This window comes from Nicotiana tabacum, chromosome 4 (assembly GCF_000715075.1).
Source record: "Nicotiana tabacum cultivar K326 chromosome 4, ASM71507v2, whole genome shotgun sequence".
Taxonomy (NCBI): domain Eukaryota; kingdom Viridiplantae; phylum Streptophyta; class Magnoliopsida; order Solanales; family Solanaceae; genus Nicotiana; species Nicotiana tabacum.
Window position 1 is genome coordinate 94,309,400 of NC_134083.1, and position 72,089 is coordinate 94,381,488.

The window sequence follows — 72,089 nt, forward strand, 5'->3', positions numbered from 1 at the left end:
GCGATGATGGTGCTCGCAATTACGATAACTGTAGCACCAGCACACCAGCAACCTATTTTCAGTTCAAATCATTTAGAGACGCGTCTGAAACTCATCCGAGCCTTCGGGGCTCCAAACCAAACATCCACACAAGTCTAAAAATATCATACGAACTGGCTCGCTCATTCGCGCGATCAAATCACAAAAATAACATCTAGAACTACGAATCGGACATCAAAACGCATGAATTTCAAAGAAAAGTTCAAAAATATCAAAAATTGCAACCAAGTGTCTGAATCCTATCAAATCAACTCCAAACGATACCAAATTTTACAAACAAGTTCTAAATAGCATAACAGACCTATTCCAAGTCCCAAAACTAAATTCCGAATCCGATAGCCAAAAGTTAACCTACGGTCAAACTTCTAAACTTTAAATTGCCAATTTTCGGTAAAACAACATAAATCAACCTAGGGGACCTCCGAATTCGATTCCGGACGTACGCCCAAGTTCAAAATTACGATACGAACCTATCGAAGCCATCAAAATACCGTTTCGAGGTCGTTTTCATAAAAGTCAAAGATTGATCAACATAATCAACTTATGCTTCTAAGCCAAGAATCAAAGGGTCCAAATTAAATCAAAATCTTCCCCGAACGGAACTAACCAACCTCGCAAGTCATAAAACCACAAATGCACATGTGTGAAGCATCAAAAGGGAAAATGGAGCGCAATTACAAAAAACGATCGATCGGGTCGTTATAATTAGCAACCTGAATAGTTAATTCCGAGATAAAATAATTTTAAATGATAAAATTGTTCTTCTCCGAACCTTTCTTCCAAAGTCCGTTTACAAGGCAAAGTTCCAACGGGAAAAGAAATTATCTATTATACAATCAAACACATGATTTAGACTAATACTTTGCATATCTTATTTTTAATCTAATAAACTAAATATTTACCAAAAAAATATGTACACTAAATAATTTTATTAGTATTATTTAATGCTCGCATTGTAATTTTCGTATTTCTCGGTATAACTTCTTTGCATATCAAACATCCCCCAAGTGACTTCTTAAGTATAGTGAATACAGGAGAGTGTGTTAAAGGATGTTAAGTTCTTAACTTCTTGTCTGTTAAATACTCCAGAGTCTGGAGTCCAGACAAATAAAGTTTAAAAAATTAAAAAAAAGATTTTAAGTACATAGCAAAAGTATAATTAAAATATGTTTTGTTAAACATATGATATTTTCATTATAGTAAGAGCATATCACCGAGAGTAGGGACGTCAATGGATATTTAATAACACACTAAATCAATTGAACCATACCCAACCGATTATTAGGTTTCTTTTAATAAAACCGTAAGTTTTTTTATATAAAACTATAACCGTACTAATAATTATGTTAGATTTTTATTTTACAAAAATAAACCAAAAAAATATCGAACCGTCCCGAATAATTTTATATAAGCTATTTTATAGATTAAGTTTTAAAATAATAAAATATTTTTTTTTTCTTGGGACTTGTAATTATAGAAACGTTTACAAGCCAACAAGTAATTAAAGCCCAAAGTCTCAACTCTAAAACCTATTATGCTACTCATTGGAACTAAATTAGTTCTTACTATCATCTTGAGCAGTAAGGCACAAGTATTTCAGCGATCTTGAGTACCAAATCATAAGGTATTGAATATATTTTCTATCGTATGTTTTAGTTTTTTTTATTGTATATCTAATCTTCTAATAGACTTTATTCTTGAGTCCAATCTTGATTAATATATTTCAACTCGTGTGGTTCATATTTTCTTTGTCTTTGCTCAATATTTCTTACGATATAGTTAAATAGTGGGATAAATCTATATTTTGGTCATCTTTCATGTTCTCTTGATTCACCGTCTTTTAAACTATAAAAATATTTAGAAAGTTTTGCTGAAGTCCTAAGTAAATTCATATTTTATCGCATTCTAACTTCTATTAGCGACTCTTACATGACAACAACAACAACAACGACCCGGTATAGTTCCACAAGTGGGGTCTGGGGAGGGTAGTGTATACGCAGACCTTACCTCTACCTCGATGGGGTAGAGAGACTGTTTCCAAAAGACTCTCGGCTCAAGAAGACGAAAAGACGAAAAGAGACAATATATCAGTACCATCAATAAAAAATATGTAAATAATCACGACATCGCAAGAACCAGTGAATAAATGGAAAGCAGAAATAATGACCAGTAAATAACGAAAGAATAGTGAAAACACAACACTGGCTACTAGCAGTCTAAGACTAAATCCTATCAGCCTAGCCTCACACTGGTAAACTAAATGAACTCAACTACCTCCTAACCTACAACCTTAATGCTCGACCTTCACAGCTTCCTATCGAGTGCTATGTCCTCGGAGATATGAAGCCTCGCCATATCCCGCATGATCACCTCTCCTCAATACTTCTTAGGCCGCCCTCTACCTCTCCTCGTACCCACCAATGCCAACCGCTCGCACCTCCTTACCGGGACATCCAAGCTCCTCCTCTGAACGTGCCCGAACCATCTGAGCCTCGCTTCCCGCATCTTGTCTTCAATGGGAGCCACGCCCACCTTCTCCCGAATATCTTCATTCATAATCTTATCCATCCTAGTGTACCCGCACATCCACCTCAACATCCTCATTTTCGCTACTCTCATCTTCTGGATATGTGAGTTCTTAACTGGCCAACACTCGCCCCATACATCATGGCTGGCCTAACCACCGCTCTATAAAACTTACCTTTGAGTATTGGTGGCACTTTCTTGTCACACAGGACTCCAGATGCTAACCTTCATTTCATCCATCCCAACCCAATACGGTGTGTGATATCCTCGTCGATCTCTCCATCCCCCTGGATAATCGACCCAAGGTACTTGAAACTGTCTCTCTTGGGAATGATCTGTGATCCAAACCTAACGTCCGTGCCCGCTTCCCTCGGCTCGGCACTGAACTTACACTCAAGATATTCCGTTTTCGTCCTGCTCAACTTGAAACCCTTAGACTCAAGGGTATGTCTCTAAATCTCCAGCCTCTCGTTAATGCCACTCCGCGTTTCGTCAATCAGAACAATGTCATCAACGAATAACATACACCATGGCACTTCTCCTTGAACATGGTGTGTCAGTTCGTCCATCACCAGAGCAAACAAGAACGGGTTAAGCGTAGATCCTTGGTGTAATCCCATAACAACCGAAAAATCCTCAGAGTCGCCTCCCATTGTCCTAACCCGAGTCTTAGCTCCATCATACATGTCCTTAATCGCCCTAATGTAAGCAACCGGCACACCTTTAGCCTCTAGGCACCTCCAAAGAACCTCCCTAGGAACCTTATCATATGCTTTCTCCAGATCGATAAATACCATATGCAAATCCTTCTTCCTATCCATATATTGTTCCACCAACCTCCTAATAAGGTGGCTAGCTTCCGTAGTAGAACGATCCGGCATGAACCCGAACTGGTTATCTGATACAGACACTGTCCTCCTCACCTTCGCTTCTACTACCCTCTCCCAAACTTTCATGGTATGACTCAATAATTTGATACCCCTATAGTTGTTACAACTCTAGATGTCACCTTTGTTCTTGTACAACGGAACCACCGTACTCCACCTCCACTCGTCCGACATCCTCTTAGTCCTGAAAATAATATTAAACAATCCAGTCAAACACTCCAAGCCTGCTCTACCTACACACCTACAAAAATCGACCGGAATCTCATCAGGCCCGGTAGTTCTGCCCCTGCTCATCTTACGCATAGCCCCCATGACCTCCCCAACCTTGATGCGCCCACAGTACCCAAAATCGCGGAGGCTCTCGGAATGCCCCAACTCGTCTAGCAGACTCTTGCATGACATTTTAAGAAAAATATCAAAAATTAACCGAACTGTACCGATTCCGAAGAGAAATCGAGATGATTGGGACGATTTCAAAAAGTTTAAGTTTGGTTATAAAAATAGAATAACCGAAAAATTGGTGTGGTATACGTTTTGTAAAATAACAGGCCGACCGGAACCATTGACACTCCTAATTAAGAGTAAAATGATAAATTTAAAATTAAAAAAAAATCAAAATGCCAAATAAAATCATTTTTGTTAAGCGTCTAAAAAACAGTCATATAAAATAGAATCAAAAGAGCAGCAGAATAAAAAGGGTAAATCAAAGGAGTCATATGAATTGAGTGATGAATTCTAGTTTATTAGAAGAAATGTAACATCACATTTTAATAATGTAAAGAGCTAGGAATTCTTGTTTAACCCTTCATTTTCCTTTCCCGTTATGGGTCTCCTCACCTCTCAAATGTATAATTCTTTCGTCTCAAGTTATGTAAAGAAATTTGAGTAAACATAGAATTTATTTAAAAAAAATTGAATGCGGTCATAAATCAATTAGTTGAAGAGCTCGTCCATAAAGGGCAGCTCAAGTCCTCCCCAAAATGCAAAATTAGAACAGGTTAACGTTTTAATTTAACGGAGAAAGATATTATGGTACAATTTGGGAGAGGTGGAAAAGATATGGAGTACAAAAATTCGGAATTGAATTGAAAGGGAGGGAATGGGAGACAGCTGCAAATCTTACCGTTGATATATTATATATTTGAGTTCAAATTTCGAATGAAGAGAAACGAAAGCTTTGTTCCTCTGACAACAGCTACCTACTGATAACGACTGCTTATTACTCATAGCATTTCTTTTTGGGCGGGAAACTCAAAAAATCTTTTGCGGGAAAATCAAGTAACGCATTTAAAATTCTATGCCTTTTTTCTTTTCTAGTTTCTGACCTGATGAGAAAATGCAAATATGAATTTCTCTGATATGATTATATAGGACACATCTTTTCACTTTTATTTATATGAGGAGAACACATTATTTTATATCTTTTAATATTATTATCACTATAATATAGAATATTCAACCTATTTGAAATTAAGGCGTCATTATAGTTAATGATATGATTTGCTAACTTATTTAGGACTGATGCTTGATTATTATTGTGTTGGATATGATCGCCTTTTAAAAAATCAATAAAAATAAAATGTTAATAAAAAACACATAAAAATTTTATGAATTTTTTTTCTATTGAAACGTAGCTGGTTATAGTATATCATAATAAATATATTTCCACTACATTGGGATGCGAGCCAATTTTGACCAACTAGTCTATCATTTTCATCACGAAAGCTCCGTCTTTGTTATAAAGTCATCTTCGTTCATTAATATAGACATGAATATTTTACTTCATTTATTTTTGAACAATTAATAATAAGATAAGAAAAAGAAATATCTAGCTATTTTGGCGGGAACTTTATAAAGCCGATTGAAATGAGAATTTGACGTCCATGTGTTTGATTTGGTGACAACCGCCGTTTATATGACGCCGTTTACAGATGATAGGGACACGGCGGTGAATCAGAACGTGCGGCGGTTATTGCTACAGAATCTGCGCTAATGGACACGTCAGCAAACATTCAGATTCAGATTCAACCATATCAATTACTTTGCTTCGCTAAGAGGAACTTAAATCTCACGCCAGAGACATGCAAACACTATGAAGCCTTTTTATTGTGTAATGACACATCTCACCCCGCCCTACTCCAGTACAATTTTTGTTAAAACAATTTTTCAGAGAAGTTACTTTTAGCGAGAAGCAATTATTGTTTGATGAATAGCATGTTTGGGTAAGATTTTTTTTTGGTCAAAAGTAATTTTATTTTTTTAATAAAAAATTAAGATGTTTGGCTAAACTTTTAGAAGGAAAAAAGTATTTTTGAAAAGAAGCAGAAATAGATTTTGAGAAGCAAAAAAATATAATTTTTCTCCAAAAGCACTTTTATGAGAAACACTTTTGAGAAAAATGCACTTAGAAGCAATTTTTAAAAGTTTGGCCAAACACTAATTACTGCTCAAAAGTGCTTTTCAAATTAATTGGCCAAACACAAACCGATTTTCACCAAAAGTACTTTTTTGAAAAATATTTTTGAAAAAAGCACGTATCAAAATAACCAGATTTTAAAAGCTTGGCCAAATAGGTTAGAGTTATAGCATGTTTGACCAAGCTTTTCCAATCCTAAAAGTATTTTTTTTCTTAAAAAAAAAGTATATTTTTTTCAAAGTTGAAGTATTTGGGCAAGCTTTTGGAAGAAAAAAAATACTTTTGAGGGGAAGCAGAAGCAGTTTTGGAGAAACAGGAAAAATTAGTTTATCTCCCAAAATACTTTTTTTAAAAATACTTTTGAAAAAAATACACTTAGAAGCAGTTTTTAAAAGCATGTCCAAATACTATTTGTTGCTCAGAAGTGTTTTTCAAATTAATTAGCCAAATACAAATTACTTCTCACAAAAAGTACTTTTGAAAAAAATATTTTTAAAAAAAATACTTTCTCAAAATAAATTTGATTTTTGCAGTTTAACCAAACAGGCTATTAGTTTCAAAAGTATTAAATCTTTTCAAAAAGTATTTTTAATTATCAGATTACGAAAAACGACAAGTATCAAGGTTTATTACAAATATAACTATTTATTAAACAATAAAATAATTTTAAATATTTACTATGAAAGACTTTAATTAAATCTTTTAATTTTATTTAAATAAAATAATAATCATTAAAAGGATATATTAAAATTTTTAATTAACATAAGATATAGTTAAACCAAAATAATAATTTAATGACTTACTTTCGATGGTGATTTGAAGATACTAATTAATAAACTACATCAATTAATATCATTCCATAAATCACAAATACATATTGATAACACTAGAGTCAATTTGATAAGCAATCAATTAATAATTACATAAGAATAAGGTCAACACTTAGAAATAACATTTACTAGACAAGATTAAAAAAATATTAAGTGAAAATTTGAATAAAGTCAAAAAGCAATAAAAAAAATTACAACATTAACGAAATATGACACTTCTCAAATTTTTTAACATATCAAATTGAAGTGCAATAATGATACATCTGACCCCGCCCTACTCCACTACACAGAGCCTCATTAGCTTTTGAAAAGTATTTTTGTTAAAACAATTTTTCAGAGAAGTTACTTTAGGAAGAAGCAATTGTTGTTTGATGAATTATAGTAGGTCCAAGTTTCTCCAATCGTAAGGATTTTTTTTAAAAAAAGTACTTTTTATTTTAAGTTGAAATATTTGGCAAAGTTTTTAGAAGAAAAAAAAGTTCTTTTGAGAAAAAGCAGAAAAAAGTAACTTCTCTTCAAAAGTATATTTTGAAAAGCAATTTTGAGAAAAAATACACTTAGAAGCGATGGCCGCTTTTGCGGCCCAGCGATCGCATATGCGAAGTTGTTCGCACCTGCGATTCCTCTGGTGCTTCTGCGATGTCGCTGATGCGACTTTATTTGTCGCAGATGCCGATCCTGGCCTTGTAAGCTAAGTTTGCATATGCGAACTTTTATTCGTAAATGTGAGAGCGCAAATGCGCTTCCTTGTCCGCAAATGTAGTGTTTCTTTCATTCAGACAGTTGTATTTCTTTCAGACTATTATTTGTAGTAAATTCTAGAATGCTCGTGAATTGTGACTCCAGATCTGGATGGTAGTAATTAATACAGTTTTATAATATTCCGTACTTATTATATTTCATCTTAGTTAATTATTATTATTTACTGAATGAAAATAAGGAATTGATTTAACGATTTTCTAACGTTGGCTTGCCTAGCAAGTGAAATGTTAGGCGTCATCACTGTTCCGTCGGTGAGAAATTTTAGGTGGTCCTGACACACAAGGTGACTAAAAATGGGAAGTAAAACTCAATCTCAAAATAATAATCACCTTCTGAATTGATGATAGCAAATCGGTGAAAAAACAAAAATAGATAATAGCGTACATGAAACTTCACCTTTAAAAGTAGAAATTCACGAAGAAGCATGCACTGCAATCATCTCAATTAAAGAATGAGAGAAAAATTAATTTGAATTCGTGATGAAAGAAAATGACAAAAAAAATTAAATCTGGAAAAGAAGAGGAAATAGAACAAAAACGACAAAAATTTCTTTTTTTTCTGGTGAAGTTTGATTTTTCCAGCAAACACCTTGTTATGGCTTATCACAGTGTCATTCCACAGAGTTTGATTTTTCCGGCAACCAAGCATTACTTTAATTTAGACTAAAGTGATTTGAGTAGAAAATGATTAAATATGGTATCAAAATATAAAAAAGAAAAGTGTTTGTGATGAAGGAGAGAGGAGGTCGTGAAGAAAATGACGAGGGGAGAGAAAATTCTGTGTTTTCTACGCTCCGCTCCTACTTTTTTTAAATAATTAAATTTTTTGCCACGTCAACATATGAGGTTGTATAAAATTTACTTCCGACAAGAATTAGGGGGTAAATAAACGCCCGTAGAATTACAGCGTGCAACCGAATTTATTTTCGTTTGGATGTGAGGATAATGTTAATTTGATCCTACTTTTGTTTATAGTTTATACCTCCTTAGATCTTGAATAAAGAGAAGGCCCCCATTTCCAACTTTCTTGAATCGAATGCAGGAGTTGATCCAAATAGATTACTAGATTTATTAGTAAAGACAACCAGCATCTTGCACCCTTTTTCCAACTGCTAGTGACATTGGTGCCAACTTTTATTTCTAACACATTAACTCCAACAAGGTCAGTTGCTCTGATGGTAAGCGCCCTCCACTTCCAACCTAGAGGTTGTGAGTTCGAGTCACCCCAAGAACAAGGTGGGAATTCTTGGAGGGAAGGATGCCGAGCCTCTATTGGAAACAGCCTCTCTATCCCAGGGTAGGGGTAAAGTCTGCGTACACACTACCCTCCTCATACCCCATTAGTAAGATTATACTGGATTGTTGTTGTTGTAACTCAACTCTGGAATAGTTTAGCCTCAAAGAGTCACATGAATGAGTAACATGGGCTATGGATTTGGTATCCGCTGTTTACTTTTCCTTCTTATTTTTTTTTTTAAGTGAAGCAGTTTGGATGCACCCCTTACATGGTCAAAATGATGAAAGTTGAAAAAAGCAATGTATGAGATATTCATATTAAAGATTGAGAAATTCATTATTATTCGAACTTTTATGCGTAATTATTACTTAAAAAATTGATCATGATAATGTTTTATTGCGTGTCGAAGTGCAATTAGAGGCTTAAATCCCTTTTAGTTCCTAAAACCGATTGTACTAAACTGGAACTTTTGACAAAATAAAATAATTAAAGGAAAGTAGAAGAACAAAGCAATAAAGAGTGTGAAGACTTCCTCTTCCAAAAGAGTAAATTTAATGGTGTGTAAACTTCAAATCATTTTACAAAAATATCTATCTCCTTTTAACTCAAAGCAGCAAAAAGACAAGTTTCGTACCAACAAGGGTTGTAGTGAAATGATAAGTACTCTTTTATCCTTAACCAGAGGTCTCAAGTTCGAATCCTGGGGTATGGAGTTGCCTTTGTTATGGAGCGCTTTATACCCTAAATGTGGGACTTCCTGACGCGAATCCGAATTTAATCGGGCTCCAATGTGAATACCGGACACCGGAACCGAAAAAAAAGAGACTAGTTTCTTGCAACGACATGTCAACTTAAATGAGATGTAGGTTTCAGGTTATGCTCTATTTTTTTTTATAGGGAGTGGTTATCTCTTAAATGAACATTATTTGAAGCGAACTTAAATTAGTTGAGTCAATAAATTTTGAATATTAAATGATTTAAGAAAATAAAAAAGAAACTTTTAGGTATAATTTAGAGGAGAGATTAATTTAGTACTGAACTAAAAAATAATGTTTTAAAAAAATTTACCCACGAAAAGTCCATCCTTTAAAAGATTCAAAGAAAGTGGAGGGAGAGAAGCTCAAATTTTTCAAAATATGATGAGGTTAAACAAGTAAAAGAAATTCAGGTTAACTGAATTGGGCTCCATTTTGGGACCTAAAGATTGAAAAGTGAGTTGGAGATAAAGAAATAGTGGCATAATAACTGCTAGATCCAATAATTGAACAGGTGTATGGATCAAAGACAATTGGAGGGATACTGTTTTTATTCAAAGAACCAAAAGAAGGGAATAATAAAAAGCAGACAAGAGAATTTAGCAAAGTACTTACGTTGAATTGGGACCATGAATGAATAATTTAATAAAACTCTTATCATCTTCCTCACCGTCATTAGGCTCCAAAAATGACAGCCGCACAACGTATTTGAGAAATAGGCCTCATATAAAAGAGTACATATTTAAACAAAGTCAATATGAATTCAATAAATTTTGTTTAGATCTTATATTTATATTAAAAAATTTATTAATCAGTATATAAATATTTAATTACAAATCTAGTAACTAAAAAAGTTATGAGTTAGATTGGATTTAATAACAAATTTAGAACATATAAATTTTAAATCCTGACTTCTCCTATCCTATGATTTAAATTATGGGTGTCAAGGGGACGGGCCGGGCTAGTGGAAAAGGAGACCGGCCGGTCTCCGCACCGATTTCAAAATATCGATTTTACCGGTTCCGTGCCATGCAGGTGAAAATTTAAACCGGAACGGTTCCGGGCCGATTTGTTTTGGTATATTTTATATAACTATCATAATTTATATTAAGATAAAGTAAAAATGTAAAACATAAAATAATCTTATAAAAAGAGTGTTTAAATAAATTTCAAAGGCTTTAAAAGCCTTATATTTGGAATTTTGAAAAAAACTTCAAAGGCTTTAAAACCCTTATATTTGAAAATTTTATTAAGAATTTAAGATAATACAATGAAGATGGAAAATAATTTAACTTATAATTTGTAAGTTTTTTTTTTTTAAATTCAAACTTGCAAATTAAAGTTTACATTTTACAACAACTAAACTAAAGAAAAAAGAGTAAATTCAAATTTGAATTATTGAATATAAATCAAGAACTTCAAAGGTTTTGCATTGCCTTAGTAAGTTCTTCATAATCAATATGAACTTCTTGGCCATCTTCTGGAGTGTTAAATTCAGATGGGGTTATTATGTGTTAATATATCTCCAAGTTCCTCATCTTCTGGTCTATCAACATCTCCACGTCCTTGATTTCTTCGTTCCGATTTAATCCAATCTCTGAAACATACTAAAACTTCCAAAGCATTGCTTCCCAATGAGTGACTGGTGTGTCCTAGTTGTTGTCTTGCTTGACTAAATGTACGCTCTGATGCAATAATTAAAATTGGCACATTTAGCACGTCCCGAGCCATAGCAGAAAGAATAGGAAATTGCTTTTCATTCTCATGCCACCATGCCAACGGTGAAAATTCCTTTGTGCGAGGCTCTATTTTCTTTTTCAAGTAGAATTAAAGTTCATCAATATTCCTGCTACTGGTTTGAGTGGAAGGAAAGGTAGACCAAATATTAAAACCATCAAGACCTTCGTCTTCATCCATAGTAGCAGATGCAATAGAAGTAGTACAATGCATATTGGGATTAACAATGCCTACATTAATAGTATCATCATAAATTATAATTGTATAATAATTATATAATTATTGTAAATAATCATTTAGCTTGTTCATACAATAATATATATATCTGGGGTTTTAGTTGGTCTAATCTCCATATAAGTATATAAAGTATTGATTAATTGGTGACAATTAGACATCTTAATAGAAAGATTTAAAACAACACCAATTAAGTAAATAGGAGGAATTGGAAAGAAATACTTTTTTGAATTTTGCTTGTATTTTTTTAACAGTATCCTTATATTTTTCTTTTTTCTTAAATTCAGAGAGTAGAAAATAAATTTCAGCTATATGTACTAAAGCCATAGTAACAGTAAGGTAATATACTCCAGAAAACTCAACAGTAGCTGTATAAAATTTATGTAAAAATTTAACAACATCATTAATGGCCTCCCAAGTATTAGTTGTTAACATACGTTTTGAATCAGTACAATGCGTATTTTCAACTTCAGTTATCGACAATGTATATTTGTGGCAATATTTTTAAAATAAATATGTATAATTCCATTTAGTAATAATTTTATCTGGCATGAATCTGGGGTTAAGGTTATGTTCGGTACATTTAGTCTTAAATTTCCTAATTCTAGATTGTCTATTATTTCCTTGAATAACACCAACTGCTCTTCTAACATAAGTAATCTCAGTCGAAAATAAATCAATGCCACTTTTAACAATTAAATTTTAAACATGACATGCACACCTAACATGAAATTTTTTGTCAAGTGGTGGTTTCAAATGCAGTCTTAATATTAAAATAACGACATTATTGTTAGAAACATTATCAAAAGACATACACAATACTTTTTTTTTATTAAGATTGTAAAATGCAACAACTTCGCAAATAGTAGTACTTATAAAAATACCAGTATGACTTTGATCTTCATCATATTTAAAAGCGATAATACGTTTTTGTATACAATAATTATCATCTATCCAATGACAAGTAATTGTCAAATAATCATTTTCATTAACAACATGGTCAATATCAGAAGTTAGAAAAACTCTACAAGGAAGATGGTCAAACAAATAACATATGTATGTCTGATATTGTCCATGAAGTCTAAAGATATTAGATCTACAAGTACTTCTAGGGATACCTTAAAATAAAAGATTATAAATCCTTTGAATATACGTAATAAGATATGATGAAAAAGCAAAAGAAAAAGGTAGACAACCCAAAACAATCATTTTTGCTAACTCCTCACGATCCTTCATTTGATCATATTTCACAAGTCTTCTAGTACTAGGGTTTAGAGTTCCTTAATTTTCATCTAAATCAGAGCCCCATTCTATAGGATTAGTAATTCTCATATGTCTACTAAGTGTCCCAGTCCCCCTTAAACTTCCTCCAGTCTTATGTTTAAAATCATCTTTATAAATTTTGCATCTAACTCTATCAGAATTCTCTATTTCCTTGAAATATTTCCAAACTTTACATCTCCTTCTCCGATTACTAATCGGGGCCACATGTGGTCTATTACGAGTGCCACGACTACCACCCTTGCTACAAACTCCAACACTATTAGGTGTAAGTGGTGTCTCATCTTCAATTTCTAATTCATTATCTTCTATATCGAAATCTTTCTGTAATTATTCATAATCTATATTATTATCAGGTGGACAAGAGTGAGTTGCTCTAGTGGTGAGCACCCTCCACTTCCAACCAAAGAGGTTGTGAGTTTGAGTCACCCCAAGAGCAAGGTGAGGAGTTCTTGGAGGGAGGGAGCCGAGGGTCTATCGGAAACAACCTCTCTACCCCAAGGTAGGGGTAAGGTCTGCGTACACACTACCCTCCCCAGATCCCACTAGTGGGATTATACTGGGTTGTTGTTGTTGTATATTATTATCAGGTGATGTTTCAGAAACATGTGTAAAGTCATTTAAATTTCTACTAGAAGTTAAAGTAGTACCTCTTTTTCTATTTCCCTTATTACCCCGATTAGCAACCTTATTACAAACTCTTTTTGCAGTATTAAACATATTATGAAAATTTAACTATTAATAAAAATTAAATATGCAAATAAAATGTTATATTTATAGTTTTTCAAAGGGCTAAATTAGTAAATACTAAAAGAGTTATTTTTGAAAAAACAATGACCAAAAAAAGCGTTATTCTTGCAAAATAGCCGTTGGGCAACGATCAAAATGGCAGCTGACCGTTGCCAACGGTCAACTATATTAAAAAAAATTTGAAATAGCCGTTGAACCGGTCCGGTTAACCGGTTCCAAATTGACTAGACAGTAACGGTTCTTACCGGTCCGATTAACCGGTACCACAATCCTACCCAGCACAAACTATTTTCCGTCCCAATCCAGCCCTGCCCGGCCCCCTACTTACCGGTCCGGAACCGGATCAACCCAGCGCGTTTGAAACCTTTAATTTAAACCCGTACGGCCATGTCTCAATCTTGTAAGTTTTATGATGCTTCCACGACAGGAATTTTGTTCCATAATATTTCATGTTAGTGTTGTCCTTTGTGCATGGGCTGACTAGGAATACGACTGAATGCACATGTTGTACCATCTTCAACGTCCTAATCTGTCCACCCCTCAAATTTTAAAGAAAAATGAAACAGAGAAAAGCTCAACGAGATATTCACTTGATCTGGCAACTAGTAAGCCATGAGTTGCTACAGTGTATGAAAGTGAGTATTCAATTTTTGCATATAATTCAAACATTTTCAGCTTAAAACATTTCTTTAAGTTTGATGGACTTAAAAATACGTGAATATGTTTTTTTGTAACGTGCGACACTTGAATCTTATATATGATCTTTGTCTGCTCTGATATCATATTCAATATCTTAAACTTTTAGCCGAAGAGATTTAATAGCACCCTCTTTTGTTCCGATTTTTACCACAACACATTCCTCAAATTTGCAGAATTAAACGTAAAGGTTTGTCCATCAACTTTTGGTCTCTCTTGGACGTATGTTGCCGAACAAAAACGTTATTTGAGCTCATTTTATCATCAACTTGAATTTTCACACCTACGAAGAGTTAAAGTGCTTCCCACACACACTAATTTCTTTGAACTCTTAAACTAGAAATTAGCTTATATGAAACCAAGAAATTTATTGTTTGACGGGAAAAAGGGGTATAAGACATGAATAGGATCGGAGAAACACTTGCTGCTTTTTATTTGTTAATTGAGGGAGGGAGATATGTGCATAGGGAAGGAGAGAGTTGCAAACAGAATATCTTTGTGGAGGAGTACAAAACTCAACTTATATTCTCTTTCTTAATAGCTTAGAGTCGTTGGGCAAAATAAAATAATATTCCCTCCGTTTTAAATTAGACGAGGTACTTTTCTTTTTAGTCTGTTCCAAAATAAATGATACATTTCTAAATTTAGAAAATAATTTAACTTTAAACTCTTCATTTTACTCATTTTAACCTTAATAAGAAGCTTTTATAACCACACAAATATCATGATCCTACAAAACTTTTATCCCTTAATCTTTTAAAACCACAATTTTCAAAAGGCTTCTTCTTTTTTCTTAAAGTCCGTGCCGAGTCAAACTAACTCATCTAAATTGAAACGGAGGGAGTATATATGTAGGAGCCTTCAATAAATAAAAAAAAGCACAAGCTTTGCAAATTTGAAAGAAATATGTATTCTGTTAAATGGGAAATTAAATGAAAGTTATTCAGATCTTATGCAAAATCCGAGGAATGTTTTAAGTTGTATAGACTCAATAATTTAGCCTCATGATTCTTAGTTGGGTAGTCCATACCATGTGTACAGGGAATGTAAGTGTAGAAGCGTACGTGAGAATGGAAATTAGCCAAAAGATAAAGGGGCCTAAAATGGCCGCAAGAAGCCATAAGCCATGCCAATAGCAGCAGTTTTCTTCTTTAATGGAGGTGGAAAAAAGACAAAGATTAAACCAAATTAAGATAAGCATAATTGATTTAGAAGACGAGACAAACGATAGTATATTGGAAATAATAAAGTCAGACAATGGAAAGGCAGCAAATTATGTAGAGACATAACTTCATTTAATTATTCGAGGAAAAAGAGGGGACATAATGTCGGAAGCTACACACATTCGGAGGAAATTCTTGGCTACTGCTTCCTATATCCACTATATTTCTTCAATATATGCGGAGAATGGAAAAGACTCCATCAATAGGAAATTAAGCACTAGTAGTTCACTTATCCTTTATTTTTCGTTTAAATCTTAATCATTGATATTTCAGTCAATAAATGTATTTCTAGGTCTGAATTTTAATTATTCAAATTTTAATCAATAAACGCTTTTTTTTATGCATTCACTTAATGAGTTTAAACATTCCTGAACAATTAAAATCTATAACAAAGTTTTAGCATTACTAAAAGGGAAAATACTAGCTATATCTATTTATAAGTAGCTTATTACAAAAATTGATCAATTCATAAAATATTACTAATATTAGCCAATTAGCTATTTGTAACAAAAAAAGTCAAATTTTTCTTTTATTTTGAGTGAGTGTTATTAGAATAGATTGAGTACATCTTAAGGAGTTTGACTCTCGGTTTAGGGATGAATTGTTGGAGTTTTGAAGTGGTTTGAATTGAAAATTTGAAGTAGAAGATGAACATGACAAAATAATATGTGTATCACACTGTGTATCAGATATGTATCATGTTTGTATCAAATATGTATCATATGTATATCCATGTATACCTGCGTGTGAGATACATACGTGATACATGTTTGATACATGTGTCGCAGAAGAACTTTTTGAACTCGATTTTAACAACGAATTTTGATTCCAATTCAGTCCAAATCATCTCAATCTTCCTCAAATCTTGTATATTGACTCATCTAAATATTTTCAATGAATCTCAACCATACCCATTGAAAAAAGTCCTTTTTTTGCTTTGACTTTTGGAATCTTGTATATTTATATTTTTGTATTTCATCATCTTATTTGCTACCTCATCCATGAAATTTTCTTTCCGTCTTGCATCTAATGTTGCTAATCACGCTTAAAAATATGGAAGGAGATCTTTGTGTATGATTCTTGGAGAGAAAGAACCTTATTTATTTGAGTTTTTAATTTTTATATGTATTTGGCTAGTTTTAGTAAATCTGTGATTAATGGCTAGAGGTTGGTAAGTTAAGACTTTTTTGGGACATTTCTATAAGATTCCCTTACTAAAATGCTATTAATTCAATAACAATTGTAAAGAAGGCATTTCAGCACCACCCCATCCATTTTCACGTAAAAATTGTACGAGGCGCCCTATTTGGTCGTCCTCATTTAACCTATACCCATTTTTTAATTTTTTTTTTAACTAGTACCCAAAGTTTAAACAATTTCAGGCCTTTTTCTTCTTCTTCTTCTTCGGGTGACAATGATTTTATATGATGTTTGTGAACATATTTTAAGGTAATTTATGAAGATTTACAGTGGTGAGATGTTGTGTCGCTTTAATTTTTACTATTGCGTAGAGCTTCTTCTTCTTCTTCTTCTTCTTCTTTTTCTTAATTGCAAAATGGGTTCGTTAGATTTATTGTTGTTTTGACAAATTGATGATTGGGGTTTGTTATTGATGATATTTGAAGGTTATGTTTCAAATTTGAGCTCATTTTGAGTAGATTTATGTGTTAAATCGTATATTGGATTGTTAAAATTCGAAAAATAAATTTTTGTTTCTGGGCAATTTACACTTCAAGCATATTCGACCTAAGTGCATGAAAACGTTAGTTGCACTTCAGACCTATTTGGCCTTAAGTGCATATGAAGTGCAATTTTTTCACTTCAGACTTATTAACTTTAAGTGCATGAAACCATTAGTTGCACTTCAGACCTATTTGGCCTTAAGTGCGTCTGGAGTGCAACTTTTTCACTTTAGACTTATTGGCCTTAAGTGCATGAAACCATTGGTTGCACTTCAAACCTATTTGGCCTTAAGTGCATCTAAAGTGTAATTTTTTTCACTTCAGACTAATTTTTTTTAACTTCAGACCCGATAAGTCTGAAGTTAATCGTAAAGTGGGTAGGCTTACAATTTTTTTTGTAAAGTGAGTATAGCTTCAATTGTGACCCATTACCAACCGCTATTGCCGCTCCCCACCTATCAACTAGCACCACCCGCTATATTTAATCACAACCGCTATCAGTCGCCACCACCATTAGCTTTCACCTTTATTTAATCAACTTACTCGTCATAATTAGTCAAATAACTTTGACATGAAATGCAACATAATCTGGCGGGTTATCGTAAAAGAACACTCAATCTATTCTTTTACGAAATGAAATGTCAGCCTAATCTGAAAAAAAAAAAGAAGAAAAAAGATTGGTGCAAAGTACAAAAGAATATACATTTAGGATTTAGGGGTACAACTCAAAGTGCTCACAGTTTTGCCAAAAATGAAGAGCGGATAGATCCTTTTTATTTTATATTTTAAAAGTGCATATAGCAAAAGGAAACATACATCAGGTTACGAAATGCAAAGACCATCAGAAAATAAAGATGGGCTTTCCCCACTTCATCCGAAAACAAGAATATACTTCCACATCAGAACAATGATGCAATTTGTTTTGCACGAGAGATTAGGATAATAAAATGAACACTACGTAACTAACGAGGAGGTTCATACTACTACTAACTTCACCATTTATTAGTAACTTCTGGATTTGATATTAATTTCACGAGGTACCAATGATACGACTTCTCGTGCACAACCATGATACTATTGCCTGAATATACAAAATTTACAAGGAAACGAAATTCATGATACTACAGCCTTTGATGTACATAATAATATATATATATACAGGTAAAGAATACCCAATATGGGCAATAAGCAGCAAGGGCAAAGTCAGAGAGAAACAATCATTCATACACAGAAATCAATAACCGATCACAAAGGGCTGCTTTCAGTCTCTTCCTTCTGTAAACGGATCTGCATGCGAAATATAAAATATTAAGAATGTCACTTGTAGTAACTTAATTTCCTCAAAAGACCTGAGAAAAAAAATTAAAAAGACAAAGCTAGCTGATGTAAAATTTAATGCAACAGCTTCCATTGGAATAGATTATTCTCATTTACACAACTGATTCCCGGGCAACAATCTCAGGAGGGTCAAGGTGAAGACACTGTAGATTCATGGTCATTACGAAAAGAATAATGTTTACTAATCCATCTAGGGCTTTTGTAACACTTTCTAGTTATAAGGTCAGAGCTTTTGTAACTATTGTGATCTTGTTATCCAACAACAAATCCAAAGTGGTTAGCTAATGTTCCAGAACGTATACTTCTCTCTAAAGTAGCAGCATTAATGAACCATAAGAAAGGTGCCCTGCATTCGCAGAAAAACACACCATTCTATTGCATCATAATTAATGCTTCAGATCAATGCATGCTTATACCAAGCAAGATGATTAAGCAAGCACGTAATGAAGTGGGCACTTAACTGTCTAGTCATCAAAGTAAACAAGCATCTCAATCAGCAGAAAAGAAAGTTGCTAAGGATAGATAACTTTACCAGTAAAAGATCCTCATCAGTTCCAAATGATTTGCGGGCCCCTTCTAAACACCTTGAGGTGACCTTTTCATGCTTCCTGCATAAGGTATTCAGGCAGACATCAATACAAGATTTTGCGTCAGTCTATGCATAATACCGCTAATACTCATTACTATTTGGCAATAAGTACGAACTTTGTATTAATATATAGTTTTTAAAATTTTAATATATACATGTGTGTATGTCTGTGTGTTTGCGCATGTTCAGGTCCATTAAAGATCACTGACTGCTTTCAGAGTAGAACTTATCATATAGGGAAGTACTTAAACCTAATGCAACACTCCCAAACCAGATGAAGCATAATTATATAATTCGAATTGACAAAGGTTGATCTTAGATGTATGATTTGTCGAATTAGTCAAGGTAGTACTCTCCCCAAAACCAGATGAAACATAATTGTGGAAGTCCAAATAGTAAAGGTCGATCTCATAGCTATAGGATATGCCAAATTAGTCAACGTAATACTTTCTACACACTGTCCTACAACATAAGCAAATCAAGTACGAATTTTCTCCGTGTTAATTGACCAGAGAAATGAATTACAAGTAGTCAAGTATGCAGTCTAGATCGTGTTATCAAAACCAGAAAAAGCTCCTGGATTGTGGTGGCAAATAATATACTTACCAGGACAGTCAAGCACACGTCACATGCACTTCTTGTGAATTGCATAGTGTAATGTCCCATATTTCTCAAATCTTTAAGTAACTTAATCTTATCAAATAAAACTTAGCACCATAGCTTGTAGGAAGAACCATAGATGTTCCATCTCATGCGTTCTGCAATGCTCTGGAGTCGGACAGATGCTAACTTGTTAGATAGTTAGACTTTGTTAAACATATACAAATGTACAATGTATACACTAATGACCGACATAAATAAAATGTGCAATGCTCCTTAAGAGGATCGTAAAGCATTTATCTTAACACGTTGTCTCAATTTCTCATCCTCTTTTCTCTTATTTCTCACATGGTATTAGAGCATTGGTGATGAATCTATTTCCGAGAAATCACCAGCATGTTGGGTAGAATAAAAATCGTTTTCAAGCACTTTTTACAATGACTGTCTTATTTGTCCAAGATTGACACATTCTTCGAGTGTTGTGCATAAATCGGAACCACCTTTGACTCTAAATCCTCGTGCAAACCTAACCCAAGAAGCCCCGCTATTGTAGTAGTTCTCACATGCTCTTACATGCCACTAGAAGGTACTGCACCTCACCTTCGTGCACCGCCATGCATCTGCGACTATGAGACCTTTCAACCAACTTATGATCACAATTGCAACACATCTGGGAACGACTTGTTATTTCAATTAGACCTATCTTTCTCCTAGTTTATTCCGGTGGCTAGAACCTAGTCTGATGAAGATCCAAGAACTTTCCGGCTGTATTTTTTTGATGAAGAGTGATAGCATTTAAAGGCATCAAGAAGATGCTTAGTAGTTACAAAAAACAATAGTGCTAGCTCCAGTACAATGTTGGCTAAGCTAAGTTCAGGGAGCTAACAAAATCCAACAAATTGATTGGGTAATCTACAGGAGTAAGGAAATTCTAGCTGTAAAGGCTGACTAAACAAATAGCCTTCAAAGTGTGTTGGAGTCAAAATTCCATCAAAACATCTGTGGTTCCTCTCATTCCATAAACACCAAAAGTTAAAAGCTGGGACCATCCTCCAGACTCTTTGATGGCTTTATCAACTCTGCAAAAGCTCCAGTACTCATAGCATCTTTTATTGACTGAGGCTGCACCCAACTCAGTCCAAAATAGAAAGGAAAAGCTCTAAAGTTCTATTGCAACTGTGTAGTGAAGGAAAAGATGGTTGATGGACTCCATATTTCTCTGGCATATGTATCATTTGTTAACCATCGGAAAGCTCATTTTGCAAAGATTATCTTGTATCAGACATGCACCCGTTAAAGCTGTCCAGGCAAAACAGATCACCTTAGTGGGAAGTCTAGTCCTCCAAATGAGTTTCCAAGGCCAATTTTCGATCATTCCATTTTGAGAGCATAGATGTTTATAACCAGCTTTAACTGTGTACATGCCTTTACTAGAGCTGCCCCATAAAATTCTTGTTTGAACATGAATCTGTAACATTATGGCCTTCAATCAAAGCTAATAAGTTCAGAAAATCACCACACTCCCAATCTTGCAGGCTCCTTCTTAAAGTGATATTCCATTTGTTCCCCTCTTTATTATCAGCAATAGTGGAGTCACGATTGCATGAAATTGAGGCAACTGCTAGAAATGATTCTTTAAGTACAATGTTCCCCAGCCTTATGTCTTTCCAGAACTTCACCTTTTGCTCCATTTACAACCTTGTAAGAGATGTTTTCGAAGAACTCATCCCAGTGCTTCCAAAGACCAGTGCCATGTGATGATGTAAGCCTCTTAGTGCACCAGTTGTTCTGAGCTCCATACTTGGCAGTGATGACCTCTTTCCAGCAGCCAGATTCTCATTGTCCAACCTCCAAAGCCTTTTAAGAAGCATGCTTTTGTTATGAAGCTTTAGATCTCTTACACCTAAAACCCCCCAATTGCCTTAGGTTTAGTGCATCTGCTCCACTTTACAAGGTGGAATTAGTGATCTTGGCTGTTACCCTACCACAGGAAAGTCCTTCTCATTTTGTCCAGCTGCTCGAGAACTGAACTATGCATAGGAAAAAGAGTCACGTAGTATGTTGGGATGCTGTCAAGTACATTATTGATTAATGTCAGTCTACCTCCCATGGTTAAATATTGCATTTGCCATGTCCCAAGTCTCTTCTCAAATTTCTCAATTATGCCACTCCAGATCCCTGTTGACTTGAATTTAGCTCCAAGATGTAGACCGAGATAGGTGGAGGGAAATGAAACGATGTTGCAGCTGAGAATCTCTGCAAGTTCTTCTAGATTTGGGACTTCATTGACCAGGTATATTACACTTTCCAACATGTTGATATGCAATCCAGATGAAGCTTAAAAAAAAAAAGGCGTTATGTTGAGATTCTGAACTTGTGGGTTGAACTTTCCGGCTGTGTTTTCACTTTTCATCATATAACCACATCCTGTCCAATTTTCTAGCACCCTCCAAATCAGAATAGCCTGCGACCCTACCATGTGCTTACGAATTTTTTGACTACTCTCCAGAAAGTTTCTGATGACTAGTCAATTTCTGGTAATATATTCAGTCTCTTTTTCAACCCTTGATAATTCTTCTTGCAATTTGCGGCTCCTTCTCTAGTTGAATTTACCGTTTATCTTTAATCCCAACAATGAAATCATTAAGATTTGGCAATATTGGTTCCAAGAAAATGAAATTTGGTAATACGAGTCATATGATTACCACATAACACCTTAATTGGAGGGTTAACTATTGATAATGGTATTTATCTATCGAATTGTGGTGCAGAGGGCATGGTGTTCACGGATATCTTACCAAGAAGCTCCAGATATTTATGTACAGTATGGTGTAAAGTACGGGAATGTTGATGCATAACTATATAGCCTTTTGTGTAAATCTATTGAACACCAAGTTCACAGCACTTTTTCATCCTTTCCAGACTTGCCATTTAGTTTAGGAAAAGGCCTAAATTAAATGGTCCTATCATATATCTTTTGAGTTATCATTTATCAATGGTCAAATTGATCAGCTTAAAACATGTTTTGATTGCCAAAAGTATCCTAATATATTAAGATGGATTATCATAAATATCATTGACTGTTGTTTGCAATAAGCCTCTTCATCAATTTGACATCAAGAATATTTCTTCAGAATGAAGTATTTATAGAGAAACCATCAATTTCTGATGCTTAGAGAGACTCTAGGGGTCTAGTCTGCCAATTATGTCAGTCGTTATACAGTCTGAACCATTAACATAACTTGATAATTAGCAAAGTTCAAGAGTTTGACATCACTTGTGAAACTGATCATGCTGTGTTCTATTAGCATCCTGCTGTGGATGTGCATTTATTATGCTGATAACAGGTAGTGATTGAGAGAGCATTATTAAAGTAAAGTCTCTTCAGCACATTTAGACCAATATTTCAGACTCAGCTTTCTCTTTTCAGTTTCAGATATTAGTTTCCCGTATCAGCTTCAGCTTAAGTTTTCAGTATGTTCTGAGAATTGAGGCTGCCCATGCAGATCGGGCATCATAATGCCCATTTCAAAAGGCAAGTATACTATCGATGTCCTTGAGGAGATTGAAATGGCTGATTGTAGAGCCTACCAATACTCATGGTTCTACAACAACAACAACCCAGTATAATTCCACAAGTGGGGTCTGGGGAGGGTAGAGTGTACGCAGACCTTACCCCTACCCCCAGAGGGGTAGAGAGGCTGTTTCCGAAAGACCCTCGGCTCGAGAAAAAGAAAAATAAACAATAGACAATAGGTCAGTGACAGCAATAGAAGATAAAAAATATTAACATCATAAGAAATAGAAAAATAGATGTAAAAGCAATAACTATAAACAACAATACTACCATAGAAAATAGTGAGGAAACTACATAAACCACTAACAACCCACAGCGAAACAACAACAGGCCAGCCCCGCCCCCGGAACAACCCTAATGCTCGACCTCCACTCCTTCCTATCCAGAGCCATGTCCTCGGACCAATACTCATGGTTCTAAATGTTAATTTTCTACTAGGTGAGGCAAGCCTCTTAATTAATGATCTTGGATATATAGGTGATGAGTTAGCAAGTTAAACTATCTTACAGTGATCTGACCGGACATTGCCATTTTGGGAGTTTTGTAAGTCAATTTATGGATCTCCATGTGATCAATTCATTAGCGTGTCGATCAGTAGATGTAGTGGCTTGTATCCTTCTGTAAATGAAAAGTTCACAGAGAAGGACTGCTCTACGACGATAGAGGAATGAGCAGATAGTTGATTATACAGATACAGACTGGAAAATGTCACCTATACAGATATAGACAGGCAGGGTGACTTTCTAATAAGTAATAAACACTCCAGCTCTAGATACTCTTGTTTGATAGGAAGAAATTCAATGTCCTGAAAGAACATGATACAATATGTGGTTGCAATTCAAAGCAAATATAGGGCCAGTACGATTAACCTGATGAACTCATATGGATGAAATACCTACTCTGAGAATTAAAGTTTGCGCAGATTAATCAGACAACTATGTATAATAATCAAACTGCACTTAGTATTGCATCTAATCCAGTATTTTTCAAGAGAACCAAGCATATAGAAATGACAGTCGTTTTGTCATAGAGACACAATCACTAAGTCAGTAAAGTCAGAGGACTAACTTGCTTACGTACTAACTAAGTTCGTTGCTAATCCATGAACTATATATGTAGGTTGAAACAAACTTTGATACATACGACATACATATACATACCCCTTGAGGATGAAGATAGCTAGACTTAAACAAAGTTAAATATGTACAGAAGTAACAGTGCACATACTAGTGTCTCACATCGGATAAATGTAATATACACATTGTAAAGTATGCCTATAAAAGACTCCATCATACGGCATTCATCTTTACGCATTCTCCCAATCTTTTCTCCTTTTTTGTCTTCTCATATACCTCCTCACCCCTTCTAAATCAATCCCGAATGAGTATGACACTTTGGTACAATGCATAGTAGCTAAAATCAGTGCATCGATGCTTCTCTGGCCACTCATCACGAAGTTTTCTACTAGTGTCATTTCCATCATAGTCGTTATATAATAAGCTTATGAGGATTCCTTAAGGCTGCTGTATAATTAGATAAGCTATAATGGAAAAGGACCAAAAGAGGACAGTGCATCCACCCTCTTCTCTAGATTACTTCTAGTTGAAACACAACATTTCTCCCCTTTTCCTATCCATTTTGGTTTAACTTATTGATCCATCTTATTGTCCAATCAGTGATCATGGCCTTAATATCCCATATTCCATTTTGGTGAAATGCTAATGTTTCTCCACTCTAGAGTAGTAACCTCAATCACTCACCTCATCATACGTCCAAAGTCTAGGAACATGAGCAATCATTGGTTCCTTGTGCAAAACAAGCAACCATACTAAGAAAGGTGCTTGTTGAGTAAGAACGGCTTTCGAGCCCAAGCCCCTTGTATAGATTGGGAGCTTGAGCCCATCTTTTTCATATCGATCAAGGCTGTAACAACCCACGGACCGCTGGCAGTAAGCTGGAAAGTATGTTCGTTGTGAAACTTGCCTCAGGAAAATCCCACATCGGAATGGGAGGGTTAATAGGGGCCACATAAGGGCAAGTTCAGGATTAAACTGTTGAGGCGTCTTTTGAGTTAAAGCCTAAGCGGACAAAAGCGTGAGCCCAAAAGCCTAAGGCTCAGAGGGGTCGAACCAAAGCAGACAATACCTTGACAGACAGGCTTGGGTCGTAACCTACCCAATACCTGCCGAAAGGAAATTGTTTGACAAATTGAAGAAAATGTGCTAGTGGTCAAAAGTCTTCCATGAATAGAGATTACAAAGGAAAAGAAAAAGCCCAAATGGTCCCTTAAGTTATAGGGGTTAGACCATTTTGGTCCTTGATACATATACCCCTTAATATAAATAGTTGTTAATGTATGCAAAAAGTGGAGACTTTCAGTCGACAACCCTAAAACTAATGGAACACCTCAAAACTCATGTTAGAGTTAATTGGATTTGCTCATGTGCATCTCACATGAGAACAAAAAACATAAAACAAAGAAATCGAACCTTTGTTTGCTCAACGAAAACAAGATGATGAACCGTAAGACTCCTAATCGTAGCTTGCAAAACCAGTAAGCTATCTTAATCGTGATGCGGTACTTTACAGTAAGTTCTCATAGCTGATGGATCTCCAGTAAAATCTCTTATATTGTGCATTATAGGTAAAATGAGTCATCATAAATAAGTGTTGCCAAGTTCTATCAGGAAAGGCCTGTTATAAGCTTTCTCCTCTCTTTTGAATGTTCTTTATGAATGTATTGAAGATCAACAAAGACAAACCTTGAACTGGCAGGATCACGAATCTCAAACTCATCTGTATCAGCATCATATCCACAGATGACAACATAGTGACCTGCGTAGACATGATTAAGAAAAAGATTATGATTATGTAACAAAAGGGAGGAGATCCTTTTTCAGATATAAACCACTTTAATGCACTATTCTTTCACAAATTGATCTAAAACCATAAGCCAACAAACACCAGTGTCGAAGCCCATATTTCAGTTTAGTGAACAAAAAGGATGGAGTATGTAAAGTCGTAAACAATCTGTCGAAGAAGCACTAGCAACATGTTCCACTCTATACAGAGTTTTTAAACTCCAGAAATCAAAATTTACAGGAAAAATGTTAATTTCCCGCCTATGCAGATCTATGTCACAAATAATAGGAGAACATTCTGATTTATCTTTCTAAAAAGCAATGCTCCATCAATGAACTGGTAGTAAAGTAAATAAACTCCAACAAATACCAGATCATTTTGGAAATAAATTTCCATGTTTCGACAATATTTCTAACACCTTCTATTTATGACTTTATTTTTAAAGATAATCCCATAATAATCTTGAAATATATGTGTATGTACTTGGCCACAGAGGCGGATCCAGGATTTGAGACTTATGGGTTCCTACCGTAATTTCAAATTAATATGCAATAATATCTGGGTTCACAGTTAGATATTTACAAATATTTAGTGAATTTCTTAATATAAATACAGGGTCTACGCAAAAGTTACTGGGTTCCCGGGAACCCGTAGTCAATGCTCTAGGTCCGCCCCTGCTTGGCCATGTAATTTATGATATTCATCAAAACACGTGTTTAGAGATGACCTTTCAAGAACATTTATTTTCCAATGTTAGCCTAGTTTTAATATCATATAAGCATAAGTATAAGATACACTAATGTTATGTGTATAGAGCTACACTGATTTTGTAGATGTACAATATAGAGATACACTGATTTTATGTGAACCGCAAAGGTGATCGATCCAACTCTTATTCAGAACATCGGTGTGATTGGAGGCTGTTTTTTTCCCTACGGATCAACGAGATGTGATCGAATTAGTTTTGGTCTGGGGAGGTACAAAATCCTCGTGAGATCACCATGATACGTGGATGCAGGGTGGTCATCTTTCCACTAAAAATTAAGGATTGTCTTTGGGAGGAAGAATCAAAGATGGTGAACTCCAACATCCTGTAATCTAGAAGATTGGAGAGATGAAAATGCAGTATTTGTCAAACAAGGAAGAGTCACCCTAAACAAAATCCACTCCCTAGCATTTCATTTACCTAGTTTTTGTTCCCCATCCAACTTCCGATAGTAAAAGAAATTATAAGGCAACGAGGAAATTCTTGTGGGAAGGAACAAATGTTGAGAGGAATTATTTGTGGGTTGGGATAAGTCTGCTCACCTAGATTTTGGCAGCTTGAACATTTGTAGATTATACATCTTCAACCAATCACTTTCAGGGAAATGGTTGGCAAGATTTTCTTACCAAGGAAGAAGCATGATGGAGAAAGGCAATTCCAATGAATGCGTGGTTACTGTAGAAGGTCACAACATCATACAGAATGAGTCTTTGGAGATGTATTATGAAGGAATGGAGTAAGCTATTTAGATTTAATGGCTTCACACTTGGAATGACAATTGGTTCGCTTTTGGTTGGATCTTTAGTGCTCAACTTTAAAGACAACTTTTGTCCTCTACTTTGATCACCCCTGCCATGAAGGACACAGTAGCTGATCCCCTTACGAGAGATGGGTGTCATGTGATGTAGGATATATCTTTTAGGATTTCTTTTCAAAAATCTACAACTATACTAATTTTGGAAGATGACTGCATTATTTAGAGGGTGTACTTATCAAATCAGCTCTCTTTTAAGTCTTATTATTACTGTCAATTCATCAAGGGAAACCAAGGTTAGTGTGAAAACTGAAAAAGAAAATAGAAGGCACAAAACAGGTGGCTTTCTTCATGTGAGGCACAGCACGGTATACAATCCTAATGACGGGCAACTATAGGAGGATAATATTTAGTTGGTGTTGTTTGTTCAAGAACAATGGCGATGATGAGGCCCATATACTGCTCTGCATTGCTTTGCCATAAACTATGGCCCTTGGTGTATCTTATATTTGATGTCTCCAAGACAAGATGCAGCCTAAGTTGGTGGAGAATGAAGAGATTGGTTGCGAGGAAGGAGTTGTAGAGAGTTTCTCCCTTTTGTGGTTTAATGTTTTTGGTAGATATGGACTACGGTGAGAAAAGAAATATAAAGGATTTTGAAGGTTAGGAATGGAAAGTCCATGGTGAAGAATAAAGAGTTCCTTTTTGTTTCACTTGCTTTTCGTGTAAAAAGGATATTTGATATTGTATAAGCGGTTGCTTGGTTTTTTTGGTAATAAAAAAAAACATTGGACAGTGACAACGATTTGGTGTGACATTAATGAACTATTTTGACTTCTAAAAATACAAAATATAGCTCACTCTACATGAAAAGCTTACGCACAAACACGTACAAAAAAAACTACACGAAGATGCTTCTCACCCGTATAGCCTGGGCTGTCATTGCAGAAGTCTGATATACCAATATCTTCCAGCCAAGAGTGACTGCTAAAAAAGAGAAACAGAAGTACAATAAGGGCCTTGAAGCAGAACTTAAACACTTAGAGCCCGTTTGGATGGGCTTATTTTAAGTGGCTTTTAAGCATAAGCCATAAGTTAGGAATTCTAGCTTTTGGCTTTCGACTTTTTTTTGGTCATTTTAGCTTAAAAACAAGTGCTTAAAAGCACTTTTTTACTTTATCCAAACACTACAAAATGGCTTAAAAGCACTTAAAATAAGCCAATCCAAACGGGCTCCTATTACCCTCATTGGGGACAATATACGCTAAAGAGAACTCTCATTTCCGGTGTAATCTTCTCTGGAGGGTGAGGTAGGGCGGTGGTGAATTTAAGGAGAAAAAAGATAAAAATGTATAAGCAGAAGACTCTACCTTAACTTGTACTGGTCAACTAAAGCAATCACGATGAATTTCCCAGACATGATCAATGAAGAAATCTCTTCACTGCTAATTGATCTGCACTGTAAAAAGAGGATGTGTTTGTACGATAACTTCAGAGATGTATATAATATGCTGAATTCAGTTTCTCACACGAATGAGAGAAATAAGGCCTGCAAAATTCAAAATGACAAGTCGACGCTTCACAATTCTTTTCCAAACAATTTAAGAGGAGCCAAGGCAGATAGATAAACAAGCTTAGGCATTTGTAGTAGGAGGGTCAGCTAAGCTGCAATGCATGGTCATTCCCAGTTCAAATAACTAACTAATGCCAAAATCTATTTGAGGTACATACCACACCCTGGAACCAAAAATTTCCAAGATTTGGCCAACCCAAGGAAGAACCAATCACTGATGTACTCCATGCCATCCGTTAGCTCCATGAGTGGTCCAACTAATTCGTCAAAGTTCCACCATAAACGGATCCTCAGTCCACCAGTTCAACTACAAGGCCCATACTAGAGGGAACTCTGGTCATAACCATGCAAAAGATTCCTCTTCTACTAACACATCTATCGATACATATACCATATATATGTGTAGACATTGAAAAAATATACCTCCTATCCTGGGTGTAGATACCAAAATCGTTGGGCTAGAAACAAACCTAGCAGGGCTCCGTTGCATTGCCACAATTCTAAGGCTCGTGGTCTGGAGTTATGATGCAGAGGCTCATTAAGAATAACCTCAACAGGACCCTATCCTAACCTTGATGATAGAGAGCAGGACGTACTACTACCTACAGAAACCCGCGATCCATCAACAACAACAACAACCCAGTATAATCCCACTAGTGGGGTCTGGGGAGGGTAGTGTGTACGCAGACCTTACCCCTACCCTGGGATAGAGAGACTGTTTCCGATAGACCCCCGGCTTCCTCCCTCCAAGAGAACTCCCCACCTTGCTCTTGGGGTGACTCGAACTCACAACCTCTTGGTTGGAAGTGGAGGGTGCTCACCACTAGAGCAACCCACGATCCATCACTTTGCCAAAAACAATTTCTTGATAAGTACCACCTTACACAAACTTTATCCTGCAAATCATATATTATTCTTCACTCTTCCTCTTCCATAGTTACGGCACTCCTCATAAATATGATCCGATCGTAAACATTAACTATGTTATATTTTTAACTGATCGCATCTTTCTCCAACACACATTATATTTAAAGTTTATATGAAATTGAAGAAAGGTCTTATGGTTATCAAAACAAAATCACATGGAAGAGCAAAAAACTCTTTCGGGAAAGATGCCCTGCAATTCGGAGGAAATAGGATTTCTTGGTCAGGCCAAAAAGATTACAATTGAAAGCTCTAGCCCACCATGCATGGCCCTTTATCTTACCTTAAAAAAGAAGTATGGAGCATGAGAAAGCCAGAAATCTATGATAGAACATATAACCTTAACGAGGAACAGTAACCCTATTAATTGATCATAATGAGTGAAAGGAGCTTAGCCACTTCCTAAAACCATCCTGTCTATTGGACGAGCTGATAGATGATCAGGCTTAATAATATTGGATTATAAACACAAATTAAGTTATTATTCTGAACCGCTCCTTTCTTTTCCCAAAAGGAGCATTATACTTCCATTCTCACCTAAAGCAACAATCGCTTAAACCCTTCTTGCCTCCCCTAGAGAAGGCACTATAATCAGTGTATTTTACCTACCCCACTTGCCAGTTTTATCAGGTTAAACTCTCACCAACTCTCCATTTTGTTTGGAAGTTGTCTCCTGTTCCACTAGGCTCATCCTACTGATCTCCCTCTCTAGTAAAGCTCCATTTATGAGTTCTCATCCCAATATTCAAAACCAAAACTATCTTACACACTTACATCCCAACTTAACAGCTGGTCAAAGTTCACAGTTCTCAATATTTCCACTTTGGAGAGTAATAGCTGACAGAAAATAGTGTCAATAGTCAGTCAAGTGAATTAATCTGAGATGTGAGAGAGTGTAGACACTTATCTTTTTTATGATTCATTAGTAATATATTAATAGCCACCATGTGTTGAACAAGTTAAAAATATGTTATAGAGCAAATAAATATAACTTTTTTTCCTCTGTGTAGAACCAATAGAAAGCAGTCTGAGAAACTCCTAGGAACAAAGTAATCTCAGCCACAAAGATTGAACTGTTTAAATAAAATAAAATAAAATAAAAAAGATTAAATTGTGCCCTTTCTCCTCATTGTTTCAGGAATCTTTAATATCCTAAAATCCATTTTCTTTTCATCAATTCTTCTTAAGCCTCTTGGATAGAGAAGAATCTTTCCATGTTTTTACAGTTTACCTTGATGTCATAGATGAAATTAAATATAAATAAGATGGATGGAAGAAGCAAAGAGGATTAGGTAACAACAACAGTGTGATCCCACAAGTGGGGTATGGGGAGGGTGGGCGTACGCAGACCTTACTCTTACCTTGTATTAGGTAGAGAGACAGTTTCCGATAGACCATCGGCCGAAGAAAAGCGTTTTCAAAACAGGTTTGAAAATTACAAGAGTAAAAAAACCTATGGTGAAAATATTGTATAAAAGAAAGTACTGACAGCAAAAATAGTAAAGATAACGCAAGTAAAAGAAACAACAGTAATAATACAATTGATAAATAAAATAATAATAGAATAATAATGATACTGATAAGTAGGAGAAGGAGTAGATAAGGTGTTCTAACCTAGAACATGCTCTCCCACAGGAAAGAGAGAAATTACTCTACTACCTACTAACCCTCTACCTTATCCTCGACCTCCATGCTTTTCTACCTAAGGTCATGTCCTCGGTGAGCTGGAGATGTGTCATGGCATGTCTAATCACGCCTCCCCAATTCATCATTGGTCTATCTCTACCTCTCCTTAGACCTATCACTGCCAACCTCTCGCACGTCCTCACTGGGACATCTGTACTCCTCTTTACATGCCCGAACTATCTCAGCCTCGCTTCCCACATCTTGTCCACCACTGAGGTCACTCCCACCTTCCTATATATCTTCGTTCCTAATCTTATCTCTCCTAGCGTGCCTACACATCCATCTAAGCATCCTCATTTCTATTATATTTATATTCATCTTCTGGACGTGTGAATTCTTGATTGGCCAACACTCTGCCCCATACAACATAGTTGGTCTAACAACCATTCTATAAAACTTATCTTTAAGTCGCGGTGGCACATTCTTATCACATAGGACATCGGATACAAACCTCCAGTTCATCCACCCCACTCCAATACAATGTGTGACATCATTGTCGACCTCCCCATTTCCTTGGATTATTGACCCAAGATACTTGAAGCTTCCTCTATAGGGGATGACCTATGTATCAATCCTCACTTCCTTGGACTAGGTGAATGACTCAATAAAGACTGAGAGACTTTCTCCCAAATTTGGTAGGCCTCCTCGAATTTGGAGAATAAACTATCCTCCAAACAACAATAGAGGAGGGTAAGCAGAAAAAGAGATCCCAAAGTAACATGAGAAGCTCAAGCTTTGGCAAGATGCATAGGTACAACCAGCTAGGACAATAAATTTGTATTTATATTCCTTTCCACCCCAATGCTAAATTTGAAAAAAGCAGATCGATGGAGGGTGGTGGCAACCTGCGGGCGGAATATTGCTAACACTTTATTAAAATCAATGTATACTATGTATAAAAAGTAAGACGAGGACCTACTTTCCTCATTTCGTGTGATGCAGTGATATGAAAAATGAAGGGAAAAAAATTTATTGTCAAACAACACATACATGATAAAGCACTTTCAGGGCCACTTTTCATAAGTTATATGCAAGACCCGATCAGTCAAAGAAGTTCAAGCTAACGGAAATGTGATCAAGTTATCGTGTAGGCTACCAAGCAAATCTGATGACAATTCAATGTTTTCTTATTCACTATTCTTTTGGACGGAACTTAGAGGAGGAAGCTAGTATCAAGGGTGTACATTGTAGTTTTCCTCCTATTTCCACCAAAAGCGGAAGAAGCCCCTTTCAGCGACCATCAAATCACTGAGAAGGTGGTACATCTGAATTGCCCTACTCACCAAATAATATGACATGAAACAGATTTAGAATGTTTTGAGGTCAAATTCAATGGATTAAGCCTCAAAGCAGGAGGTCAATTAGTTAATCTACCAACTACTATCATGTGCTTCAGTCCCAACTCTAACTAGTTGAACAATTAGACTTAGGTTTCCAAGCAACAATGAACAAAAAGAACATCCTTTACTCTTTACACCAGATACTGATGCTGCTACGCAATCTGGAGGTAAAAACAACATGTCATCTACTGCACTTTGTAATTTTTGTTTTCTTCCATTTGTGTTTTCATGTGAAACATATCCCATTAAGACAGTAACACCAGCTACCTTTTATATAATGATGAATTTGCTAAAGCCTTGAAGACTATATTTGGAGAAAACCAGTTCATGCATGAAGCCCTTTCCTTCCATCAATCTTTGTCATTGATCTAGCAATGAATGGCTTTAGAAGCCATGACGCACCTTTTCTCTCTACTGCACTTTGTTTAAGCTTTGGAAGCGAAGATCGTTAACATGGTAGCTAGACATTAGAGGTAGCCTTACAAAACAAAACAGAAGGTTAAACAGTGAAAGCAGTAGATGAGCTATCGTTGAAGAATTAATTGGATAAGACTCCAAATCACAACTCTTGTCATAAGCAAAGATCTAGTTCTGATGACGAGAAATACTTATGCCCTGACTAATAACATAGCAACGTATTTATTATAAGACTGGATATAACTGAGTGGGTTGTACCTCTATATTAATACCAGCATCACGTGCCTTTTGGAATAGCATATCAACTCGGACCAGATCATTAGACAATTGCTCCTGCAAAGTGCAATCTGATCAGCATCACAAAGACAGGAGAAGAATGACAAAGTAAATTTCTCAGATTAGAATGAAACCAACAGCGTGTAGAACTGTACGTTCTCTATACGTTTATCATGTTTTTAGTTACCCTGAGATCCTGCTTCTCTTATACAATCAGCATACTGATAATATTAAATATACAAAGACTAAAACACAAGGAGCACATTGATCTTCATAGTATATGTTAATATTGATATAAAAAGGTACAATACCTAATACTCCCTCCGTTTCAATTTATGTGAACCTATTTCCTTTTTAGTCTGTGCCAAAAAGAATGACCTCTTTCCTTATTTGGAAACAATTTACCTTTATGCAATGATTTATAGCCACACAAAATATATGTGCCTCATTTTACACCACAAGTTCAAAAGTCTTCTCTCTTTTCTTAAACTCCGTGCCCAGTCAAATGGGTTCACATAAATTGAAACGGAGGTAGTAAGTAATAAGCAAATGCGCACTTTGATAAATGATATCAAAATGGAATGCGATGGTTACATCATACATATTTTTTTTTTAATAACCGTTGTTCAGGCCAACTTGCACGCATCTTGACTAATTCCACCAGACACCTGCTACCTCCCACCAACAACAGGTACCAGGTAACTCTATCCACCAAGGCTTAGACAGAAGAAATCACCTAGGGCTCGTTTGGTACGAGGGATAAGGGATAATTAATCCCGGGATAAAATTTGAGATGAGTTTATCCCATATTTGGTTGGAACAAAATCACGGTATAATTAATCCCGGGATTGTAGTATTTTTTTATCCCTATGAAAGGGTGGGATAACTTATCCCGGGATAACTAATCTTGGAATATTTAATCCTGGGATAACTTGTTTCCAACCAAATGACACCCTAGTGTTTTTTCTACCGATGGGATTTGAACCTGGGACCTCATGGTTCTCAACCCCCTTTATTGACCACTGAGCCACACCCTTGGGTGCAATTACATCATGCATATTTTGAAGCTTGAAATACTTGCAAAAGTGAAAATCACAATGAGAGCAAACTCTAACAGGTTATTTTATCCCCTGAAAGTTCTATTCAAGAGTGATAAAGAGAAGTTGATGTGATGCTCTTCACAGTTCACACTAAATACATTTTATATGTTTTCTTCACAACGAACCAATTTCGTATGTTATGTCACAGACATTTGATATGGTAACAGCAGTTGAACACATAAACACATCAGATGAATATGCTACTGAATCTTTAAAAAAAAATAAAAAATACATACAATGTCAAATTGCTGATGTATATAGGTATTATCCTCAGTTATATTTTTCCAGTTACTCATTTCATTTCTTACAGCCTTCCAGTGAAGAGCAGCAAAAAATGTAAGCAATTCTAAGTGCATAAAATCATCCATAAATACTCCACCTTGTAAAATGTCTCCACGCAAAAACTTGGATTTGCTCCTAATGTGACTGTAAAGTAGGAAAAGTTGACAGAAAATTTCTGCAACAAATATGCCAGATCAACAGTCCAAATACTGCAAGGATTAAGAACAACGTCAATAAACTTTGTGAAGCATTTTATCTCATTCATATAAGAGGTAAGTGAATGAATGTTTCATTTGAACTCAAGCTATCCAGCAAGGAACCCAAATGTCAGACATGAGGTGCACTAAATGAAAAAACAATAATTTACAGTTCTGGGGTGTGACAGTATCATGGGTTGTTACGTCTAAAACAGCGAGTCTTAATTTCGAATGTAAACATACCAGTGGCCAATTACTCCCTGAGTCCTAGAGCGCTGGTCTTACTTTCTCTTTGTGGATTGTTAAATGGGAAGTTTAAAATTTCAAATTACCAACAACAATTACGCCTTAGTCCCAAACAAGTTGAAGTCGATAATATACCACAAATATTTTTTTTTTGAACCACCTTTAATCTAGTCAATTCAATTTTATCTTTTTTTGCAATGTCCACAAATATGCCACATGTTTCTCCATGAATAGTATAATTTTGCTTCTCTTAATAATCCTGCAAAGTCAAAATCCGACTACCTGCTTTAAAGCATAAAGGGACAATTTTCCCATAGAATTATCGGCAAGATCTTCCAGAATGAGAATATCACCAGAATGAAATGGAAAAGGCTAATCATGTTCGTAGTTTAACATTACAAGAAAACTAAGAACTGATGCAGAGACTTCAAAAAAGAAAGAAGATGTAAGAGGGCAAGACTGGAAGTTCTCTCTTTCTCTAGCATTGAAGGCTTTGTTCAATCATCTAAAAGGATTAATCTAGCGTCGGAAATAGGTGAAACATGTCTGAAAAGTAAATCTAGAAGATTTGATTCAATCTTCCTTGGAAAGAAGCATTTCTTCCATAGCACGGGTGATGCCACCAATCAGTGCTTCATGCTTTAGTTTTCATAGTAGGAGGGGAAGTGTGTACTTCCTTTTATCATGCTTTGCAGTTTATCATAGGATCTCATTATTATGTACATCAATATAGCGATCACCCATTTATAGGAATAGCCTATATTGCCCCAATCACCTCTAGGTCCAAATATATTGACTCGTTACATATAGCACCAAAATGACAGTTATTTAATCCTTCTGAAGATCCAAACACATGGAGAAACATGTAAAAAGTAAAGGTCTAATAAAATAACATAGCATCAACTGAGGTAAGACATCAAAAAATACATGATATACAATTATGGGCTTTTAAGTAATGCAGACTCAAATTAACTTAGTATTGCAGAGATGCAAAGGGGGAATTCCCCAATAAGCAATTAGATTAAAACAACTAAAAGAAAAGGATGAATGAAGTAGAAGTTAAATGTGATATTTATCCTCACAACAGAGCAAAAGAAGTACTTATAGAACAAGGAGTAAATTTTGAAAGCTTTTAAAAGACGTACCTTGTAGTGCAGCAAAGCTCTTCAAGTTCTTGCATATCATAATCCATACCGAGAGTCCTCAAAACCATTAAAACACAAGCAAGACCACAGTCCCATGAATGTAACTGGTTAATATGTGGAACCTATAGTGACAAGCACAGACTGATTGTTAAGACTAGACAAACAATTGAGCATATATCAAGAAGCCACTTGCTAAAAATATAGATTACACAAACATTTATCTACACATATTAGCCAACATTCAAAATTTTAAATTAGCAAAAGACTTCAAAAAAGTTCCCAAAAAGCAAATGATAGAGTTGTGAATAGAGCAAATGGACTCACTTCACAAAAGTACGAACATGAGAGGGCTGTATTGTGGCATTTGTTTGTGCCAACTGATCGTTTACAAAGGAAGGACTCTACCAAGCTTAAACGATCCCTTCCAGATCCTTGAGAGTATTCTTCTTCTGTCCTTGAAAACTTATTCAAGAGAACATATAAAGGCCACATCTGCGATCAGTAGACTGATGAAGTTGCTAAACATTGAATTCCAAACCATAAACCTTAAGTACCAAATTACGAATTGTTACATATGGAAAACCTCAATTCTTTACCTGTTGTGTCTTATCCGATATACTTCTAATATGAGATTGGAGGAGGATGCAGCAACATTCAGAAAGCATTCAGGGTCTGGAACCAGAAATACTGCACATTAGTTCAGATATCCGCGCTTCAGGTAGCAACATAATAGTTTATAGAATACTTTTCACGGTAACAAATGTCATTATGATATCCACATCCACAAGTTGGTTGCATACACAAATGGCACCAAAAATGCAGGCATCACTTAAATTAATGGCACTAAGCATTTAATAGTTACAGGAACATACATTTATGTATAGGAAAACATAATTCATGGAGATGCAATATTAAATCCCAGTAGAGGCAAAAAAGTTAAGCAATTTACTCTCATCTGTCTATACATTAGTTATCACAGGCTGACCTGTCTATACATTAGTTATCACAAGCTGACCGGGACACCGCCATCATGTTAATAAAAAAAATGCAATTTTAAATAGAATTCATCAGTTACCTCCTCTGGAAAACTGCCTCAAATAGTTCGCAAAATTAACAACCAAAAACGCATTAACCGACAAACCCTTTGGAGCTCCTATTTTCGGATATATATACCAATTTCACAGAATTCCAATCACATAATCAGATCAAATAAAATTGTCTGCATTTCACTAGTCTTACAAAATCCTAAGATTAAAGAGGTACAAAATTCAGCTGTGGTCCAAACCGGATAATTCAAATTCAACAAATGCATCAAACAGAAAAGCTAGAAAGAAGAAAAACCTTTGATTAGAAGTCAAAACAGGAAAAAAAAACTTTAGAGAAAGAAAGGGGAAAAGAACTGACGAAAAGGTGCGGGTCTTCTTCTTCTGCGTCTTTCTTTGGCGATTTTCTTTTTTTCTCTCTTTCCTTTGCTCGGCCTTTCTTAACATTCCATTTGTTGAGCGCTTCTGGGTCCCACGTGTTATTTCTCTTACAGTGCAAAGACTTAATTAACAATAAAACATGATAAATTCTCCCTTAATAATCACCCTCAGCTAAGCTTCATATTCTCTAACCCACGGTGTGTTTGGTACGAAAGGAAAATATTATGGAAAACGTTTTCATGGAAAATGAGTGATTTTATCACTTATTTTTCTTTGTTTGATTGGCGAGTGGAAAAAAATTTTCGAAAAATATTTTCTAGTATTTGATTAGGGAGTACAAAATATTTTTAGAAAAATAATTTTTTATGCTACTCTCTTCAACCTACCTTTCCCAAAATCTTCATGTTTCTTGTACTCCTTCCCTCCCCCTACCCTCGCCCTATCCAGGAATCTATTTCTTTCGAGAATTTAATTATTCTTTTCAAAATTCACACAAACCCAAAGGAACTAATGTGCTACTTTACTCTTTCACACAAGAACAACGTTGAAATTTGAGCTTCATGACTAAAAGAAAATACTTTTTTATTGAAAAAAAAAGTATCATTTCTACAACATGAAAAGAAATTACCTATTTTATTGAATGAAAGAAAATACTTTTTCTATATCATGAAAAGAAAACGAAAGAAAATACTTAGTTTATTGAAATAAAAAAAATACCTTTTCAAATCATGAAAAGAAAATGCTCGTTTTGTTGAAATGAAAGAAAATACTTTTCCTACATCATGAAAAAAATTATTCGTTTTGTTGGAATGAAAGAAAATATTTTTTATACGTTATGAAAAGAATATACTCATTTTGTTGAAATAAAAAAAGAATTGTATTTACAATATGAAAAGAAAGTACTCTTAACAATATTTCTATTTAGGGTGGGTGATGGGCGAGGGTGGGGTGGGGTAGGGGTGGTTTGGGAGTGGGTTGGCGGGGATGAGGAATATGATGGAGAAGGTTGAAAAAGAATTTTGGAAAATATTTTCATTCCTTTTGATAGGGAAAATATTTTCCTCCAATTGAAGGAAAATAAATTCACGAGTAACCAACCAAACATGAAAAAATTGAAAAATATTTTTCTTCGTACCAAACTCACCCTCAAACTTTCAATACTTGCGTGAATCCCACACTGATTCTTAATTTCTTTGAAATTAAATTTACAAAGTTTGAGACCATATAATACGATAAATCATGATTTTTTATTTTTCAATATTCATAAATTTGTAGTCAAAGAAAATGTGCTTAGCTCCTCAATCATCACGTAGAAATAGGGACATACAAAATGGGATAGATAATGTACCTCGTCAGTCTTATTTGGATATTCCAAGAAAATTAAGAATATATTTCTTCTTTATTCCATCAACATTTGAATTTAGGGTATTCTTGAATATTGCTTGCTCATTATTTTGATTCTTCCGATACGATATTAGTAATATCAGATAATTATGCTGACCAAAGTTTAGAAATGAAGAAAACTTTAGTGCTTTTTGTTTTTACTTAGCTTGACCGTGAATTGTAATACTTAAAATTTTCAGTTACTTTATTAACTGCTAGACCATTAGATTTATGATCACGAGTATCTAAATTTATCTTAATTTCTCTATATATATCAAGCCGTTTTTAAAGCTATCCATAGGACACCTTAAACATGTTTATGTTATTTTAACAAGGAATTCCAAAATTACGTACTTTTTCTTATTTATTTCAATTCTCATTACTTATTAGACACGTAGAAGAGTTTTTCTCACAATAGATGAAAGTCGGTGCGCCTCCCAATATCTTAATTATGATGCAACTCTGCAGATATCGTTAGGTCAACCACCAGTTGTATGATACAAGGAATTAGACAAAGCAAACACAGAATATAAACATTACAAATACTAACAAATAATTAAGTAGCTCCCATGAATGTTATTTCAGTTTGTTATTCCTTTCCAGGTATCCATATTTAATATTTTTCACGTGAGACTTGCATATGAAAAGTGTATGGAAGTTGGAAACCATTGGCTGAATTGCGTAATGGCAAACCAAACCGCCTGCATTTAATTGGAGCCTTTTGTAAGTGTAATAAACGTGACGTTTCTAATTTCCTTCATGTCAAGTTGGAGATTTGCATGCGGGCTGCGGCGGGTATCGCTCGCTAAACACTCATTCCATAGCCCTGCCTACTGATACCAAATCTCTGTTTCAAAGGAGACCTATGGTAAAGTGGGGTCTAAATTTTTGAGTTCTTGATTTCAAATATATTATTTCATGACCGTTTTGTTGGGAAATAAGTTATACAATAATTAATTATTTCGAAATTAGTTATTCCGTAATAAGTTATCTCACCCTCCCATGGGGATAAAAAAATACTACAATCGGGATTAATTATACTACGATTTTATCTCAACCAAACGTGGGACAAACTCATCTCAAATTTAATTGCGAGATTAATTATCTCTTGTCCCTCGTACCAAACGAGCCCTAGAATGTATTACTTTCCCAACTTGATCAGACAGGGTGAGTGAAGTATTCACTCTCGTTTGGTACGTGGACTAAATAATCCCTGGACTAATTTATCCCACCTGGGAGGTGGGATAATATAATCCCAAGTTTAATGGGATAAAGTGGGATACCCTGCATTAAGACGGAAATTAAATTTATAACATATTTGGTTGACGGTCTAAATTTATCCTGGGATAAATGGTGTAAATTTAATCACACACCTTATCCCGCGTACCAAACGACCCCTCAAGGGTTAATAAATGCAAGGGTGGATCTACCTTAACCAAGTGGTGTCACGTGATACCGCTTCATCAATGTTGGTCATCCTGCATGGGTAAGTCATTTGTAGAGGCATAACTTGTGGAAGGCACGCCAGTGATAGTACAAAAAGATTGCGTGGAACTCAGCAAAAAGTTGGTCCTTGGAGTAACCATTCTAAGCCTCCCACATCCGTGCTTATCATTCATAAGTTCATGCCAGATGAAGTGTGGAGGATCTGCCAAAGAGGTAATGGTGGTGCCCGCTAGTTCCATTCCAAAATGAGCTAGTTTATCTGCTACCATATTTTGCTCTATGTAGGTATGGCTGAGTCGTGGATTACCCTCTCCGTCTGCGGGAAAAAACTCGAAGCATCAATGTTTATAGATTTTTTGCTTTCTATCCTTCACATTTCCTTCTTGATTTTTGTTAGTCTCTACATAAATTAAATTATGTTATCTTCTCTTTAAGATTTGTTGTGACTTGTGAATAATTTGGATTCTTAAGATTTACTGTCAAGATTTTTGGTGTATAAAAGATGAAACAAAATCCTGTAAGGGATACAATATGTTCATATTTAATGTTCGCATAAGAAAGTGACACGTGGAGCTGAAGAAAGAAGAGAGTCGAGCCTGAGGGTAATGGTCTCGCTTGTTATCGGAGAGAATGATATTCATAAAGGCGAAGTAAATGCCTACCACCTGGTAGCATTTAATGAAGAATATTCTATAGTATTAAGTACACGGTCCGTTGCAGAGAATAAGTCATTTACTGTCTACCGTTACACACTCTTCAATGGCCCTCATAAATGTCATTTAAGAGGGGCATGATCCTAGGACCTTGTTCTCTAGGTATAATTATAAATAGTAAGCTCTACCATAATTATAAGAGACGAATATTTTGACAAGCATACACTACACTTTGTTGAAAGCTCAATAACATTTTACTTTCTTGCTTATTTATATTATTCTTATTGCCTCCAGAAGATCTGTTCTCGGGCTCCAGATCTTTAACATCTTATTGCAACAACACTTCTTTTTCGATTAAAGTAAAATCACAATTAACATTGAAATCAATTAATAACTCATTCAATGAATTCAGGCACTTAGTAGAGAGTAAAATCCAAAATAATAGTTAAATGACGACATCCGTTAATAATCCTAAGAAAGATTACTCCATAGTGGAGACGTTATTCATCACAAGAGTATTATAAGAACAAGAAGACATTACAATTCCCAAAATCAAACAAACTTCCGTATTGAATGAATTGGGTAAAGTATTTTGTGTTTCCGTTGCTTCCTTCCGTCTTCTCTCCCCAAAAGTTGCTCTCAAAATCCAAGATACCCTATTTTTAGACAAGTTGGGCTTTATATAGGTCAAAAGGAGTCGCCTCCAAAATTACAAAAATAGGCTTGGGAAAAGTTTCCGGAACTGGACGTGCGCGGCCGCGCACCTGGGCCTGTGATCGCACACTTCTAGCCATGTACTGCTTCATTTGCGTGCTGTAGTGGTCTCATGCGCGGTCGCGCACCTGGGTGAGCCTCCTGCTCTGTAACGACCCGACCGGTTATTTTGAGAGTTATAGTCTCGTTTCCCTATTTACTGCTCATTTTATGCTTTATATCTATTATGTGACTTGCCGGGGTAGTCGGTTTGGGTCCGGAGTAATTTCAGAATGAAATAAGACACTTAGTCTCAAGGTTGAAAGTTTAAGTTGAAATAATTGACCGAATATTGATCTATGAGTAAACGACTCCGGAATGGAGTTTTTATGGTTTCATTAGCTCCGTTGTGTGATTTTGGACTTAGGAGCGTGTACGGATTGTGATTTGGAGGTCCGTAGTGGAATTAGGCTTGAAATGGCGAAAGTTAAAATTTTTGGAAAGTTTGCCCTGAAGTGGACTTTGAATATCGGGGTCGGATTCCAATTCCGGAAGTTGGAGTAGGTCTGTAGTGTCAAATGTGACTTGTGTGCAAATTTTGGGGTCAATCGGACGTGTTTTGATAAGTTTCAGCGTCGTTTGTAGAAGTTGAATTTCCTTAGTTTTAATAGGCTCGAATTGGGGTGCGATTCGTGTTTATGAAGTTATTTGATGTGATATGAGGACTCGACTAAGTTCTTATGAGGTTTTAGGACTTGTTGGTATGTTCGGTTGAGGTCCCGGGGGCCTCGTTTTGATTCCAGATGGTTAACGGATCAAAAGTTGAAGTTGAATGATTGTTAAAGATGGACCTCTGCTGGTGTAACCGCACTTGCGGAGCTTTAATCGCAGGTGCGGGCAGGCTTGTGCAAGTGCGAGATTGGAGGGGAGTGTGCAGGTGGTCGTAGGTGCGAGAAGTCTTACGCACCTGGTTGGCCGCAGGTGCGGCGAGAGGTGTGCATAAACGGAAGGCGCACAGGTGTGATAGGTAGTTCCGCATTTACGTGATGCGGTAGAAGGACCACAGAAGTGGAGGGGGGGCGGATGAGCTGGGACCACAGAAGCGGTTTCGATGCTTGCAGAAGCGAGTCCGCAGAAGCGGAGTGAGAGACCGTAGGAGAAGAATGAGCCGCAGATGCATGTGTGATGTCGCTTCTGCGATGCCGCAGAAGCGGAAAGCCTGGACAGATTATTAACACAAGGGTTCGCGATTTTGGATTCATTTCAAACATTTCTAGCACGGGTTTGGGCGTTCTTGAGAGGATTTTCGAGGGGTTTCTTGAGGTACCCTTGTGTTCATTTTTAATCAATAATCTTGCTTCCCCATTGATTTTTCCACCTAGTTAGTGTTTATTTAAGGTGTAAATTGGGAGTTTGAGGTTAGGGATTTGGAGAGTTTGATTTGGGGATTTGGGTGACAAATTGGTATCGGATTTTGATAAATTTGATATAGTTAGACTCCTGGTTGAATGGGCTTTCGGGTTTTGTGACTTTTATCGGATTCCAAGAGTGTAAGGCCCCATAAAAATTTTGCAAAGGAAAAATAATATTTCATGGTGCCGGACTAGGATTACGTGTTTGAGGAATGTAGAAATTCTTCGCGGCGAGCTTGCTCGTCGCGGCTCGGACTTTTTGGGTTGAACAATGCACCAGAGAGTAAAGAAAAATTTTCAGCAAAAGAAGGCATTTCTGTGGCCCACTATGCAGTTTGCGGCGCATTGTGGAAATGGGAGGTTTGGAGACCAGGTTTGCGGCGCATTGTGCGACCGCAGACCAATTCTGCGGTGCATTATGCGACTGCAGAATAGGTCTGCAGGCCGCATAATGACTGCAGACCAGGTCAGTCACGCCCAGTTTTGGAGGCCAAATTATACGGTCGGTATGCGGTCCGCATATCGACTATGCGATCGTAGACCTTGTTCCGAAGCTCCATATTTGGATTTTTAAAACTCGACCCTACTTCGCTAAATACATTCTTTGGGCCATTTTTAGCTAAAATTTGACATTTTAGAGTGAGAGAGAGTGCCCTAGAGTGAGAAGGTGTTCCTCAATAATTGTTCTTCAATTCTTGCTCAAATTTTGGAAGATTAAGAGGGGAAACTCACTAGGTCTTCATCCTAGAGGTAAGATTCTACACCCTAACCCTCAATTTCGAATTTTGTCTAGAAATGGGTAATTAGCAAGATAACTTTTGGGGCACGAGAGTTGTTTATTTTACATGCATGTGTTATCAAAGGGTGTAGGAAGATTGTTGAGCTAAAAATGGTAAAGATTGGGTTGTGGGATGATGGAATCCTCCATGAAAAGACCTTGAAAAACCTTATGCACACCTAGTGTTTGATAAAATGCTCAAATGAGCTAGAACCATGATCATCTTCCTAATTTTGATTCAATTTGTTATATTTCTAATATAGATTGAAGCTGCTAAAAAATCCGGAATATTTTAGAGTTTAAGGAAGCTTAATTGAGGTATGTTGGCTAAACCCTTCTTTAAAAATTATAATTTCCATTATCCTTGTAAGTTCCAAGATGTTGATTACAAATCGAGTATTCCGATAAGTTTTGTGATAAAGATATATATTCAATTCGTGTTTCAGATGCTCTTATCATATTACATTATAAATTGAGGATGTATTCCAAACTATGAATTGTGTATCCACATGTTATAATTTCAAGTCGTGATTTATGTGAAAGTTATTATTCCAAGTTGTGTAGAGATTGTGATTGTGATACACCTCCACCCGCATATATTGGGGTGAGACGACATGACCGCTTTGTGTAGGGATTATGGTATTGTGGGACTGCACCTCCACCCGCATATATTGGGGTGAGGCGGTACGACCTCTTTGTGTATAGTTTGGTATTGTTGTCACACACACACACACACACACACACACACACACATATATATATATATATATATATATATATATATATATATATATATATATATATATATATATATATATATATATATATATATATATGGGGTGAGGCGGCATAGCCGCTTTATGTAGGTATTGGTATCGTTGATGCATTTCCACCCGCATACATTGGGGTGAGGCGGCATAGCCTCTTTGTGTAGGTTCTTGGTATTGTAGTTATACCTCCACCCGCATACATTGGGGTGAGGGGCAGGGCCGCTTGAGTAGAATTGTGGTATTGTGCTTACACCTCCACCTGCATACATTGGGTGAGGCGACATGGCCGTTTTATGTAAAGATGGTTACGGAGTATCTCATCTTAAATCCTATAAATGTTATTGATAACTCTTAATAAGCTTGCTCTGGTTTAAACGGTTATTTATACTATTCTATTTTTTGCCCTAATTCATCATATTCATATTGTATTTCTGAATTCTTAAATTGGTGTTTGGTTTTCATACTAGTACTATTCGACGGTACTAATGTCCCTTTTTTCGGGGGCGCTTCATCTTTAAATGGATGCAGGTAGTTCCACAGCAGGAGATATTGATCAGTGATAGCAGTACACCTTCTTCCCAACTGACTTGGTGAGCCCCACTTCATCCCGGTGTCATGTATCTTTTGTGCTTTGTGTATTCTGTTGAGGTATAGCCGGGGCCTTATTGCCGGCATTATTATTGTACTCTTCTTAATCTATAGAGACTTTGTAGACATAGTGTGGGTTGTATATTGGTGCTGGGGAAGTTAAACTCGTTGTGTTGTGTTTGAATTACTATTTCCACTTTTAGACTATTGGTAATGAAAACTATTGGTAATGAATTGGTATTGTAGACACGATCACATTTTTGTCTAATTAATGAAAATATGTATTATCTTCATTCGTGAATGAGTTTGGGTAGAAGGAAATCTAACAGGCTTGCTCGGTCGGGTTTACTCGGTTGAGCGCCGGTCGTGCTCCTCGATTTTGGGGCGTGACAGAGACGTGGGCCCGGGGGTTCGCTTTTGAGTTGATTTTTGACTTTTTATTTACACCTTAGAAATTTCTTATGGAGTTGATTCCTTTAGTCTATATTGATTATATCAAATTGTTTATGGCTAGATTCAGGTATTCGGAGGCCGTTTCACGAGGCAAGGGTGTGTTGGAGTAGAGATTTGCTCGGATTGAGGTAAGTAACATTTCTAAATTTGGTTACGAGGGTACGAACCCGTATTATGTTTATGTATTTGGTTTTGAGGTGACGCACATACTAGGTGACGGGCGTGTGGGCGTGAACCGTAGGAATTGTGACTTGGTCAAATTCCATGGAACTTTGTAGTTGAATAATCTTTTTTTATCCATAAATTCTCCATGAATTAGAGGAATTGAACCACAAATCATGTTAGAAGTCATGTTTAGACTATGTGCTGGCACTGTAGGGACCCACTTAGGTCGGATACAAGTTAAATTATCTGCTAAATTGCTGTTTTGTACTCAGTCACAGTTTTACTTGCATATTTCATCTCAGTTTCTTTTGTTCATTGTGATGCATCATATTATTACTGTTTGGGCTACTTATCATGATTTTTGAGAGGCCGAGAGACTGGAGAGATTGATGACTGAGTGAGGCCGGGGGCCTGATTGTGAGATATTGATACTATAGCACGTGAGTTGTCCGTGCGGATCTAGATATTATACTATAGCACGTGAGTTGTCCATGCAACACGTGAGTTGTCCGTGCAGATTATAGAGTTTGGGCTGAAGGAGCCCATCCGGAGTCTGTACACACCCCTAGTGAGTACAAGTGCCTACTGAGTGCGAGTTCCGAGTGCTGAGTGAATGGGAGGGTTGAGTGACTGTGGCCCTAAGAGGATGCATTTGATTTCATTATTATTGCACTTAGCTGCCATGTATCATTGTCTTTCATTTTCTGAAAGATATTACATTATGTTTCACTTAACCCTAATTTATCGAACTTGAAAGCATGCCTACCTTCCTATGTTGAAACCACTGTAATTGAACTATAACTGTGAAGCTCATCACTACTTTTAGTTCTTTATTTAGTCTTGTTACTTACTGAGTTGGTTGTACTAACGCTACACCCTGCACTTCGTGTGTAAATTCGGGTGTTTCCGGACACAGTGGGTGTTGATTCACTGCACAATTGACCCTTCAGAGATTTTGAGATAACTGCTCGGCGTTTTCGCAGACCCTATTTCTCATTCCCTACCCTTCCACTTATTGTATTTAATTTCAGACTATGATCGACCGTATTTTCCAGACTTGTGATATTTAGATGCTCATATACTCAGTGACACCTCGATGTTGGGAATTTTCGCATTGTGTTTTGGATTTTCTATCCTGTTTATGAGGAGTTTTATTATTTAAACTGGTTTAAATCCATTTTGTTAAAAGTGTTGGAGTTATTTTCATAAATGTTGGCTTACCTAGTACCACGTTAGGTGCCATCACGTCAGGTTAGGATATGGGTCGTGACAAGTTGGTATGAGAGCCTAGGTTACATAGGTCTCACGATTCATGAGTAGGTTTTGTAGAGTCTTGCGGATCGGTGCGGAGACGTCTGTACTTATCTTCGAGAGGCTGTCGATCCCTTAGGAAACTTCACATTCTTGCATTCTTGTCGTGCTGATTTTTTGATTCCGGTCACTAAATATTTGTTGTTCTATTCTCTCACAGATGGTGAGGACACGTGCTACCAGGTAGGACGGACAACCACCAGTACCACCAGCTAGGGCCATGAGAGGTCATAGTCGCGGTAGGGGCCGCAGTAGGGGCAGAGGTGCAGTTTGTACAACAGCTAGAGCAGAATCTACAGATCCACCAGTAACTCTAGCTTAGGAACATGTTCCAGTTGTGGTTGAGCTAGTGAGGCCAACTCAGGTACTAGTTGCACCCATTGTGATTCCAGGCCTTTAGGAGGTATTGGCCTAGATATTGACAGTTTGCACTGGCCTTGCTCAGGTGGTTTCGGCTCAGGCCGCACCAGCCACTTCTTAGGCCGGGGGAGGTACTCATACCCCCACTGCCCGTACTCCAGAGTAGGTGATGCAGGGACTTTAGACACCGGGGGTACTACCAACCCAGCCGGTTGTAGCTGCTCAGGCCCCAGTGGTCCCCATTATGGCTGATGATGAGCAGATGAGACTTGAGAGATTTGGGAGGATTCAGCCTCCATCATTTAGCGGTGCTGAGTCAGAGGATGTTAGGGTTTCTTGGATAAGTGCCAATAGATTATTCGCACGATTGGTATTCTAGAGACCAGTGGGGTCTAGTTCACTACCTTTCAGTTCACTGGGGCTACCTTCAGATGGTGGGAGGCTTATGAGAGCCGTAGGTCGGTCGGTGCAGCACCACTTACATGGAAGGAGTTCTCTATTCTTTTCTTGGAGAAGTTTGTGCCGCAGTCTTGCATGGAGGAGCCGCGCAAGCAATTTGAGTAGTTAAGTCAGGGGTGGCATATCTGTGACGCAGTACGAGATGAGGTTTTCTAAGTTAGCGCATCACACAGTTTGGTTGGTTCCCACTGATAGGGAAAGGATTAAGAGGTTCATTGATGGCCTCACGTATCAGCTACAGTTGCTAATGACTAGGGAGAGCGTGTCTGGTGCTACTTTCGATGAGGTGGTTAACATTGCTTGGCAGATAGAGATGATCCGCAGTCAGGAGCGTGGAGAGAGGGAGGTCAAAAGGCCTCGTAGCTCGGGTGGTTTCAGCGGTGTCTCTTCTGGGGGTCAGTTCTACCATGACAGGGGCGTCCTTATAGGCATGCCCAGACGGCTCATTCGGTTCACCATGGTGCATCATCCAACCATGGTTCATACAGTGCTCACTCAGGCCAATCTTCATTCAGTGCACTACCAGTGCAGAGTTCTCACCATGCATCGTCTACCCAGGTTTCTACAGGTAGTTCCTCGAGTTATCAGGAGCAGCAATTTCGTCAGAGGAGGAGTTGTTTCGAGTGCGGAGATTTTGGTCATATCAAGAGAGATTGCCCTAGGTTGTTGAGTGGGGCTCCACAACAGAGTTCTCGACCGATGGCACCAGCACCAACAGTTACACCAACCATTCAGCCAGCTCGGGGTAGGGCTCAGTCTGCTAGGGGTCGCCCTAGAGGTGGAGGCCGATCAGGTGGCGGTCATGCCCGATTCTATGCTATTCCTGCCAGACCATATGTTGTTGCTTCAGGTGCAGTGATCACATGTATTGTCTCAGTATGTCACAGGGATGCCTCTATATTATTTGACCCCACTTCCACTTATTCGTATGTATCATCGTATTTTGCTCATTATCTGGATATGCCCCATGAGTCTTTAGTTTCACCTGTTCATGTATCTACGCCAGTGGGCGATACTATTATTGTGGACCGCGTATATCGGTCGTGTGTAGTGACTATTGAGGGATTAAAGACTCTTTTGCTGCTTAGTATGGTTGATTTCGACGTGATCTTGGGCATGGATTGGTTGTCTCCATGTTACGATGTTCTGGATTGTCACCCTAAGATCGTGACGTTGGCGATGCCGGGGTTGCCAAGGATCGAGTGATTTCATATTTGAAGGCCCATCGGATGGTTGGGAAGGGTTGTTTATCTTATTTGGCCTTTGTGAGGGATGTTAGTGCTGATACTCCCTCTATTAATTCTGTTCTGGTGGTGTGAGATTTTCCGGATGTATTTCCTGTAGACCTATCGGGCATGCCACCCGACAAGGATATTGAATTGGTACCGGGCACTAAGCCCATTTCTATTCCACCGGATCGTATGGCACTAGTTGAGTAGAAGGAATTTAAGGAGCATCTTCAGGAACTTCTTGATAAGGGATTTATTAGGTCTAGTGTGTCGCCTTAGGGTACACCAGTTCTATTTATGAAGAAGAAGGATGGTACTATGCGGATGTGCAGTGGTTACAGGCAGTTGAGCAAAGTTACAATCAAGAACAAGTATCCTTTGCCACACATTGATGATCTATTTGACCAGCTTCAGGGAGCGAGGGTGTTCTCTAAGATTTACTTGAGGTCTGGGTATCACCAGTTGAAGATTCGGGACTCGGATATTCTAAAGACAGCATTCAGGACCCGTTATGGTCATTATGAGTTCCTTATGATGTATTTTGAGCTAACCAACGCCCCAACAACATTTATTCACCTGATGAACAATGTATTTCAGCCTTATCTCGACTCGTTTGTCATAGTGTTCATTGATGATATCCTAGTGTACTCTCGTAGCCAGGAGGAACACGCCTAGTATTTGAGGATTGTGTTGCAGCGGTTGAGGGGGGAGAAACTTTATGCTAAATTCTCCAAATATGAGTTTTGGCTTGGCTCAATGGCGTTCTTGGGGCACGTGGTGTCCAGTGAGGCGATTCAGGTGGATCCGAAGAATATAGAGGCGATTCAGAGTTGGCCTAAACCGTCCTTAGCTACGGAGATTCGGAGCTTTCTCGGCTTGGCCTGTTATTATCGTCGTTTCGTTGAGTTCTCGACTATTGCATCGCCTTTGAACAAATTGACCCAAAGGGGTGCTATTTTCAGGTGGACAGATGAGTGTGAGGAGAGCTTTCAGAAGCTCAAGGCTGCCTTGACCACAACTCCAGTTCTAGTTTTACCTTCAGCTTCAGGCTCTTATACAGTGTATTGTGATGATTCTAGGATCGGTATTAGATGTGTTTTGATGCAGGAGGGTAGAGTAATTACTTATGCTTCGCGTCAGTTGAAGCCCCGTGAGAAGAACTACCTTGTCCATGATTTGGAGTTAGCTGCCATTGTTCATGCATTGAAGATTTGGAGGCATTATCTCTACGGTGTGTCTTGTGAGGTGTTTACAGATCATCGGAGTCTCCAGCATTTGTTCAAACAGAAGGATCTAAATTTGAGGCAACAGAGATGGTTGGAGCTACTAAAAGACTATGATATCACCATTCTGTATCATCCCGTGAAGGCCAATATAGTGGCCGATGCCTTGAGTAGAAAGGCGGTGAGTATGGGTAGCCTTGTATTCATTCCTGTTGGTGAGAGACCTCATGCAGTTGATGTTGAGACCTTGGCGAACCAGTTCGTGAGATTAGATATTTTGGAGCCCAGTTGGGTTCTAGCTTGTGTGGTTTCTCGATCTTCCTTATATAATCGCATCAGAGAGCGCCAGTATGATGATCCGCATTTGCTTGTCCTTAAGGACACTATTCAACATGGTGATGCCAGAGATGTTACTATTGGGGATGATGGGGTATTAAGGATGCATGGTCGGATTTATGTGCCTAATGTGTATGGGCTACGCGAGTTGATTCTTGAGGAGGCCCATAGTTCGCGGTATTCAATTCATCCGGGTGTCGCGAAGATGTATCAGGACTTGAGGCGGCATTATTGATGGAGAAGAATGAAGAAGGATATAGTGGGGTTTGTAGCTCGGTGCCTTAACTGTCAGCAGGTGAAGTATGAGCATCAGAGACAGGGGTGGATTGCTTCAGAGGTTAGAGATTCTAGAGTGGAAATGGGAGCGGATCACCATGGATTTTGTAGTTGGGCTCCCGCGGACTTCGAGGAAGTTCGATGCTATTTGGGTGATTGTAGATCGGTTGACCAAGTCTGTGCATTTTATTAGTTGGGACTACTTATTCTTCGGAGCGGTTGGCTCAGATTTACATCCGAGAGTTTGTCTGCCTCCACGGCGTACCAGTGTCTATCATTTCATATCGGGGAACGCAGTTTACATCATAATTTTGGAGAGCCGTGCAGCAAGGGTTGGGTACCTAGGTTGAGTTGAGCACAACATTTCACCCTCATATGGAAGGACAGTCTGAACGCACTATTTAGATATTGGAGGACATGCTACTCACTTGTGTCATTGATTTTGGGGGTTCACGGGATCAATTTCTGCCACTCACGGAGTTTGCCTATAACAACAGCTACCAGTCAAGCATTCAGATGGCCTGTATGAGGCTTTGTATGGTAGACGGTGTAGATCTCCGGTGGGTTGGTTTGAGTCGGGTGAGGCTAGGCTATTGGGCATTGACTTGGTCCGGGATGCTTTGGACAAGGTTAAGATGATTCAGGAGCGGCTTCGTATGAAGCAGTCTAGACAGAAGAATTATGCCAATAGGAAAGCCCGTGATGTTTCTTACATGGTTGGGGAGAAGGTACTGCTCAAGGTTTCACCCACGAAGGGTGTTATGAGGTTCGGGAAGAAGGTCAAGTTACGCCCTCGGTATATTGGGTCGTTTGAGGTACTTCAAATGATTGGGGAGGTGGCTTACAAGCTTGCCTTGCCACCTAGTTTGTCGAGTGTGCATCCAGTATTTCATGTTTCTATGATCCGGAAGTATATCGGCGATCCGTCTCATGTTTTGGACTTCAACACAGTTCAATTGGATGGTGATGTAACTTATGATGTGGAGCTGGTGAGCATTTTGGATCGATAGGTTCGAAAGTTGAGGTCAAAGGACATAACTTCAGTGAAGGTGCAGTGGAGAGGTCAGCCAGTTGTGGAGGCTACTTGGGAGACAGAGCGGGAGATGCAGAGCAGATATCCATACCTATTTGGGACTCCAGGTACATTTCTAGACCCGTTCGAGGACAAGCGTTTGTTTAAGAGGGGCGGATGTAACGACCCATCCGGTCGTTTTGAGAGTTGTATCCTCATTTCCCCATTTACTATTCATTTTATATTTTATAGCTATTATGTGACTTTCCGGGGTAGTCGGTTCGGGTCCAGAGTGATTTCAGAATGCAATGAGATACTTAGTCTTAAGGTTAAAAACTTAAGTTGAAATGATTGACCGGATGTTGATCAATGAGTAAATGACTCCGGAATGGAGTTTTTATGGTTCCATTAGCTCCGTTGGGTGATATTTGACTTAGGAGCGTATCCGAATTGTGATTTGAAGGTCCGTAGTGGAATTAAGCTTGAAATGGCAAAATTTGGAATTTTTGGAAAGTTTGCCCGGGAGTGGACTTTGGATATTGGGGTTGGATTCCGATTACGGAAGTTGGAGTAGGTTCGTAATGTGAAATGTGACTTGTGTGCAAAATTTTGGGTCAATTGGACGTGTTTTGATAGGCTTCAGCGTCGTTTGTAGAAGTTAAATTTCCTTAGTTTCAATAGGCTTGAATTGGGATGCGATTCGTGTTTTTTAAGTTGTTTGATGTGATTTGAGGGCTCGACTAAGTTTGTATGAGGTTTTAAGACTTGTTGGTATGTTTGGTTAAGGTTCTGGGGTATTCGGGTTGATTCCGGTTGGTTAACAGATCAAAAGTTGAAGTTGAATGATTGCTGAAGATGGACCTCTGCTGGTCTAACTGCACCTGCGGAGCTTTGATCGCAGGTGCGGGCTAGCTTGCGCATGTGTGAGATTGGAGGGGAGTATGCAGGTGGTCACAGGTGCAAGAAGTTTTCCATACCTGCGTAGCCGTAGGTGTGACGAGAGGTGCGCAGAAGCGGAAGGCGCGCATGTGCGATAGGGAGTTCTACATCTGCGTGACCGCAGATGTGGCAGAAGGACCGCAGAAGCAGAAGTAGGCGGATGAGCTGGGACCTCAAAAGAGGCTTGGATACTCACAGAAGCGGAGTGAGGGACCGCAGGAACGGAATGATCTGCAAATGCGTGTGTGATGTTGCTTATGCGACGCCATAAAAGCGGTTAAGTGTCCGCGGAAGCAAAAAACTTGGCCAGATTATTAGAATAAGGGTTTGCGATTTTGGCTTCATTTCAAATATTTCAAGCACGGGTTTGGGCGATTCTTGAGAGGATTTTCGAGGGGTTTCTTGAGGTAAGTCCCTTGTGTTGATTTTTGATCAATAATCTTGCTTCCCCATTGACCTTCCCACCTAGTTGGTGTGTATTTAAGGTATAAATTGGGAGTTTGAGGCTTGGGATTTGGAGAGTTTGATTTGGGGATTTTAGTAACGAATTGGTGTCGGACTTTGATAAATTTGGTATGGTTAGAATCGTGGTTGAATGGGCTTTCGGGTTTTGTGACTTTTATCAAATTTCGAGACGTGGGCCCGGGGGCTGGCTTTTGAGTCGATTTTCGACTTTTTATTTACACCTTAACATTTTCTTGTGGAGTTGATTCCTTTAGCCCATATTGATTATATAAAATCATTTATGGCTAGATTCGAGGCATTTGGAGGCCGTTTCACGAGGCAAGGGTGTGTTGGATTAGAGATTTGCTCGGATTGAGGTAAGTAACAGTTTTAAATTTGGTTCTGAGGGTACAAAAACCCTGGATTATGTGTTATGTGACTGTTTTTGAGGTGAAGCACATGCTAGGTGATGGGTGTGTAGGCGTGCACCGTAGGAATTGTGACTTGGTCAATTCTATGGAACTGTATAGTTGAATAATCTTGTTGTTATCCCTATATTCTCCATGTGTTAGAGAAATTGAGGTGCTAGTCATGTTCAAAAATCATGTTTAGACTATGTGCTGGCACTGTAGGGACCCACATAGGTCAGGTACATGTTGAATTATCTGCTAAATTGTTGTTTTGTACTCAGTCATAGTTTTACATGCATATTTCATCTCAGTCTCTTTTGTTCATTGTGATGCATCATATTATTGCTGTTTGGGCTACTTATCATGATTTTTGAGAGCCTGAGAGACTGGAGAGATTGATGACTGAGTGAGGCCGGGGCCTGATTATGAGATATTGATACTATAGCACGTGAGTTGTCCGTGCGGATCGAGATATTATACTATAGCACGAGTTGTCTATGCAACACGTGAGTTGTCCGTGCGGATTATAGCGCTTGGGCTGAAGGACCCCCTCCAGAGTCTGTACACACCCCAGTGAGCGCATGTGCCTACTGAGTGCGAGTACCGAGTGCTGAGCAAATGGGAGGGCTAAGTGACTGTGGCCCTAAGAGGATGCATTTGATTTCATTATTGTTGCACTTAGCTGCCATGTATCACTGCCTTGTAATTTCTGAAAGATATTACACCCTGTTTCACTTATCCCTAATTTATCGAACTTGAAAGTATGCCTACCTTCCTATATTGAAATCACTGTAATTGAACTATAAATGTGAAGCTCGTCACTACTTTCAGTTCTTTATTTACTCTTGTTACTTACTGAGTTGGTTGTACTCACGCTACACTCTGCACTTCGTGTGCAGATTTAGGTGTTTTCGGACACCGTGGGTGTTGATTCACTGCACAATTGACCCTTCGGAGATTTCGAGGTAGCTGCTCGATGTTTTCGCAGACCCTATTTCTCTTTCTATACCCTTTCACTTATTGTATTTAGTTTCAGACTATGATCGACAATATTTTCAGATTTATGATATTTAGATACTCATGTACTCAGTGACACCCCGATGTTAGAAATTTTCGCGTTGTGTTTTGGATTTTCTATCCTGTTTATGAGGAGTTTTATTATTTAAACTGCTTTAAATCCATTTTGTTAAAAGTGTTGGAGTTATTTTCGTAAATGTCGGCTTGCCTAGTACCACGTTAGGCGCCATCATGACAGGTTAGGATTCTGAGGTCGTGACATGCTCTCTCTTTGTTTCTCCCGTTGAGTGCACTATTGTCTGTTGATCCCCGAACACGATCCCATCTTAATTATTGGGCTTTTACTCAGACTTCAAAGCTCCAAAACATCTCAAATTAGAGATCCACAACCTCATTGTAACTCGGAATCGCTCCTACAAAGCATAAAACACACACTCAGTGTAAAATAAGACCATTTAAAGCTCAAACACTAGTAAAGTACAGCGAATTAAAGTGCAATTAATGGCCAAAATACATAATTATAGCCTACCATCAACACCCCACACTTAAACCATTGCCCGTCCTCGAGCAATCAAACTAAACTTCCTCTAAAATACGACCTTTTTCAACACTCTCATGACTCACCACACCAAGACTCTTTAAAACTAATTAAATACAATATTGTAACATCTTAACCTCAAGATTTGATTCAAAAGCACCGCGTATTATTTATAACCCGCTCATTTACTCCAACACAGAGGTCAAGCATTACTTTTCCTTCGTGAATCCAGTGCCCTCACGCAATAGATATTAAGAACAATTAGGAACTCAAGATAGAAAGAATTCACTCACTCTCAGAAATGACATTCATATGCCACAAAAGACGCACCATAGGCTTGCCCGTAGTGTACTACTCTACTAATTGAGCCTATTCAGTCAAGGATCAAGTAGGACTTTAATTGGTTATAATGTAGGCTGCGAGATGGGTAGGATACATTCGGATATAAGAGTGACTACACCTCCCTAAGCACTTTTAATACATACATTTTATTGTTCAAAACCCTACACTTATGTCAAACCATAACTCCTCCTTCACATCAGTATACATTAATACCCTACTTCTTTAAGCATAATTACATCAATAGTCACCGCTATCAAAGAATATTTTGCACAACAATACAACTATTTTTTTTTTCAATTCAAGCGGCTCTTATTTTTTTTAATACAATGCACCTTTCTCCTTATTTCCATAGTTCAACTCAAAAGCCAAACCAACCACCCCATACTTCAACTTTCACAAAGTTCATAATAATTTCAAGTGCTCACGCGAGGTAAAATGTTCAAATAGATGGTCAATTCAAACAAATGGGTAAGACTTGTAACGTGGTTGCCAAAGAAACAGGATTACAGGCTCAAAGGGTTTAACTAAGATACATAATAGCTAGGTGGGTAGAAAATATAAATTGCTTAACAAAGAAGTGCCTACATCCCTTCCAAGACTGAATAAAACTACAATTTCGCTTTGCAAACACACGGGAAAAGTTCTAGACATCAAATGCAATGCAATGAATAATACTAAAAACCTCACACACACATGGAACATAACTCACTCCGGATTTGACTATCAAGACACTCTAGTCAAAGCAGTGAAGCAAAGTTAAGATCATACAATTTAAGGTACTTATACAAGTGTGAAAAACTGAACCTAAGCGTCACAACTAAAGCACTCACTATTCTCAAGGCATAATAGAGTCAAGAGATATAGCCTTCCATTCAAAACATAGCTCAAGGTTCCTTCTCCTAATAAAAATAAAAACTAACTACACCCGGTTCAATCAAAACCCTTGAAAAAGAACTGCGGTACAAAGAAAAACCAAGGGGAAATTAATATACTACCTAACAAGAGAAAATCTTTTTATCTTTTTTCTTTCGACTTTAATCCCTCAAGAAACCCGTCGAATGATATCCATCGTCGGGAAAAATCAAAGATTTCAAAATTTTTATGTAGTTTTTTTTAAATTCAATTTTTTTCTATCCCTAACTACTGCAACTAACAAAAACAAAACTACAACTAACAACAAAACATATACATACATGAGAATATCCCCTACCCACACTTTAAATGGTGGCATGTCCCCATGACACACAAATAAAAATGCAAAGGTGAAGAAAACTCCCCTAATCAAGTCAGTCTGTGTCAGAGACGGTGCCGATGCCGGGGTCCAGATGACAATCCCGACCAAGTGCACACATCCATGCCATGATCTTCTTCTCGGATTTGGAATTCTGTGTAGCAAGGGTATCCACTCGAGTTCCCAAATCAGTGACGAAAGTACGCACCCCTGCCATATCTTGCTCTAAAGTGCTCATTCTCGTGTCCCATCCGCCGCTTGAAGGTTCTCCAACACCCTGCTCAAGCGGTGGAGAAGCAACGACATCCTCTTCATCCACCTCATTGCCCACGTCAGGCGTATCAGGTTCCTCACTATTCCTCTCAGCAGGTCCAGCAGGTTCCTTCCCAATTACAACTTTATCAGCTCGGATGTTTTGTTCGCACTTGAATTTCCCATCCGTGGCCCTATTTTCCGGCACCCGTGCCTCACGGCATAACCAAGTGACTAATGAGGGAATAAGAACCCATACCTCTACACAGGACAACAATTGGTCATCTCAACTTGAATGACCTGAGCCACATCAAAATTGTGGCCATTGATGAAGCACCAAATCAGAGCAGCCCCGGGGACCATTCACCTCAGTGATGTTGCCTGAAGGCAGCAGACGGCTATTAATGATGTACAACCAGCATTTCCCTTAAAAGGTAAGCGAAGCCGAGTGAAATTTGTGCCCCTCCTTTAGCCACACTACCTCCTTGTTAGGTACACAAATGGTTACAAAGAGCATGTGCCACATATATGGTTTTCTGTTGTACGTGGAGTAGTAGTAACCTGTATCAGGGTCTTCCATGTACTCCGACAGATGATACGCCCTTCGGATGGCCTCCTTGGAGAAGTCCACTCTCTTCCTCCGGACACTGCAGACATGGTCTTCATGTTCCTGGAAGTTTGCATAAAACTCTCGAACAACCATTAAGTTTTCCTCGTCAGGTTCTTCAAAGAATACCCCCAAGCCTTGCCTAACCAATTCATTATACACTCTGGGACAGCCAAGTTGGAGAGACCCAATATCAATTCCCCTTTCCGGTATGGGCTTTTTGCTTGCCCTTTTTTGAAATCGTTCTTGGGCTTCCCAAGAGACGAACTTGTTCTGATCATATGGGTGAGCAGATGCAACAACTCGCGATTGGGATGTGCCCGTTTGACCACTTGTGGAGGCACCTGTAGTTTTTTATTTCTTGGAGGGCGCTATAGTACCTGTAACAACCCGCCAACTATTAAGTAATAAGTCACTTGGAGAACCAAGAGAGGCTACTCAGACTTCACCCTCACACTTGGTCACAAAATTACACCCTCAATTTCATTGTGGCATTTACACGAAAAATTAACATGCACAGCTGTTACCAACCCCCACAAAGCAATTTTATCCCTGGTTGGACTAAGGATACAACACTTTCACTCCTAGAAACTATATGGTCAGCCTCCATGGTGAAACTCAACCTCCCCCCCATGCGAAAAGTGAGAACAAAAAGAAAGAACGAAATAAAACAAAATAATAATAATAATAATAAAAGAGAGAGAAAGCATCTCACATACCTGAGGGGCCTATGGGGAATAGTGCTAGTGAGGATGGTGAAAGGGGAAGAGTATGGGAGTGTTTTAGTGTTGATTTACAAAGAGGAGATGAGAGTTGGAAGGGGGGGGGGGGAGGTTAGGGTTCGTTTTCTGTGAGGGGAGAGGAAAAGGGGAAAATTTTGAATTTGGGGTTGTGAGGGGGTCCGAAATTAAAAAGGATAAGGAAAAACTTACCTGTGAGTGGTCGGGTTATACCATGTACGACCGCACATGTTTGGAAGTGTACTGCTGAATATGCGCGGGCAGGTGCGCGGTCAACTCTTCATGTGTGCAGTCGCGCATGTTCCGCATCGTTTGATGTTGCCCTTTTGCACGACCATATGCGCGAAGTGCCCCCCAGGTGCGCGGTCGCGCACATATACATTCAATAGGGTCCTTTTATACACCTCAGTTCCTACCTTCTGCGACATCTACCTTCCTGCACCTACCACATCACAATATACACTAATTTCTATCTATTCTATGCTATAAACCAAAGTGAAAAATCTAACTAGTAGAAGAGTTAGAGGTAGTTCTGAGTTATAATCGTCAGCTTGACTCAACCGGGCATCCTTAACTAATTTTGATGCTCGAGGATTTCTGAGCTAACCTCCAGCAAGATACGGTTTTAGCCTATGCCCATTAAATTTGAAACTCTCTGTTCCGTCCTGATCCTGGATCTAAATTCCTCATATGGTGATATATGTTTCACCACATACGGTCCCGTCTATCTTGATTTGAGTTTTTTGGGGAACAATCTGAGTCTACTATTGTACAGTAAGACTTTGTCCCCTTCATGAAACTCCTTTGGCTTAATCATACGATCATGCCACCTTTTAGTCTTTTCCTTGAAAATCCGCGCATTTGCATACGCGTCTAGTATAAACTCCTCCAATGCATTCCTCTGTGCCAACCTGTGTTCACCTGCAAGACTAAGATCAAGATTAAGCATCTTAATTTCCCAATAAGCTTTATGTTCTATCTCAATAGGTAGGTGACACGATTTTCCATACACTAGTTTGAATGGTGAAGTCCCTATGGTTGTTTTGAATGCAATTCTGTATGCCTATAGAGCTTCGTCCAACTTTACAGACCAATCTTTACGAGAAGCACTAACTGTCTTTCTAAGAATCCGTTTAAGTTCACGGTTATCCACTTCAACTTGCCCACTAGTTTGGGCATGGTACGAGGTTCTTGTTTTGTGTGTGACCCCATACTTAGATAGTAGTGTAACAAACTGCTTGTTCACAAAGTGTAACCCATTGTCACTGATAATCACTCGAGGTGTCCCAAAGTGGGTAAATATGTTCTTCCTTAAGAACTCACACACCACCCGAGCATCATTAGTCCTAGTTGGGATTGCTTCAACTTACTTAGAGACATAGTAAACAACTACTAGGATATACTCTTAAGAATGTGACGATGGGAACGTACCCATGAAGTCAATGCCCCAAACGTCAAAAATTTCACATACTATAATGGAGTTGAGAGGAATTTCGTCCCTCTTGCTAATATTACCTGCCCTTTGACACTTGTCACATGCAGCTACATACGCTCTGGGTACCTTGTACAAAGTAGGCCAAAAGAAACCGGCTTCCATGACCTTTGTTGTAGTGCGATTTCCACTATAGTGTCCTACAACTACTCCATCATGGAAATGAGACAGAAAGCTTGTCATCTCTCCTTCAGGCGCACATCTTCGAATCACACCATCTCCACATAGTTAAACAAAAAGTGTCATTCCAAAAAGAACTTTTTACCTCACCTTGAAGCTTCCTCATTTGATCACGAGAAAGGTCACGAGGTAACCATCCACTAGCCAAAAAGTTGGCTACATTAGCATACCAAGGTGGCCTTTCGGAGACCACAACAATGGAGAAAATCTGCTCATTAGGGAATTCTTCCCTTATTTCAACTGTTCAACTGGAAGTCTCTCAAGTCGAGATAGATGATCGACGACTTGATTTTTTGTGCCCTTCCTATCCTTAATCTACAAATTAAACTTTTAGAGCAACATCACCCACCGCATCAAACGTAGCTTGGACTCCTTATTGCTCAAAAGATATTTCAAGGCTGAGTGATCCATATGTACAATCACTTTGCTCCCCACCAGGTATGATCTAAACTTGTCAAAAGCAAAGACCACAACAACGAACTCTTTTTCAGTAGTGGCATAGTTGACTTGAGCATCATTCAACGTCCTTATTACATAGTAGATGGGCCTAAAATTTTTATCTTTTCTTTGCCCCAGAATTGCCCCCACAGCTACATCACTGTATTACACATTATCTTAAATGGCTGGCTCCAATCAGGTATCACCATAATAGGAGCAGTTACAAGCTTTTCCTTTATCAATTCGAAAGATCTTAAGCACTCCACATTGAAAACAAACTTGACATCTTTCGCTAGCAATGTAGTCAATGGTTTGGTAATGCTGGAAAAGTTTTTGATGAACCTCATATAGAACCCAACATGTCCTAAGAAACTCCTTATGCTCTTCACAGAAGTCGGTGGAGGGAGCCTAGCAATCACATCAATCTTTACTCTATCAACTTTGATTCCTTGAGCAATCACTTTGTGGCCTAAGACAATTTCCTCCTTCACCATGAAGTGACACTTCTCCCAGTTAAGGACCAAGTGCGTGGCTTACAACGTTCAAGGACTAGCTCCAAATTCTTAAGGCAGTCCTCAAAGTCATCACCAAAGAGGGTGAAATCATCCATGTATACATCTAGACACTTTTCATTTAAATCAGAGAATATAGACATCATGCACCTCTAAAAAAGTGGCAGGTGCAATACACAGCCTAAACGGCATCGTCCTGTAAGCAAAAATACCTGACGGGCAAGTAAATGTGGTCTTCTCAACATCTTCTGGAGCAATGGGTATCTGATTGTAGCCCGAGTACCCATCAAAGAAGCACTAGAATCCATGTCCAACCACTTTCTCGAGCATTTGATCAATAAAGGGGAGTGGGAAGTTGTCACGCCCCAAAACCGAGGAGCGCGACTGGCGCTCAATCGAGTGAACCCGACTGAGCAAGCCTGTTAGATTTCATTCTACCCAAATTCACTCGTGAATAAAGAGGAGATGTACTCCGTTAACCAAATACTGAGGAGATTTCATTAACCACTTCCATTTCATTCCCATTAATAACATCATTCAATATTTCCAAAACAGTACGAGTTTAAAGATTTAATGAAAAACATGTTGCCAAATACCAACAGTTCTAATCCAATTCCCAACATCAAATACTACCCACAACCTGTGTACAGAGCCTCTAAGTACAACTTAAGAGTAATATGGAAATGCCGGCAACAAGGCCCCAGCTATACCTCAACCATAATACATAAAGAACAAAAGATACATAACCCCGGGATGAAGTGGGGATCACCAAGTCAGCTGGGAAGAAGGTGTACTGCTATCACTGATCAATGTCACCTGCTGTGGAACCACCTGCATCCATTTAAAGATGCAATGCCCCCGGAAAAAGGGACGTTAGTATCGTCGAATAGTACTAGTATAAAAATAAACACCAATTTAAGAATTTAGAAATACAAGATAATTATGATGAACCAGTGCGACAATATAATAATATAGATAACCGTCTCAACCATAGAAAGCTTATTAAAAGCTATCAATAACATTTATAGGATTTAAGATGAGATCCTCTATAACCATCTTCACACAAAGCAGCCCCGTCGCCTCACCCAATGTATGCAAATGGAGGTGTACGTACAATACCACAACTCAAATCAAGCGGCCCTGCCGCCTCACCTCAATGTATGTGGGGGGATGTATAACCAGAGTACCACGAACCTACACAAAGCGGCTATGCCGCCTCACCCCAATGTATGCAGGTGGAAATGCATCAACGATACCAATACCAACACAAAGTGGCTATGCCGCCTCACTCAAATGTATGCGGGTGGTGGTGCCACAACAATACCAAAACCATACACAAAGCGGTCGTACCGCCTCACCCCAATGTAAGCGGGTAGAGGTGCAGTCCCACAATATCATAATCCCTACACAAAGCGGTCATGCCGCCTCACCCCAATATATATATGTGGGTGGAGGTCTATCACCATCACAATCGCTATACCATAATCCCCACACAAAGCGGTCATGCCGCCTCACCCCAATGTATGCGGGTGGAGGTATATCACAATCACAATATCTATACAACTTGGCATAATAACTTTCACATAAATCACGACTAGAAATTATAACATGTGGATACATAATCCATAGTTTAGGACACATCCTCAATTTATAATGCAAGATGATAAGAGCATTTGAAATACGAATTGAACATATATCTTCATCACAAAATTTATCGGAATACTCGATTTATAATCAACATCTCGGAACTTACAAGGATAATGAGAATTCTAATTCTTAAAGAAGAGTTTAGCCAACATACCTCAATTAAGCTTCCTTAAACTCTAAAACGTTCCGGAATTCTTAGTAACTTCAATCTATTTTAGAAATATAACAAATTGAACCACAATTAGGAAAATGATTATGGTTCTAGCTCATTTGAGCATTTTATCAAACACTAAGTGTGCATTAAGGTTCAAAGTCCTTTTTATGGAGGATTCCATCATCCCACAACCCAACATTTACCATTTTTAGCTCAACAATCTTTCTACACCCTTTGATAATATATGCATGTAAAATAACCAACCCTCTTGCCCAACAATTATCTTGCTTATTCTCTATTTCCACATAAAATTCGAAATTGAGGGTTAGGGTGTAGAATCTTACCTCTAGGATGAAGACCTAGTGAGTTTCCCTTCTTAATCTTCCAAATCTTGAGTAAGAATTAAAGAACAATTATTGAAGAATTACCTTCTCACTCTAGGGCACCATCTCTCACTCTAAAATATCAGATAATAACTCAAAAATGACCCAACGAGTATATTTAATGAAATAGGGCCGGGTTTTAAAAACCCAAAAATGGAGCTCCGGAACAAGGTATGCGATCGCATAACCGATATGCGGACCGCATATCGGTCGCATAGTTGGTTACAAAATAGCCAAAAGAACTGCCTGTGTATGTGGTCACTATGCGGTCACTATGCGGTACGCATAACCGTTATGCGGTCGCATAATGCACCGCATAACAGTTATGCGGTCGTATAGTCGACCACATAGTTGCTTCTAATTGATCCAATTAACTGCCTCACTCTGCGACCATTATGCGGTCCACAGAGTGATTCTGCGGTCGCATAATGGACCGCAGAAATGCACTTTTTCGCCAAATATTTTTCTTTACTTTCCGGTGCATTGTTCAACCTAAAAAGTCCGAGCCGCGGCGAGCAAGTTCGCCGTGAAGAATTTCTACAATCCTCAAACACGTAAGCCTAGTCCGACACCATGAAACATTATTTTCTTTGCAAAATTTACCGGGGTTACCACTTAAGTACTTCAAAATTTTCTAGGGTGTTACATTCTCCCCCGCTTAGGATCATTCGTACTCGAATGAGGGTAAAAATCCGTCATTAGCATCTTATGCAACTTAGTTTGTTTTATACCACAAACTAGCTGCCCCAAATTTGACTAACTTCCTAAATTTCCAAAAATTTGGCCAGAGTTTCCCTTGTAATTAGGCCTATCCACATGTCAGAGAGCCTCACAAACATATCCTAACAGCATATACACAATCCAACAACGTAACATAATACAAAACAACACCAACTGTGGCCTCACAAGCAATTATATTACCAGAACGTAACACCCTCAACACCAAGTGTACAAGTCATACATTTTTCATAGGAATATCCCTTAGCATTTTCATAAGGCACAACTCATAATTACATGGTTATTCAAATAAATAAGGATACTTTTTCTTCATTTCTTCTTCGGCCTCCCAAGTAGCCTCTTCAATATGTTGGTTTCGCCATAGCACTTTCACGGATGCAATTTCTTTGTTTCTAAACTTTCGGACTTGCCGATTAATAATAGAAACTAGAATCTCTTCATAAGTCAATTCTTCATTTACCTCAATAGTCTCAACCGGAACAATGGCTGTCGGGTCTCCAACTACTTTCTTCAACATAGACACATGAAACACCGGGTGTACTAATGACATATCGGGTGGTAGCTCAAGCTTGTATGCTACCTCACCGATCCTCTGAATGATTTTGTATGGTCCGACATACCTCGGACTCAATTTCCCTTTCTTACCAAATCGCATTACACCCTTCATGGGGGAAACTTTCAAGAATACCCAATCATCTTCTTTGAATTCCAAATCCCTACGACGAACATCCGAATAGGATTTCTGACGACTCTGAGCAGTATTTAACCGCTCCTTAATGATTTTAACTTTTTCCGTAGCCTGATGCACGAGGTCTGGCCCTATTAACTGTGCTTCCCCAATTTCAAACCACCCAATGGGAGATCTACATCTCCTACCATATAAAGCCTCGAATGGTGCCATCTGAATGCTAGCATGATAGCTATTGTTATATGTAAATTCTATGAGTGGTAAATGATTATCCCAGCTACCTTTGAAGTCTAGAACACAAGCACGCAACATATCCTCAAGCGTCTGAATAGTCCGCTCTATATGTCCGTCAGTCTGCGGGTGAAAGGATGTACTAAGATTCACCAGAGTACCCAAACCTTGTTGAAATTTCTTTAAAATTTAGCAATGAATTGTAACCCCCGGTCAGAAATGATGGAAATTGGGGTGCTATGCAACCTGACTATTTCTTTGATATACAACTCTGTGTCGGTAGACCTAACCGGTAAAAAGTGTGCTGATTTTGTGAGTCGATCCACAATCACCCAAATTGAGTCACATTTGCGTGGAGTGCTCGGTAATCCTACCACAAAGTCCATATTAATCATTTCCCATTTCCACATTGGAATTTCTATGTTCTGTGCCAACCCACCGGGCCTTTGGTGTTCGGCCTTCACTTGCTGACATTTCGGACATCTTGCTACAAAGTCTGCCACATTCCTCTTCATATCATTCCACCAATAGACTTTCTTAAGATCATGATACATTTTTGTAGAACTTGGGTGCACAGAATACCTAGAAGTGTGAGCTTCAGTCAAAATTCTTTTACGGAGACCATCCACATTTGGAATACAGAGTCACCCTTGGTACCTTAGTGTACCATCATACATGCCAAGAGAAAAGGCCATGGTCTTATGTTTATGAATCCCCTCTTTCAACTGCACCAACAATGGATCGTTGTATTGCTTCTCTTTGACTTCCAAAACAAGTGACGATTCAACCCTATTTTGCACAATTACCCCTCCTTCACTAGAGTCCGCAAGACGAACTCCCAAACTAGCCAATCAGTGAACTTCCTTGGCTAATAGCCTCTGATATGCCTCCAAGTGAGCCAAACTACCTATAGATTTCTGGCTAAGAGTATCCGCCACAACATTAGCCTTCCCCGGATGGTATAAAATATCAATGTCATAATCCTTAAGTAATTCAAGCCATCTTCTCTGCCTCAGATTCAATTTCTTCTGTTTGAAAATATGTTGAAGGCTCTTATGGTCCGTGAATAAATCCACACGGACCCCATATAAATAATGACGCCAAATTTTCAATGCAAATACCGCCGCCGCAAGTTCTAAATCATGTGTTAGATAGTTCTTTTCATGATTCTTTAGTTGCCTAAAAGCATAAACTATCACCTTCCCATGTTGCATTAATACACATCCAAGCCCGATTCTTGAAGCATCACAATATACCACAAATTCATCTATACCCTTTGGTAGAGTCAACACCGGCGCCGTAGTCAGTCTTGCTTTCAATTCCTGGAAACTCTTTTCACAAGTATCTGACTATTGGAACTTAATTGCCTTCTGCGTCAATTTAGTCAATGGAGAGGCAAGAGTAGAAAACCCCTCCACAAACTTTCTGTAATATACAACTAAGCCTAAGAAACTGCGAATCTCTGTTGGAGTTGTAGGCCTCGTCCAATTCTTCACTGCCGCAATTTTCTGAGGATCAACCTTAATCCCCTCACTAGAGACAACATGACCTAAGAATGTGACAGACTCGAGCCAAAATTCACATTTCAAAAATTTTGCATACAACTGGTGTTGATACAAAGTCTGCAACACTGCCCTGAGGTGACCGACATGGTCCTCTCGATTTCGTGAATATACTAGAGTATCGTCAATAAACACTATCACAAAAGAATCGATGAATGGCTTGAAAACGCGATTCATAAGATCCATGAAGGCTTCTAGGGCATTTGTTAGCCCAAAAAGACATTAACAGAAATTCAAAATGTCCATACCGGGTTCTAAAAGTTGTTTTAGGAGTATCCCGCTCCCTGATCTTCAATTGGTGATACCCGGATCTTAAATCAATCTTGGAGAAGTACTTGACACCTTGCAATTGATCAAACAAGTCATCTATCCTTGGCAGTGGGTACTTATTCTTGATTGTGACCTTATTAAGTTGCTGATAGTCAATACACATTCTCAGTGACCCATCTTTCTTTCTTACAAAAAGGACTGGTGCGTCCCAAGGTGACACACTCGGCCGGATAAAATCCTTTTCTAACAAATCTCTCAATTGTTCCTTTAGCTCCTTCAATTTTGCCGGTACCATTCTGTAGGGTGGAATAGATATAGGATGTGTGTTTGGTATCACATCAATCCCAAAATAAATCTCCCCATCTGGTGGGATCCCAGGAAGTTCATCCGGAAAAACTCATGGAAATTCATTCACAACAAGCACAGACTCAAGTGTAGGTGCCTTAGCATCGGTGTCCGTAACCCGGACCAAATAGTAAATACATCCCTTGTTTATCATCTTTGTAGCCTTAAGGTAGGAAATAAACCTACCCTTTGGCACTAAATCATCACCCTTCCACTCAATAACTGGCTCATTTGGAAATTCGAACCTAACAGTCCTGGTTCGGCAATCAAGCTTGGCAAAACAAGAACAAAGCCAATCCATCCTCCTTATCACGTCAAAATCGACCATTCTCAAATTCAATAAGATCGGCCACAGTGTCTTGACCACGCAATGTGATAACACAATCCTTGTAAACCCGCGATGCCAAAATAGACTCACCAAATGGAGTAGATACAGAGAACTGCTCATAAAGTTGTTCTGGTTCTATCCCAAATTCCATAGCAACATAAAGAGTGACATTTGACAAAGTGGAACCGGGATGAATAAGAGCATATACATCATGAGATTGGACAGTCAATATACATGTGACAACATCTGGAGAAGCCTCTGATTCCCGACGTCTCTGCATAACATAAAATCTGTTGGATCCTCCCGAATTTTGTGCACCACCTCTAGCTTCACCACGCCCTGCGGGTGCTGGGGTGCCTCGAGATGGAGGTGCTGTGGATGTAGTAGGTGCAGCATTAGCTAGTTGTGTCGTGCCTCTTCCCATATTTCGGGGGGACGAGCGGCAATCTCTCTGAATGTGACCCCGCAAACCACACCCATAGCATACTGGTAAGTCCATGAAACATGACCCAAAGTGCATCCTCCCACACTTAGGGCATGGAAGCCTCCGCTGCTAAAACCTTCTGTCGGGCCGACACTATTGGTGGGGTCCACTGTTGCCTAGACTGGGCAAATGATTGGGAAGGTCCTGATGACGCTTCCCTGAATACCGACCTACCACCACCACCACCGGAAGAACCACCAAAGTTGCCCGCGGACCGGGCCTTGCTGCTAGTCTGACGCTCTATTTTGTTCTTCAATTTACGGGTCTCTGTGGCTTGAACAAATGCCACTATCTTACCATAGTTCATATTGGAATTCAAGGCAGCTGTAGAGGCCTCATTTATAGCTAAAGGGCTAAGGCCCTGTACAAACAGGCACACTCTAACCTCCATAGTAGGCAACATGTGAATAGCATACTTGGACAGGCGCACAAACTCCATATGGTACTCCCACACAATCATACTACCCTGCTTCAGGCTTTCAAACTCAGCGGCACGAGCTACCTTAGTTTTGGCAGGTAAGAAATGATCCATAAAGGCATATGTGAACTCACCCCCACCTTGCCGGAGGGCTTCCCTCCTCATGGGATTCCTCCCACAACTCAATCCAAGAATAGGCCACCCCTTTCAGGCAGTAAGAGGTCAACTTTACTCCATCCATCTCTATAGCATGCATAACCTGGAAAGTTTTGTGCATCTCATCAATGAAGTCCTGGGGGTCCTCCTCGGGATCAGTACCTATAAACACTGGAGGATCTAACTGAAGAAACTTGTTCACCCTAGAACTAGCGGATTCTCTTGGATGACTGGAAGGAGTAGGCCCAACACTCGATCTTTGGGCCTGAGAAGCCACTATATGTGTCAACATTTGTATGGCTCCACTAATATAAATATCAGACACACCAGAATCGAAAGCTGGAGCTGGAGGTGGAACTGGAATATCAGTTGGAAGAACTGTTGCACCTTCTGTAGGTGTAGGGACATGTGCGGTCTGATCAGTTGTAGTAGAGTCAGACAGTGTAGTAACTGGAGGAATATTCTCACTCCCCGGGTGCTCACCCGCATCATCAATTATAGGGTCAACTGTCACTCCCGGGGTGACTTTGGCTCTTTGGCCAGTTTTTGCCTTCTTCTTAGATGCCATGTACTGAATATTAGAGCAACGCCTGAGTTAAAGGAAGAACAATCTTACAACCAGATTTATCGCACAATCAAGAATCATGAAAGAAGGGTATTATTTTTAAATGCCCATGTAGCATCCTAATTATAGATGTGGTCGACAACACACCGATAATAAGTACTCTACTAGACATGTCTCCGAGACATCCTAGGACACTTTAAAATCTTAGGCTCTGAGACAAAGTTTGTCATGCCCCAAAATCGAGGAGCGCGACTGGCACTCAACCGAGTGAACTCGACCGAGCAAGCCTGTTAGATTTTATTCTACCCAAATTCACTCGTGAATAAAGAGGAGATGTACTCTGTTAATCAAATATTAGGGAGATTTTATTAACCCCTTCCATTTCATTCCCATTAACAACATCATTCAATATTTCCAAAATAGTACGAGTTTATAGATTTAATGAAAAACATGTTGCCAAATACCAACAGTTCTAATCCAATTCCCAACATCAAATACTACCCACAACCTGTCTACGGAGCCTCTAAGTACAATTAAAGAGTAATATGGAAATGCCGGCAATAAGGCCCCGGCTATACCTCAACCATAATACATAAAGAACAAAAGATACATGACCCCGGGATGAAGTGGGGCTCACCAAGTCAGCTGAGAAGAAGATGTACTGCTATCACTGATCAATGTCACCTGCTGTGGAACCACCTGCATCCATTTAAAGATGCAGCACCCCCGGCAAAATGGACGTCAGTATCGTCGAATAGTACTAGTATGAAACTTAAACACCAATTTAAGAATTTAGAAATACAAGATAATTATGATGAACCAGGGCGGCAATATAATAATATAGATAACCGTCTCAACCATAGAAAGCTTATTAAAAGCTATCAACAAAATTTATAGGATTTAAGATGAGATCCTCTATAACCATCATCACACAAAGCAGCCTCGTCGCCTCACCCGATGTATGCAGGTGGAGGTGTACGTACAATACCACAACTCAAATCAAGAGGCCCTGCCGCCTCACCTCAATGTATGTGGGTGGATGTATAACCACAGTACCATGAACCTACACAATGCGGCTATACCACCTCACTCCAATGTATGCGGGTGGAAATCCATCAACGATACCAATACCCACACAAAGCGGCTATGCCGCCTCACCCCAATGTATGATGGTGGTGGTACTACAACAATACCAAAACCATACACAAAGCAGTCATACCGTCTCACCCCAATGTAAGTGGGTGGAGGTGCAGTGCCACAATATCATAATCCCTACACAAAGCGGTCATGCCGCCTCACCCTAATACATATATGTGGGTGGGGGTGTATCACCATCATAATCTCTATACCATAATCCCCACACAAAGCGGTCATGCCGCCTCACCCCAATGTATGCGGGTGGAGGTGTATCACAATTACAATCTCTATACAACTGGCATAATAACTTTCACATAAATCACGACTAGAAATTATAACATGTGGATACGTAATCCATAGTTTGGGAAACATCCTCAATTTATAATGCAATATGATAAGATCATTTGAAATACGAATTGAACATATATCTTCATCACAAAACTTATCGGAATACTCGATTTATAATCAACATCTCGGAACTTACAAGGATAATGAGAATTCCAATTCTTAAATAAGGGTTTAGCCAACATACCTCAATTGAGCTTCCTTAAACTCTAAAACGCTCCGGAATTCTTAGCAACTTCAATCTATTTTAGAAATATAACAAATTGAACCACAATTAGGAAGATGATTATGGTTCTAGCTCATTTGAGCATTTTATCAAACACTAGGTGTGCATTAAGGTTCAAGGTCCTTTTATGGAGGATTCCATCATCCCACAACCCAACCTTTACCATTTTTAGCTCAACAATCTTTCTACACCCTTTGATAACACATGCATGTAAAATAACCAACCCTCTTGCCCAGAAATTATCTTGCTTATTATCCATTTCCACACAAAATTTGAAATTAAGGGTTAGGGTGTAGAATCTTACCTCTAGGATGAAGATCTAGTGAGTTTCCCTTCTTAATCTTCCAAATCCAGAGCAAGAATTGAAGAACAATTATTGAAGAATCACCTTATCACTCTAGAGCACCCTCTCTCACTCTAAAATGTCAGATAATAGTTCAAAAATAACCCAAAGAGTGTATTTAACGAAATAGGGTCGGGTTTTAAAAACCCAAAATTGGAGCTCCGGAACAAGGTATGCGATCGCATAACCGATATGCGGACCACATAGTTGGTTACAAAAGAGCCAAAAGA

At 38.3% G+C, this 72,089-nt stretch overlaps 1 protein-coding gene across 9 annotated transcripts; it reads right to left on the reverse strand.

Moving 5' to 3' along the window:
* Positions 1-17,898: 17,898 nt before the first annotated feature.
* LOC107765333 (guanylyl cyclase 1) lies at positions 17,899-38,277 on the reverse strand. 9 transcript variants are annotated; one of them, XM_016583969.2, is made up of 11 exons: positions 38,131-38,277; positions 37,323-37,398; positions 37,051-37,188; positions 36,727-36,848; positions 35,236-35,347; positions 33,739-33,813; positions 28,911-28,999; positions 28,463-28,527; positions 25,921-25,993; positions 18,925-19,000; positions 17,899-18,341 (listed from the first exon to the last, which is right to left on the reverse strand). In XM_016583969.2, exons 2-11 carry the CDS (start codon positions 37,389-37,391, stop codon positions 18,300-18,302), a joined length of 861 nt encoding a protein of 286 aa, XP_016439455.1. In that variant the 5' UTR covers positions 37,392-37,398; positions 38,131-38,277; the 3' UTR covers positions 17,899-18,299. The 9 variants fall into 9 exon arrangements, with proteins under 9 accessions (XP_016439455.1, XP_016439451.1, XP_016439454.1 ...); XM_016583965.2 differs by having other exon boundaries at positions 37,051-37,218; XM_016583968.2 differs by having other exon boundaries at positions 28,463-28,524; positions 37,051-37,218; positions 38,131-38,276.
* Positions 38,278-72,089: the final 33,812 nt, after the last annotated feature.

Excerpts from the sequence above, each read along its gene's own strand:
- LOC107765333 (XM_016583965.2), bottom strand. The coding sequence starts at position 37,391 with ATGCTTTCTGAATGTTGCTGCATCCTCCTCCAATCTCATATTAGAAGT. Across the intron at positions 36,849-37,050 it reads CATGTTCGTACTTTTGTGAA|GTTCCACATATTAACCAGTT; the intron begins GTGAGTCCATTT and ends TTGTCACTATAG. Across the intron at positions 33,814-35,235 it reads GCGTGGAGACATTTTACAAG|GAGCAATTGTCTAATGATCT; the intron begins GTGGAGTATTTA and ends TGCACTTTGCAG.